The sequence below is a fragment of the Aegilops tauschii genome, chromosome 3 (assembly GCF_002575655.3).
Source record: "Aegilops tauschii subsp. strangulata cultivar AL8/78 chromosome 3, Aet v6.0, whole genome shotgun sequence".
In the NCBI taxonomy this organism is placed as follows: Eukaryota; Viridiplantae; Streptophyta; class Magnoliopsida; order Poales; family Poaceae; genus Aegilops; species Aegilops tauschii.
Genome location: NC_053037.3, coordinates 64,122,284 through 64,194,372, shown reverse-complemented (window position 1 = coordinate 64,194,372; position 72,089 = coordinate 64,122,284). Strand labels below are relative to the sequence as shown.

Here is a 72,089-nt window from a genome sequence, read left to right as displayed (position 1 = left end):
TTCTGTTGCAGGTTTTCACATCTAGTAGTAATTTCTATCGCAACCTTCTAGTTTACATAGTAGAAATTTGTTTGCACCAGCAGTAGCTTTTCACGTATTCCGACAAATCTTACATTCTTAAAAAGTTGGTCCCAGTTCTCTCAACATGCAAAGTGTTCACCTCATTGTCCCACTAAGCTATGCATTTAAGTCTTCTCTACCATTAAGCCATGCAAAATCTGCCATATAAGCGAGTCATGCTTTTAACTTATAAATTATAATTATTTTATATTAGTCTATGCATGTAACGCTGCCATATATTCATGTTAGTCATCCTTCACATTTTTGTTTGAAATAACATTTTAACTGTCATTCAAAAGTTTTTATTCTATTTTTTGATTTTTTAATTGATTTCCAAGCTTATACTTTATTTTCATTAGATTTAGTTATTTTGACAACTACTTACACATTTTTAACAAAGTTACCGCAAACAACACGCGGGGAGAGAGTCATCCCCACTACTCTATTTATCTTGATATGCACACATGCCGACTCAGCTATCATGCCATATCAACAAGCATGCAATTAAACTACCGAATTTCCTTGCTCTATCGTGATGCCATGTCATCACTTATGTTTCCATGTTTTTTCTTTGCCTCGCTTTACTAACCGTGTGTCCATTATCTCCTCCATGCAAAAAGAAGTAGCAACAAGGGTTGGCTGTTCACATCCCCACTATCTCATTGATATTCAACTTCTCCACGAAAACAAGTCTAGGAGTAATAGCTGAAGGCAACGCTTCATTCCCTCATAACATGTCCTTCTCACTTGAGTTCTTCTAATAAACTGCAATAACCTCATCACCTAAAGAGGATTCATAATTTTTTCCTTCCCTTGCTCGATCTATTCCGTAGAACCTAGGCCAATGTGGGTATTGTACGACTATACATAGAGGTTCAAAGGCTGGCATCGGTGCGGGAAGACAATGACATCAATTTTGTTGTGGCCGTGGACAATGTCGATGCCGAGATAGAGACAAAAATGAGGTGGGACGAGAGGGCGAAGCGCTACATGTCATCGGCCATGTTGGCCAAATTAGACGGGGGCGTCACGATCGTGGGGCGCACTGCCGCTGAGGATGTAGCCATGGGCAACACCATGAAGCCCCCTCGACCAGGCCATCTGGCCTGCCTTCTCCCACAGTATCATGCAGCCCAACAGGGGTCAAGCATGCACACGTCCCACATCTCTTACTGTTTCACGACCACTCATCATCATTCTGATTTCGATCCCTACATGAGCAGGTCATTGCATTGCGTCACCGCCGCTAAGATTCTAGGTTGGCCTCCATCTGCACGCTCCACCAACTCCTCATAACATATGTTGATTCAACTGCAACACATCCAGTTGTTGTAAAGGGGAGAAACAACCCTCGGGTATGGTTCTTAAACCTCGTGTTTCCATTGTACTGTTTCTAGCATAAACTATCACGACGTCTATTTTACGATCTAGATGCTATACATACATATAACACTATGTAAGTTCAGCGAAGTCACATACCCGATAAATATTAGTGCTCGGAGTTCATTCAAGGTGCAGACGTGTAATTTGTATTGTAATATTAATTGCTACTTTTTTAATTTGTATTAATTGATATATTGTCTTCTTTCCATTGAGATGACCAAAGGTAAGATCCTCTGCAAATTTTGTTAGAGAACTGATCATACTAAGTAAGTTGATTTCAGAGTTACACATTAAATCCAAACCATCTTCTGCTGCAAAACATTTCTTATTTTTATTTTATTACTCCTTTTCTCCTTGCCGCGTGCCCATCTCTTTCAAATTCTTTATTACACTACCATCTCGCTGCAATGCGCGGGGCATTGTCTAGTATATGATGTGTTAAAGTATTCTAAGCGTGTGAAGATTTATTTAAGTTTATAAAGATGTCTCGTCAAAGGAAACTTCCCTTTTCAGTTAGATTAGACAACAATCTTTTATCTGAAAAGAAGGATAACCCCTACCCTCTGCATCGAGCGATGCACGCAACCATCTTTATTATATTACTCAACAAAGCCTTACAAAATAAATACATGGATCAATCTAAAGCCACCTTTCACATGAATAATTGTCGCGATACCTCCAAAGTTGATGATGTGCCCTGGCCTCGCACCAACACACACCAGGTAACTAGTGGCCTCACTGATGACCCACAAGTATAGGGGATCAATCGTACTCCTTTCGGTAAGTAAGAGTGTCGAACCCAACGAGAAGCAAAAGGAAATGACAAGCGGTTTTCAGCAAGGTATTTTCTGCAAGCACTGAAATTATCGGTAACAGGTAGTTTGATAGCAAGATAATTTGTAACAAGTGACAAATAGTAAAAGTAACAATAAGTGCAGCAAGGTAACCCAATCCTTTTTGTTGCAAAGGACAGGCCGGAACGGTCTCTTATAATAAGTAAAACGTTCTCGAGGACACATGGGAATTTCATCTAGTCACTTTCATCATGTTGGTTTGATTCGCGTTCGCTACTTTGATAATTTGATATGTGGGTGGACCGGTGCTTGGGTGCTGTTCTTACTTGAACAAGCCTCCCCCTTATGATTAACCCCGATCGCAAGCATCCACGACTACGAAAGAAGAGTTAAGATAACATCTAACCATAGCATTAAACATATGGATCCAAATCAGCCCCTTATGGAATAGCGCATAAAGTAGGGTTTAAGCTTCTGTCACTCTAGCAACCCATCATCTAATAACTACTCCACAATGCATTCCCTTAGGCCCAAAGATGGTGAAGTGTCATGTACTCAGCATTCACATAACACGACTAAGGGAATCACAACATACATATCATCAAAATATCGAACACATGTCAAATTCACATGATTACTTGCAATAAGACTTCTCTCGTGGCCTCAAGAACAAAGGAAACTACTCAAAAATAATATTCATGCTCAAGATCATAGGGATAATAAATAGCATAATGGATCTGAACATATAATCTTCCATCAAATAAACCAACTAGCATCAACTACAAGATGTAATCAACACTACTAGTCACCCATAGGTACCAATCTAATGTTTTGATACAAAGATTGAATACAAGAGATGAAGTAGGGTTTTGAGATGAGATGGTGCTGGTCAAGATGTTGCTGAAATTTGGTCCTCCCAAGATGAGAGGGTTGTTGGTGATGACGATGGCTTTGATTTCCTCCTCCCGGAGGGAAGTATCCCCTGTGAAATCGCTCCGCCAGAGAGCAAAAGTGCTCCTACCCAAGTTCCGCCTCGAGACGGCGGCGCTCCGTCCCAAAAGTTCTCTCCTGATTTTTTTTCTAGGGCAAATGGGCGTATGTACAAGAAGATGGGCACCAGAGGCTAGCCAGGGGCCCCACTACCCACCAGGGCACGCCGGGGGGAGGCGCGCCCTGGTGCCTAGTGGTCACCTGGGTGGCCCACTCTGGTATTTCTTTTCTTCAATAATTTTTATATATTCCAAAATAAATTTCCGTAAAATTTCAGCTCATTTGGAGATGTGCAGAATAGGTATCTCTGACATAGCTTTTTCAAGTCTAGAATTCCAGCTGCCGGTAATCTCCCTCTTTGTGTAAACATTGCATGTTATGAGAGAAAAGGCATTAGAATTAGTCCAAAAGTGTTATATTGAATGAAAAACACTATAAATGACAGTAGGAAAACATGATGCAAAATGGACGTATCAACTCCCCCAACCGCACGCCGGCGAGACGGGGTCACCAACCGGTCTAGCAGACCCTCAGGACGCACCACATATGCACACTTCATAATCCATTGTCATCATCTTCAACCGTCGCATCTTCGGGAGTGATTGATACATTAACCTTGCTAGGCTCTTTTGTCGATGACGCCACCACGGTGCTAGGCAGGACCATCCACCTGCGCGTGTCCATCAACACGCGTCCAGCACCGAGACCCCACTGCGCCACGCCGCCGAGACTCGGTGCCGTCGAGGCTGAAGAATGAACATGCTTCACCTCTTGCCCCCTCGAGCCAACACTTGCTCCAAAACGTTTCCCCCAGATGGGAGAACAACACCGAAAGCGTCATCATCGTCCGATCCGGGAGTTCCAGATCTAGGGTTTCCCCCGGAACATGCCGAATATGGTGACGCAAACTGCAACAACGATGCCTTGACAAGGAAACGACGTCTGAGACGCCGTCGTCGTCAACCATGCCTGAAGTCGACACAATTTTAATCGGCAGTTGCGCTATCAAGTCGTACGCCGCCACCGCTACTGCTGGTCCCTTCGGCCTGATCGAACTCTGGAAACGATGCCCTCAAGAGGGACTACAACACAAAAGCAACGCCATCGCTCGATTCCGAGGAGATCTAGGGTTTCACCCGGAGTTGCCCGCGCCGTCGTGGACCCCAGACAAGGACTGCATCCTGGCGTGGCCGGAAGACCCAGCCAAGATCCGCCCAGCCGCCGACACCCCACATCCACCACCACGTCGTCCGCAACCCGGTAACCGTGGCCGGCCAGAAGAACTAGTCAAGTCACCGGCCGTCACTGGACAACAGATTAGAAGTACTTTATTTAGGATTGAAGAAATTGTTGAGTGTTAGGGTCAACATTGGATAGGAGGTTTTATATTATGATAAATATAATTATTCAGGCCTCACTGGAATAATCAAAATAAATAAACCTACAAATCATTTCTTGAACAAATATAGTTGAGTTTTTTTCACGAATACACAAAGGTTTCATTGATGGAAGGAATAAAATGAGTACAGTGAGGGTTAAACACATGACACGAACACAGGCAAACATGAACATGATACCGAGAGCGGAGAGACAAGGGATGCTCGGCCCAAATAGAAAATACAACACAACTAAATCTATCAAGCCTGAACCAAGAGCGGCAAAGTTGAACCAGCAATAAGTCCAACATTGCGAAAGCCAACACCAGGCACACCGCAAGCGAGCGAGATAGCGCCTTTAAGAAGGAAGACAACACCAAGACGCCGTCACCATCCGATCCGGAGGAACCGCGCCTAGGATTTCCCTTGAGCTCGACGAGGGACACATCTGAAAGCACTATCTTGGTTTTGGCGATGTTGAGTTTTGGTGGCAAACCTGATTTTGGTTTGATATAGTCCAAATTTTCGAGATATTTTTTGGAACCCACCAATTTTTTTGAAATTCATCAAATTCTGAACTATAGATATAGATGTGCCCTTGGGTACATACACCGTGTCTGTGGTGACAAACCTACGAAGACTATGTTTGAAAAGTGGCATCATCACGGAACTGTAGATCTCGGATACTAGTTCCTATGAATACCAATGCGGAATATTCCAAAAAGACACATGCAATCAGATAAGACTTTGAGACCTTATACTCTATAGTCTATATATTCTTCACCAAAACTTGGCTCCTGCAGGGCTAAAAGCATGTACTTCCAACAAAATGCACTAAAAAGTCCTCGTTATATAGTCACTTGATCACACTGGCAAGGAGCCTGATGTACTCCGATCTGCCATACTTTCTTGGCATCATCTGGGCATGATGGGCCCGTCCCCTTCAAGCTTATCCTAATTAATTCCAACTCTCGTTTGAACTACTAGCTCCTGCACTGACAACTGCATTACCCTGATGCCTATGGCATGTTTGCATGTGCACATCATCAGTTCATGCAGACTTTGTTTTCAAATGGCCATATAACATTAAGTAATTTGAAAAAGAGAGAGAGAGAGAGAGAGAGAGAGAGAGAGAGAGAGAGAGAGAGAGAGAGAGAGAGAGAGAGAGAGAGAGAGCAGGTCATGGGTGACAAAGTGTTTGGTACCTCAAAAAGAGTAAAAGGGGATTGGTTTCTCTCAAAAGAGAAGACATCATGCATGCAGAAAAGGTTAACAAAGGAGCATCTTCTTGCTATTACAGAATCTTGAGATTTGAACATGCCCTGGGCATCAGCTTTACCCCAACCCAATTGGCGCTCACTGCCAAGCAAGAGCAGAAATTTGGGTCAGCTGAGGGAATAAACAAGGGAAGCTAATTTGAAAGTTCTCAGCCTGTCTGTCCTCCAAGTCTCATCAAATCTGAGATTTATGGATAAGTACCTTTTCCAGGGAGGATAAGCACTTTGTACTAGAACAGGACGCTGAATTTATGGACAGTGATGTTTTTTCAGGGAGCAGGTCGGGTGAGTATCATGGGGAATTTAATGGTGGTTAGTGGGCTCCGGCTGTGCCTTAACTTTTTGTTTTCCAGACGAGGTTGTACCTTAGACTGGCCATAATGGGAGTAACTTCAAGAGTAACATACTCCCTCCTTTCCGGTTTATAGGCCTTATTTCAGTTTTTTGTTTTTACAATTTAAAGGGCTCATCTCCATTTTATTTTTAGTTTTTGAGGCACATTAAATCTTTGCATGCAAGAATTAAAAAGGAACACACCAATGCATGTAATGTTCCTTCGAGGCGCATTAAACCGGAAAGGAGTAAGCTTCAACTCAGCAAAATTGTCGATGTGACATTGAGTTAATGAGGAGAGAGACAAATTGAGTAACTTAGCGAGTAATTACAGTAACATCACATATCTCAATACAATAAGTGTTCATAACCTAATAAATGAAGGTTTGCATGACACCACACTTATGTTACTACCACTATTAAGATAGTAACATAGCTTAGGATAATGTGTATGCTACTTTTGAAGTTACTCTCCACTATGGCTAGTCATAGGCAGCCTTTTGGCTCTCGGGCATCAGTGCTCCTGGTGCACGAATATAATTTTTGAAAATTCGTAGGAACACAAAAAAAAATCTATAATAACAAGCAGGAGGGAAAAAAAAATCAAATTCAGATTTGTAGAACTGCAACCGAAACTTCTTATTTATTTTTGCATAGGTCGCATTGCAATGATTTTCCTTATGAAAACACCAAATATTTAGAGTACTACATTTGTGAATTTTTTGAAGAAAGAAAAAAATCTGAAATTTATTCATTGCATTTATTTCCTTTGTAAAACTTAGTCATTTCACCAAACATTTAGAGTACCACATCTGTGAATTTTTTAAGAACGGGAAAAAAGCTGAAATTTTATTTCGGCAAGATGAAAGATCCAAAGAGAATTTCCGTAGCCTGACATGCATAATTAAGTAGAGTAGAAGCGTGCAACAGACTAATTATTTTCGTGTTTGAAAATATTCGTACGGCCGAAAACATCCCTATGACTTTTTTTTGCGAAATAACTCTTATATTACTCGAAACATTAGTGATTACAATCTCGCGAGGCAATACATAAGACTTCATCTGGTGCTGAGCCGAGCCAAACCATAGTTCGGCCCTGCATTCTATCAAAACTAGCCATGGCATGACTAACACAATTGCCCGAGCGGCGAATATGAGTAATAGAAGAATCCCGTTCCCCCATACTTTGCTTAATCTCTCCAATCAGAAAAGCATATCTTAATCCCTATGACTTAGTAGTGGATTTGTCACTGATGCTTGAACGTGACAATAGCTCATGCTTCGGCCTCAGGTACATCTAGATACTTCTCTTCAACCTTTTTTTAGCGTAACGTCTCTTGAAATGGATTTGGCGCTGCAGTTTTTTTTTGAGGGGTTGCAGTTCTTTTATTTGTTTGAGGGAAATTTGGCGCCGCAGTTTTAAAGGCTGGTGCTTGGGCCTTTACATGGTACCACTAGAGTGGGTCAGCCCACTATGCTCTGACCGAGCCTGGTTTTCGAGCGTAGTGGACCGACTCACTCTGGTGGTACGCAGTGCGCTTTCTTGAACATTTTTCTTTCTTTCTTTTCTTCAGTTTTCAAGCCGGGTTTCCTCTGAAAAAACGGCTGTTGGATCTTTTGTGTGGACTTAAATTTCTAAAAATAAATAAATATTTAATATAATATTCACTATGTATTTTAAAATGTTTAGTATGTGTCCCAAAATGGTCATTGTGTATTTAAAAATGTTTGTCATATATTAAGAAAAATTCACCTCACAATTAAAAATGTTCAACTATATTAATAAAATATTGAATGTGTATTCAAAAGTATTCACCGTAATTTGGAAATTATTTATTGCATAGAAAAATGAGGGAAACACAAAGAAAAAATGCAAAAGAAGATAATCAAAAGAAGACCTGGAGAACAATCGAAAACCTGAAAGAAATCGGGGGAAAACCCCAACGAAATCGGAACCAAATAAAAAATAAAACAATTGAAAACTGAACTAACGAAAAAAAAGTGAAACAAATCCAGGAGAAAAATCAGTGAAACCAACTCGAGAGTGCTTGGTAAGCGAACGTGAATTGATCCAACTCATGCAGTCACTACAGGCGATTCAACAACTGTTTGGCAGAACAGATGCCAATTAGGACCCCCCCCCTTCCCCATCTCCTCCCCCCCCCCCCCCCCCCCCGTGGTAGAAATAAACAGAAATATGAATATTTTTCTCCGTTGTACGATATGTCTTTTTTTAGTTTCATGTTTTCTAGTTTCATTTTATGAGCACGTACACATTAGTTGCAAGATATTTCACCAACAAATTGTGGATCATATTTGTTTATCTCCTATGGGTTACATGATACAAAATGCGTAAGACAAGATAGTCTAATCAACCATTGTATATACTCTTTTGGTTTTGCGCGGAACCATTGTACATACTCTTAGGCTATATACGTTTCTCATGTATTACTGAAAACACATACTTGTAAGTGAAAACACCGACTAGCAAATGTATCTTCTACATTCCAAAGAACTAGGATGATTTAGGCATCCAAGATGTCAAGGTAAAAGGTACTCATTGTTGAGAAAGTAGTTGTTGAGGCTACTCACTTAGTAGGATATTCGGCAAGATTTTTACATAAATATTCAGGATCGAAAATACTTTCACAAGTTGAATGAGAAAAGGAGGACTCACATTTCGAGGCTGGTCATATGAAGGTCAAGTGCCATTTTCTATGAGACTAGCAAACAAAGCATGTTTCATATCATGCATAAATGTGACACATTTGCGCAGGTGCTAAGCCCATTTCCGCCTAATGTCTCATGTGATGACATTTAAGAATGAGGAAAATTGTGTGGAACAACCTTCTCCTAGGCCCCATCAACATCAATTTTATCACAAAAGTATGTTGTATCTGCTGAGCTTCCACCAAAATGTGAGGTTAACTCTATGTATACAACTCTTGTTCACACTCATGACCCTATTATGATATGCAACTCTCGAAGCTTAAGAATTCTTAAATTCAAAATAACATCATTTCTTGTATATACAAAAATGGGTCATTCTTACCGAAGTCTAATGGTGGAAAAGTGTGGCATGCGGGGACCTGGATTCCCCTCACCGTGGCATCCATCTTCTTTCATGCAAGCCAATGAGGTAAGTGAAGCTGAAGGATCAAATATGACTGATATGTCGACTAGAGGGGATGAATAGACGACTAATTTTTTTTTCATTTTCTTAGTTGATTTTAGAGGTAAATGCATAATTTTAAGTTCTCTACAGATGCAACTATGTGGTACTCAATACAAGCTAGCAAGCTACACAAGGAAACCAAGCAAGTAAGTAATAACAAAGGGTAAAGATAAGGTTAGAGATAACCACAAGCGACGGAAATGAAGATGTAATTTGGAGTTCACGCTCTCGGGGGAGTGTTAATATCCATTGAACAGGTAGGGAACAATGAATGTCTCTCCTAACTCTTTGAGTACCTTGGACAACAAATGTCCATGCACCCTTTCACTAGGGTAAAGATAAGGTTAGAGATAACCACAAGCGACGGAAATGAAGATGTAATTTGGAGATCACACTCTTGGGGGAGTGTTAATATCCATTGAACAGGTGGGGAACCATGAATTTCTCTCCTAACTCTTTGAGTACCTTGGACAACAAATGTCCATGCACCCTTTCACTAGGGGTAGCTCTTGGGGCAAGCTTGCCCTCACAAACGAGCCCGGAACACAGATCCACAACTTGGAAGCTCTCGAAAAACACCAATAGTCTAGGGTTTCCCACAAACCCTAACAAGATTCGCAAAGTATCTAGTGGGGAGTCAATGAACTCGAGTTTTGCTTTCCTGGAAGTGTAAATCAGGATCTACTCTTGCTCTCTCTAATAGTATAGCGGAATGGAAAGCTAGGGAGGGAGATCTCAAGCTTTTAAGTGTTCAACAATGGTTGAGAGATAGTGGGAGTGGTCACTCTCTTCGTTGGGATGAAACCATCCTTTATAGCCCTCTCAATAATATTTCCCGTTATATTGTGTCCTGGCTCGGAGGCTCCAGGGCACCTCTCGATGCCATCCAAGAAACTGATATTTAGTTCTTCTGCTTGGACGCGCCGAGGAAGCTCTGAGGCATACTAAAAATCAACATTTCAGCCATATGTTTAGGGGTGGATTAACAAGCTGCTCGGCTCGTTAGCTGATGCTCGTTAAGGCTCGGCTCGTTAAGATCGTTAAGATTAACGAGCAGAAAACCCAGCTCGGCTCGGTTCGTTTGAAGCTCGTTAAGCTCATGAGCGCTCATTAACAGATTCTAATGTCTTACGGTCTATAGGGTGAGTGTTTATATGTGGTTTTTTAGAAGAAAATGGTGACTACAAAATGGAATGCACTAGTTTGTTGCCTCATATGTAGCTAGATTAGATTGAATAAATGGGCTGAGGTGCTATGTAACTGTTGTCACATAAGATGAAAATATGTGTTGTGTTGTTACTAACGAGCTTAACGAGCTGCTCGTGAAACTCATTAGCTCGTTCATTAAGCTCGTTAAGCTTAACGAGCTGAAATCAATGCTTGGCTCTGTTCATTAAGAAGTGAGCCACGAGCTTAATGAGCTGAACTATTGAGCGCTCATTATGCTCGTGAGCTACGAGCTTTTGGTCCAGCCCTATATCATATGTTTGAGGCACTCTCTCGCACATAATGTAGGTGTATTTGGCTTCTATAAAGTTTGTTGATCGCCAAACCTATATCCACGACGTACCCCTATTTGTAATACATCATACCTATGACTCAAAATGAGAAAGCATCGGTCGAAAATTGACGTGACGTCTTCTTAAATCTTTTTGCTTGCTCCGGCCAACCATTTGTTTCATATCAAAGTTCGTAAACATTGTGTAGGCATTAGAAGCAAGGTTATTCTTCTAACCATATGTCATTAACACCAATGCCCTCATTAGGGGAAAGATGTCCTTTTAGAAGGGCCATTTCCACTTTTATTGTGCATATTTCTCTTAGTTCTTAACTGACAAATACTAGTTGTGAAACAACAAGCAATACTTTGCAGTTTTCATCAGTCTGACTTCTACTCTACGTAGTTATAAGCTTCATCAATGTGACGTCTACACGTAAACCTTTTATTTTAACCTAATTCAACATTTGGTTTGTGCTCCCTGATGTGATATCCTGACCTCACACACTTTATCATTTGCTAGATGTCTCCATTAGATTTACCTGCATCATATGTCACTAGTCATTTGTAAATGCTTTGGATGTGAGCTTGTTGTGCATAAGAACAATACTAAATTGGTGAACAAAAAGTAAAGCACTTATATTACAATAAATTTATCACGGAATCTTAGCATGGTAGATTTTACTGGGAATTTTTTGACGTGTTTTGATCTTCGTATCAAGAACAACACAAGAAAACTTGTTTGGACCGTTGTGTTACTAGTCGTGTCGTATTATGTATTAGAAAAGATTGAACTACTTGCAGGCCATACACAATGTCGGAGTATGCATGTGTTGACAAATTTTGAGTTAGTTGGTTGAATCATGCAAAACCATTTGAACCATTGTGATTATATCATCCTTTGTGTGTGTGTGTGTGTGTGTTGGGGGGGGGGGGATGAGTGCTTATTGTAGCGAATGCTTCACCTTGTTTTTTTATTACTAGCTAGCTACTACTAATTTGCATGCAATAATATTTAGTTGTGTGACTAGCTACTACTACCAAGTTTAATTACCAACATTGTATATTTGAAGATAGAAGATATGCATACTCAGTTTAACTATCTTTTGCATGTGGATGATGCAATTTCGGTGTTATATTTTAGAACTACGAAGTTATTGCATGTGTTCTTTTAGAAACACCATACAAATATAAATGCATGATCACTGGATGATCATGTATCTTCAACCCCGTGCGATGTTATCTATAGGATCTGGGATGGTTGGAAGACGGAAAGCTCACTCTATTGCAAGGGTTAACATAAAAGCAAGGGTAGTCGTACATATGTTTGGAGATGCGATTCATGCGGTCGTGTGCCCCTGTTTGGCTGAGCCACTTCCAATGGATGTAACATATAGTTATTTGCGTGATGTTGATGTTGTGTTGAATTATTGTGACCGCTATATTTATTTAGTTGTGATGGTCTTTTTATGGTATAATGGGTTGAAAAAGAAAGTTCATAAATTTGGCGAGGGACTACATGGGTTCGAAAAAGAATGCTAAATAATCCAGGCCTAAATGCATAGGAAAGACAATGAGATAAAATTCAATTTGGTTCTAAATGGGCCAACCCATTTAATATAGGATGGACCCTAATTGGATACATAATTATGATGGGGCAACCGTTAAAGAAATATTGCGTCACACGTGTGTCCAACTATATAATTAATGGGCCAAAACTAACAGAGTAAACTCTACCATAAATTTAACAAAGTAAACTAAAATTTCTCAGGAAAAAGTAAACTAAAAATGGGGTTAACCATTACTAAAACTACCATATAGTCCAAGTCTTTGATTCCTCATAGTCGAAGGAGAATGAAATGACGATGACGTTTTAGGGTTTTATGGAGTTATTGGACAACGGTTAGACATCTTTGGGGCCGGTATGTTTGGCTTAAGCTCAACTTAGCCCAATCAAAATTTTGGCTATGCAATATTTTGGTCAACCTTTTGCTTGCCCATGCACTTACCAACACTGTTTAAATAGTTTAGCTAGAGTTGCCAATAAAAGTCATGTGCAGGCCAACATGTTGACAACCATCCAAACAAGCACCAAAGTTTGGTCATGACCAAATAATGGGAAGGGTAGGTATTGGCAACCATCCAAACACACCATAAGTCCCAAAAAAGACCTTTTCCTCCCTTTGTGAGTACATTGACGACCGTGCCTACATTCCAGATTCCCATCTGATTCCTCTGGCGGAAAACTCCTCACAGCCAGCGTTTGTGAGGAATGCCAATGTCGCTCATATTTGAGAGCGCTTATCTTCAATCAACAATGCGAGCATAACAAGAGCGCACACATTTGCGAGAAATGCATAGCATATTAGCATATGCCGCGCTCAATTAGAGTTTAGAGAGCTCTCATCTCCGATGAAAAACATAAACATGACACGAGCATATACACCCGGAGCGTCCTTTCTTCTTTTCTTCCAGATTTATAGAAAATCAAGGCCGAGAAAATGAATTACGGAGTGCTATTTACTCCTAGTACCAGCCATGCATGCATGCAGACTTTATTTCTACTTACTGTACATTGCATGGCGATGGCAAACGGCATCACCTATCCGCCGCTGCTGCTTGCCGTGCACTGATCTGATCTGACGGTCACGGAGTCATGGGTCGAAGACGGCGTCGCCGCACTTGCACTTCCACCTGACGGGCTCGTAGTTGGCGCACAGCGGCCGGACTCCGGCGCGCACCTGCACGGCCGTGCACGGCGCGCAGCCGCCGCACCTCTGCTCGCACACGCAGCACGGCGGCCTCGACCCTACCCTGCTCAGCCGCTGCTCCTCCCCTCCTCCTCCTCCTCTCGCGCTCACCTGAACAATCAACCAACGCGTCATGCATCATGCGTGTACATATGTGCTGCATGCATCAAGCGACCACAAGGTGCTGGAAAAACAGACGGCGAGCTACGAAGAGATGTACCGGCGATGCGCGCGGCTCCTCTGCTCTGGACACGGCGAGCACAAGGAGGCAGCAGGCGAGGAAGAAGAGCCAGGCCGCCACGTCGCGCTCCCGCGGCCTGCGCCGCTGCCGCCGAGCCCCACGCATCGGTCGATCACGCGACGCGAGGCCGGCAGTGAAATGGCAGGCCCAGAGCGTCTCCGACTTTGCTCTGCTCTCCGCTCCTCGTTTCCTAGGAGCACAAAGATCCTGTTGGAGCCGGCGCTCTTCTCCTGCTGCTCCTCCTCTGTTTCTGGGATAAGGTTTCCGCAGCCTAGCTAGGAGATGACTAGCTAGACGCGTGCATGTACTCCTAAATGAAATGGCGATGCCATGACCGGCTGCAGGCCGTGAGAGTTATGGGCACGGAAACTAGTCCATTGCTGCGTGGCTGTGGCCTGCGGGTGTGCATGCATGGGCGGCTGCCGCTTCAGAGAGTTCGGGCGTGCCGTCGTAGCATCGAAAGGCTACGGGGGTAGGAGTAGAGCGGATTTAGGAAAAGTGCGCAGGCTTTTCTCCTCCTCGGCCTGCCTAGGCTGCAGCGCTCCCTGCTGCTGCGTCGCAGCGGGGACCTCGCCTCGCATTAACGGCACATGGTTTTTTTTGGTGTCTGAGTTCGCTCTGCTTCTGCCTCTCGCTGGTTCAGTCCAACACGACGATTTTCACTGTGCCGGATGCCGGTAAACAGGGTAAAAATACGGCACTACATACACTCGTTTTCGGCGCATCTCTCCGGTAGATGCTTCAGAAGATCATCTAGTCATGTACCAGAATAATCAGAAACATTTCTCTCTTTGCCATCAATCATCTAAGTCACCAGAAAAGACACCGTTCATGAAATTCATCAAAGTTAGAATCCCACAACTGATACTACTAGTACTACATGGAGATGGAGAGCTCATTCGATCAAGAAAACATGGATAATAATTTTTTTAAATGGTTTTTTAATTGCATTTAAAAAAAATCAAGAACATTTACAAAAGATGGATATTAAAAAAATTGAACATTTTTTAAGATATTTGTGAGCTTTGTTTTGTAAAACGTGAACATTATTGGAAAGAAAGGCAACATTTAAAAAAAAACTCTAGTAAACACTTGTTGAAAATTCTAAACCTTCTCGGAAATTTAGAACATTTTAAAATATGATTTTATTGAAGCTTGTGAATATTTAAAAAAATGGAACATTTTTAGCATTCCGCAAACATATTTTGAAAACTGTGAACATTTTCTAGAAAAAGTGGAAAGGAAAAAACTGAAAAGGGGGAAACCAAAACGAAAAAAAGGACCGGAACCTTCTAGATCAGTCCCAAAACCGGATTTTTATAGAGCTACAGACCTGCACACTCACATCGCTCTGTGCGATTGGCCGACACCCTGTCATACATAGCAACAAATACTACCTCTGTACCAATTCAACTGTAAAAGCATGTACCAAAATATAAGATGATGCAAAAATGTCTTATATTTTAGTACGGAGTGAAGGAGGAAAAATCCTACACTTATAGGAAACGAGTTACGAAAGCTTAGGTAACTTTCCCTCAAAACACAATTCTCTTCCCCCCGAATTTAACTGGGGTGGGGCCCTCCTTCCCCACATCCCAATCATAATTTGTCATGTGGCTAATTACGTAACATTTACGTTAATGGCTTCGTAGGTATAAGAAAGCCCTGAAACAAGACATACGGAAAAGCCCCCCGCGTCGCCTAACCTAGGCGACACACGCGCCGATCGATCTACCTCAGAGCATCTCCAGCCGTGCCCCCAACAAGGCCACCCAGGCGATTTTTTGGCCGCCGGCGCCGAAAAATCGGCCCAGTCACGCCCCCAAAGGCCCTTTTTTCGCCGGCTCGGGCCGAAATTGGCGCCGGCGGACCCAGGCCGAACCTAGCGCGCTGGGGGCGCTTGGGGGCGTCAGCTGAATCGTTTTTGGCGCGAAAATAGGTGGCCCCTCCTTGGCAGCGACTCGGCTCTTCTCGTCGCTTCGTCGTCCTCATCGCCTCGGTTCCCGCAGGGGAATCAATGCCAAAGCTGCCGCGCGCTGCCGCGCCGGTCAGCCTCCTTCATTGATGCCTCACGGGCGGTGCAGTGAAGACAGGGCGACTCGCATACCTCGCCCTCCACGCGTACACATGGCGGCCACACAAGCGCCGCCTATATAAGCCGCCCGCCGTGTGGCGGCTTGGTTCCTGGATGGAGGCAGTTAGGCGACCCGGCGACCCGCCGTGCCCAGCGGCAGGGCGAGCGTGGTTGGGGAAAGAGAGGCGAGCGTGGTTTGTGTTTCGAATCAAAAGTGATCGAGTATCTTGATCGATGGTTACAGGCCCCTTTTATATGTCCCGAAGAGACACGACGATCCCTCGAGGGGGTGTCGGTTCTAGGAGATCGAAGGGAGGCGTCGGTTGCGGGACAAACCGCAACGACGGTTTGGGCAAGGGGAGATTTTCCCCTAATTACACAATTCCATGAACACATTTCGGGAATGTAGAATTTGGTAGAGACTTGGTAAATAAATCAGCAAGGTCGTCGCATGATTTGACTTGCAGAATGCTTATTTCCCCGCTTTTCTGAAGATTATGGGGAAAAAACATTTAGGAGAAATATGCTTGGTGATATTACTCTTTATGTATCCTGTTTGCATCTGCGCAACACAGGACACATTATCTTCATAGATAATGGTAGGTGATTCTATCGAACCAATTCCACATGACTGTTGTATGTGGTTTATCATTCTGCGAAGCCATACACATTCACATGTTGCTTCAAATAATGAAATTATTTCAGAATGATTGGTAGATGTTGCCACCAGAGTCTGTTTTGAAGACTTCCATGATATAGCAATGCCACCATGTAGGAACATGAAGCCGGTCTGAGATATGGCATTATGGGGATCAGATAAATAGCCGGCATCTTCATATCCAATCATATCAGAGTCCTAATTTTTCTGGAACTGGAAAAATAGACCAAGATCCTTTGTGCCTTGGAGATATCGAAAGATATTCTTCACTCCAGACCAATGACGTTTGGTGGGAGCCACGCTATGTCTAGCAAGTAGATTCACTGCAAATGCAATATCAGGTCTTGTGCAATTTGCAAGATACATAAGTGCTCCAACGGCACTGAGGTATGGAACTTCAGGTCCCAACACCTCTTCTCCATCATCCCTTGGTCTGAACGGATCTTTCTCCACATCAAGAAATCGAACCACCATGGGAGTTTTAGATGGATAGGATTTGTCCATATTGAATTTCTCCAATATTTTCTGGATATAGGCAGATTGGTGTACCATGATTCCCGAGGGAAGGTGCTCAAGTTGAATGCCTAAGCAAAATTTGGTTTTACCCAAATCCTTCATCTCAAATTCCATCTTTAGGTGATTGCGTGCTTCATCAATGTCTTGCCGATGATGTTGAGATCATCAACATACACAAAAATGATGCAAAATCATGTAGAGGACTTCTTGATGAAGACACATGGGCAATCAACACTATTGGAGTAACCTTTCTGAAGAAGGAACTCACTCAGTCGGTTGTACCACATCCGCCCCGACTGCCTTAAGCCATATAATGAATTATTCAGCTTTACACAATACATGTTGCGTTTTGCATTTTTATTCGGGACAGAGATTCCATCAGGAACCTTCATATATATGTCCGAATCTAGTGACCCGTAAAGATATGCGGCGACGACGTCCATCAACTACATAGATAGACGATTTTGCATTGCCAAGGATATAAGGTATTGGAAAGTGGTTGCACTCATTACTAGAGAATATGTTTCAGTGAAATCAATGTTGGGTTTCTGCGTGAAACCTTGTGCTACGAGCCTTGCTTTATATCTCACCACCTCATTGTTCTCATTCCATTTCCGGAGAAAAACCCATTTGAATCCCACAGGGAAAACACTGGGAGGTGTAGGTATTATTTCAGTGAATACCTTTCTTTTGTTAAGCGAGGCAATTTCTGCTTGGATTGCATCCTTCCATTTAGGCCAGTCGGAGCGCTTTTGACACTCAATGATAGACCTTGGATCATGATCAGTGAGAAGGGTATCTGCAATCATTTCAGCAAAATATATGTCGACAGTCGTAGTCCTACGGTCAAATGATTCTCCAGAATCAACATAGTTGATGGAAATTTCCTGCACCCCTAGTGACTCTTCGTGATTTCCCAATACGATCGAGTTTGGGTGTTCCGATGTCCCAGTCAGTTTGTGCACACTGGAACTGGGTTGTGAAAGTTGCCCTTCCACTGGGTGTATACTACCCATCAGGTGTTTGTCAACGTTGAGTTGACCTGCATTTACTGACTCCGAGGTTTTTCTCCTCGATTTCCTTTGCTGCTTGCTAGAAGCATGCTCCAGGTCAGAGGTCGTACTAGTCCCCCTCTTTTTAGGAATAGGGATTTGAGTGGTTTTTATTGGTACCTCCACTCGTTCTGGCGCGTTTCTGGCCGGGTTTAAGGATTTTGTAACACCTTTCAAATCAGTAAATGAATCTGGCAGATTATTTGCAAGATGTTGCAAATTAATGATCTTCCGAACTTGAAGTTCGTTCTCTTGGGTACGTGGATCAGAGGATGAAATGGCATGAGCATTCCAATCAATTTTCGGGCATTCTTTTTGGTACTTGAAATCTCCCCCTAATGCCGGAAAATGTTCCTCATTAAATATGCAATCAGCGTGATAGGCTGTGAATAGATCCCCAGTCAGTGTTCCAGGTACTTGATAATCGACGGCGATTTGTACCCCACATAGATCCCCAACTTCCTGTGTGGGCCCATAGATGTCCGTCGTGGTGGTGAGATCAGGATGTATGCAGCACATCCGAACTTACGCAGATGGGAAATGCTTGGAGGATTTCCACGTACCAATTCCAGAGGGGGAGAACTGTGATATGCAGTTGGCCTCAATTGTATCAAGTCAGCAACGTGTAAAACAGCGTGACCCCAACAAGAGGTTGGCAAGTTGCAATTCGTCAACAAAGGTCTTACAATGAGTTTGATCCTCTTAATCAATGCTTCAGCCAAACCATTTTGTGTATGGACATATGGAACAGAGTGCTGAACTTCAATCCCCAAAGCCATGCAATAATCATTGAAAGCACGTGAGGAGAATTCTACAGCATTGTCCATTCGAATTGACTTGATTCAACTTTCTGGATAATGGGCTTGCAACTTAATGACTTGCCTCATTATCTTGGCAAATGCATGATTTCGTGTGGATAGAAGACACACATGTGACCATCGTGTAGATGCGTCAATCAGAACCATGAAATACCGAAAAGGTCTAGATAATGGTTGAATGAGACGACAACTGTCTCCTTGAATACGTTCAAAGAACTGAAGTGGTTCAGCTTGTATTTTGAGGTGCGAGGGCCTCAAAATTAGCTTTCCCGTGGCACAAGATGTGCACACAAAATCAGAAGATTGAGGAAATTTTGACTCAAGCAAATTATGACCAATGGAATTGCTAGTAATTTTTCTCATCATCCCTATTCCAGGATGACCTAGGCGATCATGCCAGGTTTGGAATACGTTAACATTCTGGAAAATTACTTTGTATGCAACATGTTCCACGGGTTTGATGTACGTATAGTACAAACCAGACGATAGAGAAGGAATTTTCTCATGTACCTTTTTGCCATATCCGTGATCTTTAGTAAAGAGTAGATACTCCTCTTTGTTTTCTTCATGGGTTTCAATGTGAAAACCATTCTTACGGATATCTCGATAACTGATCAGGGTACGTGATGAGTCGGGATACAATAAAGCATCCTCAATCGTCACTTGTGTACCGCTTGGGAGGGTAAATATGGCACTTCCAATACCAACAATCAATGTATCGCGTCCAGCGATAGTTAGAATATCTCCATTCATCTTTTTCAGAGTTTGGAAATATTTCATCTCCTCAGTATGGAGTTTGTGGTACCACTGTCCACAAGGCATAATTCCTCTTCCATCGGATTGTCCCCGTAGAAAACGGCGGCGAGTGCTCCCTCTCTTCTCCTTTCTCTGTTGTTTCTTTTGCTCTCGCTGGCTGTTTTACGTGCGTGATAACGTGTTTCGAATCAAAAGTGATCGAGTATCTTGATCGATGGTTACAGGCCCCTTTTATATGTCCCGAAGAGACACGACGATCCCTCGACGGGGCGTCGGTTCCAGAAGATCGAAGGAAGGCGTCGGTTGCGGGACAAACCGCAACGACGTTTAGGCAAGGGGAGATTTTTCCCTAATTACAGAATTAGTTTTAACAGTTTGAAGTTACATCGAGCAGCCCCGAGCAGGCTCATGCAGTCATGGCCTTGTACGTGTACGTGATGGGGGGGCACGGCCCCCTCAGTCTTCTATTGTGACGCCCGGATAATTAGACTACAGTAATCCCCTGGTAATGAGTGCCAAGTCATCACAATTAGTTTGCCAAACATCACTTGGTTCCAAATCAAACTCAAATTCAAATTGCATGTCAAATTGTTTTCTTCAAAATTTAAAAGACAAAATGTTTGTTGAGTTGCAAATATTCTCTAAGTAATTAACATATACTAACCAACATTTTGTAAGGTATTTAAATGCCCAAAAATAACTAAAACAGGGTCAAAACAGTAACTTAAAATGCTTTTCCAAACTATAAAATTCCAAAACATTTAAGTAACTCCCAAACCTTTTTGTGGCAGAGTCTAAATTAGCAACACTATTTACGGACCAAGTTTCACATTTTATAAAACTAGTTTGCAATTAAAATTAAAGTCAAAACAGAAAGAATAAAAGTTACAAAACTATGAGAATAATAAAAGAGCTAAAGGGCACTATGCACTTGAGCCCACTAGCTATAGTACAGGCCCAACCCACCATAGCGGTCATCTCCTTCCCCTGTTCACCAGAGGCGCCGTGGACGCGGCATGCACGTCGACGCCGCCGATGCACACGCGTCGTTGATCCCGCGGTTCCATAGATGGGATAAGACCACCCTGGCCCCTCCTCGAACCCTAGGCCACCCCTTTCCTCTCGCACCCCCATGCCCTCTCACCCGAACGCCGCCGCTCGCTGTCGTCACCGCGTCGTCGCCGTTGCCATGGCCACGACCGCTCCCTGGCCGCACTGACTAGTCCAGGAGGACCGCCACCGTCGACTTCGTCCATCCAGAGCATCAAATCGAGCGGAGCCGTCCCGTGCGCTTGCCATCGACCTCCTATTCACCGCGTACATCATCGGCCGCCGTCGACGATTGCCTCGCCTCCAGTCCACCTCCGGCCTTCCCGTCGCTTCCGTTGGAACCATTGTGAGCTCCTCTTCCAAAAACCCCGCTCCCCCTGCTCTCCCCCTCGATCCGTCGCCTTTTAGCCGCCCGCACTTCGGCCGCCGTGGCTGGAGCTCAAGCTCCCGTGCGTGACCGCGCTGCTGCTGCTCTAGAACGTTGCTGCCCGTCGCCCCCTGCGCGCGCCCGGCCGCCGTGACCGCACCCGGCCGCCCGTGGCCGCGCCCCTGTGCCTGCAGCCATCTGCCACGCTGCACGCGGCTCCTCTTACCGCTGCTCCTGCTCCATGCGGCTGCTTGCTGCTGCTCTTTTGTTGTTGCCCCGCTGCTCACCCTGTTGGTGCTCTGCTCCCTGCCGCAAGGCCCTGCCTGTGCCGCTCGCCTTGGCCACCTCGACCGTGCCTTGCGCCCTCCCGTGCATGCCCCGCGTGCACGCCATGCCCACAGCTCGCGCGCCTCTCGTGTGGCTGCTCCTGGATGCCTCGTGTGCTTCAGGCCGTGGCTGCGCATGCCCAGCCGTGAGGCACGGCTAGACTAATGGCCGGTCCATTTAATTAGTAGTAGGTTAGATTAGGGGCTAAACTATCATATGCCAAGTGGGCCCTTGTACTTAATTAGTTTAGTTAATTGGGTAGGCCTATTTCTATTATTAGGTGTAGTCTATGACATGTGGGCCAAACTCCCTGTTGACTGGTCACCCTGGACTAGGTCAACCCAACCATTGGACCCCACTTGTAAGCCACTGAAACTAAGCTGCTGCTGTGTGCACCTAGCCAATTCCTTTTTAAATTCGAATTAATAATATTCAAAATAATAAAACTTTAGAATTTCATAAAAAATAATCCGTAACTCGGATGAAATTACTTTGTACATGAAAGTTGCTCAGAACGACGAGACGAATCCGAATACGCAGCCCGTTCGTCCGCCACACATCCCTAGCATAGCAAACACGCAACTTTCCCCCTCCGGCTCGTTTGTCCGAAAATGCCAAACACCGGGAATACTTTCCCGGATGTTTTCCCCCTTTGCCGGTATCACCTAGTACTGCGTTAGCTCACCCCTGCACCACGTATTGCCTTGTTATATTTTGTGATGCTTTGTTTGCTCCGTATTTATTGTTTCTTCCCCCCTCTTCTTCTCCGGTAGACCCCGAGACCGGCGTTGATGCGATTGAGTACGACTACGTCACCGACGACCCCTCCTTCTTGGCTGAGCTTCCAGGCAAGCCCCCCCCTTGATCACCAGATATCGCCTATTCTTCTCTATACTGCTTGCATTAGAGTAGTGTAGCAAGTTACTGCTTTCGGTTAATCCTATTCTGCTGCATAGCCTGTCATTGTTGCTACAGTTGTTACCCTTACCTGCTATCCTACTGCTTAGTATAGGATGCTAGTGTTCCATCAGTGGCCCTACACTCTTGTCCGTCTGCCATGCTATACTACTGGGCCGTGATCACTTCGGGAGGTGATCACGGGTATATATACTTTATACACATGACACATGTGGTGACTAAAGTCGGGTCGACTCGTTGAGTACCCGCAAGTGATTCTGATGAGGGGGCTGAAAGGACAGGTGGCTCCATCCCGGTAGAGGTGGGCCTGGGTTCCTGACGGCCCCCGACTGTTACTTTATGGCGGAGCGACAGGGCAGGTTGAGACCACCTAGGAGAGAGGTGGGCCTGGCCCTGGTCGGCGTTCGCGGATACTTAACACGCTTAACGAGATCTTGGTATTTGATCTGAGTCTGGCCATTTGGTCTATACGCACTAACTAACTACGCGGGAACAGTTATGGGCACTCGACGTCGTGGTATCAGCCGAAGCTCTTCTTGACGTCAGCGACGGAGCGGCGCGCGCCGGATTGGACTGGAACGCCTGCTAGGCTAGGTCTGCTTCCGGCCGCGTACGCAACGTGCAGGTGTGCAATGGGCGATGGGCCCAGACCCCTGCGCGCATAGGATTTAGACCGGCGTGTTGACCTCTCTGTTGAGCCTAGGTGGGGCTGCGACGTGTTGATCTTCCGAGGCCGGGCATGACCCAGAAAAGTGTGTCCGGCCAAATGGGATCGAGCGTGTTGGGTTATGTGGTGCACCCCTGCAGGGAAGTTTATCTATTCGAATAGCCGTGTTCCTCGGTAAAAGGACGACCCGGAGTTGTACCTTGACCTTATGACAACTAGAACTGGATACTTAATAAAATACACCCTTTCAAGTGCCAGATACAACCCGGTGATCGCTCTCTAACAGGGCGACGAGGAGGGGATCGCCGGGTAGGATTATGCTATACGATGCTACTTGGAGGACTTCAATCTACTCTCTTCTACATGCTGCAAGATGGAGATGGCCAGAAGCGTAGTCTTCGACAGGACTAGCTATCCCCCCCTTATTCTGGCATTCTGCAGTTCAGTCCACCGATATGGTCCTTTACACATATACCCATGCATATGTAGTGTAGCTCCTTGCTTGCGAGTACTTTGGATGAGTACTCACGGTTGCCTTTCTCCCTCTTTTCCCCTTTCTATACCTGATTGTCGCAACCAGATGCTGGAGTCCAGAAGCTAGAGATCCCGAGGATGATTCTACATGGAGTTCGGCTTCGAGGAGTAGTTAGGAGGTCCCAGGCAGGAGGCCTTGCCTTTTCGATCGTTACTACTTTTGTGCTAGCCTTCTTAAGGCAAACTTGTTTAACTTATGTCTGTACTCAGATATTGTTGCTTCCGCTGACTCGTCTATGATCGAGCACTTGTATTCTAGCCCTCGAGGCCCCTGGCTTGTATTATGATGCTTGTATGACTTACTTATGTTGTAGAGTTGTGTTGTGATATCTTTCCCGTGAGTCCCTGATCTTGATCGTACACATTTGCGTGCATGATTAGTCTACGGTCAAATCGGGGGCGTCACAAGTTGGTATCAGAGCCGACTGCCTGTAGGAATCCCCCTTTCCAACTCCTTGGCCAAAGTCGAGTCTAGTCATTGAAAAACTTTTACTAACATGGCTGTGTGGCTTACGGGCCCACGTCGTCATTGGGTGGTACTAGGTTCTTTTACTCCTTGTCTATACTCTGGGACTCTGATCTCTCTTCTATTCGGGTTAAACGAATTTTGCTAATTCTAACATTAGGATCTCGTTATCACTTTCACCCGGAGAGCCCCTTATTACTGATGATCGTCTGCTGCACGTGAGGACCCTGAAGACACTCTCCGTTGTTAACCCGAGAACTTGTTTTCATCGCTTTTGCAATTCCCTTCCATCGATAAACTCCTATGGATAACCACGTATACTCACCATTCATACAATGTTTCCCAGTTGATCTTGTTATTACAAGATACCCTGAAATCCTCTCTATTGTTCCGAGAATATTTTGTGCCTACTATCTTGCAGTTCTTGCCACCTGAATATCCCTACGGACAATTTCTCGCACTTATAGAGTATCCGCTCATCCCCAGATGATTCGTGTGTCTCACAAAATTCTTCGGAATACTTTTCGATCTTTCGAAAATCCTCTATAGCCTGTTATTCTTGAAATTCTTGCCTGCTTGCATTATGGTTAATTCCATATGACTAGTAGTCTTCGATAACAGGTTATCCTTTTTAAAAATTATCTTTCTGACTCAGACGTCATTCCGGACATGAGTTGGTTCTCGGCAATTCAAACCTTTATTGATTGTCCAACTAAGTGTTTTCAACTTATCCATCCTTGATCAGAGCGTCTGCTTCTGATCCTTCGTTTTGGAAACCATAATTTCTTTCTATTTAAGCATCAGACTAATCAGGTGATTCTTGAATCTGATGCCTCTGCATTCTTTCTTCCTCCGAGTGAGTATCGATACTCACATCAGCTCCGTTGTGGATCGCCCGATCCATTGTTGGATTTTTATCCGACAACGTCCTTCATATTCAATCACTTTGTGAGTTCTTCCGCTGATACATAATGCCTTTGGTAAATTGTATCCTCTGCTTGGCCAACCATGCTATGCTTTCGAGCTTGTGTATTTACTTTTGAAACTTGTGGTATATGTTACTAAGATGCCCGATGGGTTGAACCTATGCCTTCCCCTAATCCGTGAGAACCCAAAAGTTTTCACAAGTCATACTCTTCCGGTGTTCTACCAGATAAAATTCCAACACTACAGTTTTATCAAAGCGAGAGGTGAATGAAATGATATGCATTAAAGAAGTGGGAGTCGACCTTGAACTTCATGTTCATGCCCATGAAAATGATGTAGACCGTCTCGAAAGCTTCTTGCAAAATGATTATCCAGCTGTATGATTCTTTCAGTATTCTTGAAATTGATTCCTTACAGTTATGGTTCCGACCATGTTGTCCAGATCTAATATATCTGATGGGAATTCATTCCAGTGCCTCGTCTATTTTTGGCAAGGTTGAAGTATCTACTGTCATAGGTCAATGACCCGGTACTACTTCTATCATGTTCAACCTTCGAGTATTACCCCCTGGTATCTCGAAGATGTCTTGCCATTGCACCACATCTTACTAACTTTGTTGAAGTAATGTCTTTCCTTGTCGTAATCACTCTACGGGTTCTAGGTTGTTATCAACCGAGGACACCGACTAGTGAAATTATTCCGCACTACAAATCAAATACCCCTAGTATTTTTACGAGGAAATTATGAACTCAATCTGGTCATTCCTAGACTATCGGCTGCATCCTGGTCTTGCTATCTTTGACCGTGCTACCTCATCTTTCTCTGGTGCACGGATTCTTCAGTGTGTGAGCACGACTTACGTCGAGCTTTCAACATCATGTTGCTTGTCTTGAAAGGCAACCTTGGTTCCGAGCTTGCATCTTATATTTTGATCCTATAACTTGCCACTACGTCATTCCCTTGCTTGTTGCCGTTGTTGTTTGATTGCATCCTCTCGAAACCTCCCTGCAAATGTGTCGGATCACCTTCAACACTTTGACTTCTTCCGAGATGTCAACTGTGTTCATGATGAGAAATACCATCCTTGCCCCTCGATGAATTGTGTTATCATCGACAACATTCTTGCCTCCCCCCAACACAAACGTGTTCATATTTTGTGTTGTATCTTGATTTCCCTGCTATCTAGCTTATGATATGTTCTACCTTGGAGTATTACCATCTTTTATGTCAAGAATGTCGTGAGGATTACTCCACCTCTTAAGAATTCTTGGTACAGTGATACTTCTCACCATCACCATTCTTTCTTGGTCCCCGTGTTGTTTCTAAACGAAATACTGACAAATGGTCTGTGATGTGTAAATTCTAAACTTCTAGCAACCCTATTGCTTTGAAGTTATTGGTCTATAGTTTCATTCTACATCTATGGCTTAATGAATCATCATTCGAACATTGATCGTGCTACCTAGCCCATATTTCGGGTGCACATTTCAACCAATGTTTGACTGTGTATGTTTTCCTCGAGCATACATCATCATATCATTTGATCTGACTAATTTTATCTCCATGTTCACATAATTGTGGAAACCCATCTTTTTGAAGTCTTGATGAATTGTCGCTGAGTTCATCAGCTACCTCCTTATCCCTTCATTGGTTTAATGATGAGCTTTTGTTTCGGAACTCGCTTCCGTAGTAAATTTCCCGAGAATCTTACAATGTCGTCTCGTCAATTTGTTTTGCACCTTTTCTTCTCAGGCATCCTGAGTCTGAGGTATCCAAACACCGATCATATCTGAATCTCGGTCATATATGATGGTTGGAACATTTTTCCAAGAGTTATAACACTGGTCTTTAATGACCCGGTAAGGTGATGATTCCCAGCACACCTGGCGGGATGACCTGTTGTTATAGTTTCCTTATTAGCAAGGTTATCCATTCTTCCATGAGAAAATTGTAAGACTTATTCTACAAGTTTTTCCCGATGGATCCTTCCTGTATCCAAATTCTCATCTTTGCTTGAAGACCATGTCAATGCTATCTCGAAACATGTCTGTGGTACTCCGATTTTCAATAAGAGCATTTGAAGAACAATGCTAATTTTTTTTTTGTCCATTATCCAAACACCGTTGTATGGGTGATGTCATGAAATTTCTCTCCCCTTACCTAAAGGGTTTTTACTTCTATCCAATCATGGATATCATGCTCTGCTTGTCCTTGGGAAGGATATACCCCTGAAATATGTGTTTAAACACATTTTCCTTTCCATTGTTTTGTTTAATCTTTCTTGTGATCTATATGATCTAAGCAGTAATAATTTACTGCTTATGCAAACACCTCGATGTACAACTCTGTCAGTAAGACCGTGTTACTATTGTTGATGACATTTCGGTATCCACCGATGGACGAGAACTTTGCCTATTGGACCTTGGCCCGCAACGCCCACTTCGATTCCTCTTCTCGAAGAAGTTCTTTCAGCCTCATCTCCGCGTCAAGCTTGGCATGAAGCTCCGCGGCCGGCAGCACGGTTGTTTCTGCTTTTACATCTAGGGACTGAATAAGGGAAAGGAGCCTTTCCTTTTCGACCTTATAAATCCCGCTAAGATGCTTAGCCCACCCACGCAGGAAACTCCTCAAATGCCTAATCTTATTCTGCCAGCGCTGAAGAGCAGTCTTCCCTCCTAAATCCTTAGCCCATTCTCTGGCCACGAGATCAAGGAAGCCTTCTCGTTCAAACCAAGCCAGCTCAAAGGAGAACGCGTTTTTGTTTCCCAAGTGGGTGGCCTCACCAGAGTCCACAAATAACGGCGTGTGGTCAGAAATTCCACGGGACAAAGCCTGGACTGTTACTAGCGGGAACTTCTGTTCCCAATCGACACTAGCCAACACTCGATCCAACTTCTCATACGTCAGATTTGGCAGCGCGTTAGCCCAGGTGAATTTTCTACCCGAGAGCTCAATTTCTCTCAGGTCCAGACTTTCAATGATAGTATTGAACATGAACGACCATCTGCCGTCAAAGTTATCATTGTTCTTATCCTCACGCCTTCTAATTATATTGAAGTCACCCCCCACCAGGATAGGAAGCTGCTCGGAACCGCAAATCCGAACGAGATCAGCCAAGAACTCGGGCTTGAGTTCGGGCTGTGCGGCACCATATACCGCAACCAAAGCCCAATTAAACCCATCTTCCTTCGAACGCACCCGAAACTTGACTGCAAAGTCACCCATAACCACACTTCGAACCTCTAGCGCTTCGCATCTAACACCGAGTAAGATGCCACCCGATCTCCCTCTCGGTGGCAGGCAATGCCAATCAAAATCAATACCTCCCGACAAAGTATTTAGAAATTGTGGTGCAAAATTATCTCTACCAGTCTCCGATAGAGCGATAAAATCTAAACAATGCTCGACAGACGCCTCAGCAAGAAACCTTCTTTTAGCCAAGCCCTTTAGACCTCTGCTATTCCAAAAGATTCCTCTCATAGTTCATCATGGAATTTTTTAGCCGTACGAATCCTAGCACTCCTACGCACTGCGGACACCGGGTACACCTTCCTTTTCCACTTGCGCTTAGAGACATTTTGACTCTGCAACCGGTCCTCACAACCAGTCTCAAAAGGTGTAGCCAAAACCATCTCAGTAGAATCATCCTCTACATCCGCCGCAGGAATGGGCGGCATAAGATCCACACAAAAATTGTCGAGCGCCCTGACCCCCAGCGCATCAACCTCAGAATCACTCATGGGTTTAACCGCCGCAATATTACGAATCATCTCTAAGGCCCGCTCAGCCTCTAAATCCAGAAGATCATTAACAGAATTAGAGATTTCAGTGACATTACTACCTAGTGACACTCCTAATTGATTTGCATTTTCAACAATCTCATCATTGGAAAAATGCAGAATAGAATTAGAAGTATTGACCGACATACCAGTAGTGACCTCAACATCACGGAGCTTGGCCGCCCTCATGGCGCACCGCTGCTGTATGTCGTCCACATCCGGCTGAGTCTGGAGACGGCCACTCACCTGTCGCCCCTCAGACATCGGATCCTGAATCCCTCCAAACGCAATGACCTCCTCCCGAGAGATCCTGGTTGGGGTAAGGCCTCCTGCCTTTCCCCAACCGCTAGGCCGGCCCACCTGCACGGACTCCCCAGCAGACTCGCCAGGAAGTGGAAAGGCACTCACCGGGGCCTCAGACGTCTGGCGCGCCCCGCAGGACGGAGCCGACAGCGAGCGGGGTGAAGGGATCACATGGGTCGCCTGCCCAAACTCCCCACCCAGCACCGGAGAGGCCACCACCACAGGCGCCGCAGGAGAAGAGGGCTCCGGGGCCACCTGCCCCGAACCCTCTCCCAATGGCACAGCCACCACCAGCAGGGGGTAGACGCGACGGGAGGGGAAGAATCCGAGGCCACCTGCCCCAGACCCCTTCCCAACGAAGAGAAGGACACGGGTGCCACCTGCCCGGAATCCCCTACATCAGCAGGAGAAGTGCAGCCCGAGGCCGCCTGCCCCGGGACTCCTCCCGACAAACCAGCCACGAACACCGGCGTCACGTCCTGAGGGAGTACAGCGTGCTGAGCACGAGAGGGAGTGGCCACCTGCCGACCCACCTCCTCCTCTCCCCAGACCGAGGTCGGCGAATCCCCCAGAACCCCAGGAATAGTGCAAACAGTATCCTCAAACCCCAAAGCAGGCAACGCGAGCTCAAAAGCCTCCTCGGACTCCACCCGATCACTCCACAGCCTCGGGGGTGCAGAAGAGGGTTCGAAGGACCCAAATCTCAGAGTCGTTGTAGGCACTGAGGAGGGTGGGGCTGCTCCATCCCCGGACGTCGCGGTCTCGGACCCCGGTCCCATGGACATCTGTCGTCCAGAGTCCTCGACCGGCGACTCCATTGCCCCCGCGCTGCCGTCACCCTCGTACATATCCACGTCGGCCTCGTGAGACGCCGCAGCCAAAAGGCTCTCATCCTCAAACTCAATGACCAGATTATAAATCCTGCCTCGATAAGCCCACTTAACCACTTCCGGCACATACTCAATGTTCAGAATACTAACCAGAACCCGAGCAATCCCATGAGCTCTGGTGAACGCCATATCCACACGCTCAGGCTTCCTCACCAAAATGCCCAAGCTGGCCACAACCCGAGCATCCTGCAACGGCTTGGAGGGGCCCCCGGAGAATCGCAACCACGCTTGAGTGAGCGGCTTACCCTGAGGCTCCACGCGCTTCCACTCCTGAAACTCAAGGATGCCATCAGTTCCCGGCACCTTACACATCCCAAAACTCAGCAACCTCTGCAGATCCTCCACGGAAGGAAACTCAACTCTGAACATCTTATCAGCGAGACTGACAAGGTCCCACTGGAACTCCCCAGGGGCCAGCTCCCGAAGCCTCTGCACAATCTGTGTCTCAGAGACCTCCCCTCTGGTGACCTTGACAATCCCCGTAGTCATGCTCGGGGTCTCATCAGCAACCTCTCGCTCATTCGGAGACTCAAAAAACGTTAGCTCAGCACAATAAACTCCATACATCATGAGCGACGGTGCCTGATCTCGCAGTATCGGATAGTCCCCAGAGTCGTGTGCCAGCTTACCGCAGGTATCACATAACAGAGCCACACACTCCGCAATGAAGTGGCCCTTGTCTCCACATCGATAACAAAGCATCTTTTCCTTCTTGCGCACCCACTTGGACGCCCTATCAGACTCAGCCCTGTCCGTCATCTCCACAGACACATCAGCCATGACCTCGTTCTCAGGAACCTGAACAGTAGCAAGAGCCGTCACCACCTCCATAGCGTGACCGGGCAGCACTGGCTCCTCGGCAGCCCCGTAATCTGTCATCTGCTCGACAACAACAGGTGGGGGCGGAGGACGTGGACGGTACCGGCCCCCTCGACCGCCCCGACCACCACGATGGCCACGGTACCCTCCTCGCTGCCGATGACCCGGATCCGAAGGCCCCTCAACGAAGCCACCGGTAGGACCCAAGAACGGCCTCTCAACCGAGCCATCGCTTTGCCATGCATAGCCACGCCCGCCACCCGTGGACGAAGAACCACGATGCTGGCCAGCCCCGTAGGCATCGTAGCCGTCATCCCCCCACTGACCCCGGGGCACAGCCACAGTACCGTTGGACTGCGACGACGGAGACGGGCGAGCAACGACGTGGGGTGGAGGAGCCGGTCTAGGCGTCCCCCCGGCCCGCAGCTGCGACCGCAGCACCGCCTTGAGCCACCGGCCGAGGACCGGAGCCCGGTCCACCACGCCCGCCCGACCGGAGCCGGCGGCCTCCCCATGGGCGCTCCATCAGCATAGCGCGCCGCATCAGGGCCACCCGACCCGCGTCCCGCAGCGGCCTTGGGGAGTGGCACGCCACCACGACCAGCACCCGACTCCGACGCCGGCAGCGTGCCCCGGCCATTGCCTTGGCCCGGCGGCAGCGCGCCCCTGCCATTGCCTTGGCCCGGCGGTGTCGCCCCAGAAGCCCAACCAGCCTCGCTAGGCGCAGGCGGCCACTTCATGGGAGGAGGCGCGCCTCCAGAGCCAACCATCGCGCCGAGAGGGGGAATGCGGCGAGCCTGACCAGGTCCGGCAGTACGCAGGCGCGGCGCTCGACGAAGCAAAACCCTAGGGTGCGGCGACGGAGTAGGCGAAGACGATCGAAACGTGCATGCGCCCCTCCCCTCAGTATCGATTGGAACCAAGTCTGGCTGGGCCACATACCCACCAGACCTTGGCCCAACAATACTCACCGGCCCAACAGAATGCGGCTCAGCTCGGCCCAGGAGCAAATTCAAACGCTCCTGGCGAGCGCTTCTGATTTGGATCGCCGTGACTGCCGGCGACGATGCCGCGGTCACCTCCGACGCCGATCGAGAACTTTTCCGGCGAGCATTCTTACGTCTCTTGACCAAATTCCATGAATCCGGCCGAATGAGATCGAAAACAGTTAAATCTGGTAGACGTACCTTAGGCAAGGGGCCCTTCCACGGCCGGATCGCCGTCACCGCCGTTCTCCGGTGAACCACCCGGCGCAGCATCTCCTTGGTTTCTCCCGCATGAAGCCCGACCCTAGCCGGATCCTCGAGGGGCAAGACCTTGTCGACGGTGGAAGCGACCTCATCTTCTTCATACCCTACACCCAAGAACTCACACAACAGGTCGGAGGGCGTTGGAGTAGGCGGAGATGACGGCGCCGCATCCGCGTCTTCATCCCCCTCGTCCTCGTCTGCGTCGGCAAGGGCCCAGAACCGCCCCCCCACCTGCCGCCGCTCGCCGGAGGGAGCAGACCGCGACCCTGCCGGGATCCCGGCGGCCGCCCTCCCCGTCTTCATTGTGTTCGTCAAATCAACAATGTCCACGACCGGGATCTGATCAACCTGCACGCAATGACCAACGATAACAACATAGTTATCCAAGGAAATCCGAAGACCTACCTCGATCTGATCGCCGTCCGGTAGATAATCGCCGGCCAACACATCGTTTTCCAAATCCAACAGAGCCATCCATCGCGACGATGGTGAGAAACGAAGACGCCCCACGATCCATGTGTCGAGATCCGTCTCGTCCGAAAACTGAACCTGCCACTGCCGCAGCCTCGGCAGATCTCCTGTGCTCCCACCACCCGTCCTCATGCCGGGATCCGCTCCCGCTGCTGCCGCAGTCCCCGCCCCTCCACCCGACAGCGCCGCCGCACGAGTAGAGAGAGAGAGAGAGAGCGCCGACGACGTCGGGATAGAGCGAGGATCCACCGCGCTAGACCGCGATGAGCCGCAGGCCGCGCCGGCGCCGGCCTCGACGGACGACCGTGTCTCGTCAGGCGGCATCTCGTCGGGCGGCCTCATGTGACGGCGGAAACGGGTGGGTCCAATGATCTACTGCCTATACTTTACAGCAACTCTAACTAGGCGATTTACAGGGCCAAAGCCAACAGCTTCATCATATCTGACGATGATGCTAGACTACTAGTACTCGTTAAACAGAAAAAAATAAATCCGGCGGGCAGTTTCAGACAGAAAAAGAATCAGCTAACAATATGGCAAGAATGGGCCAGGGTGCTCATCATCTCCTGGGCCGACCTGTCAAGTTCCTTGCTACAGTGGGCGTCGACGATGAGGAAGATGAAAGGGTTGTCGTTCTGTTAAACTCCTCCTTGTCCTCGCTGAACGCCTTCAGAAGCGTATCTTGCAGGTCGTGAAACCTCCTCTTCCTCTCGGAGGATGCATCTCTTCCGAGCGAAGCCAGCTCAGGTTCATCATCCATGATCTTGTCCAGCACATTTGAACAGCGCGGGAAGTAACGTTTGCCGAGTTTGACTGGTATAAACATTCAGATTGCAATTAGTCCAGATACATAAACTTGGTAAAATATCAGTTTATAAATTCCAAAAGGTTTATGCACAGCTAGGTCAACCGACACCCTCCCATACACAAGCAAGACTAGTTATTAGCAGTCCAACTGCCGATCAGCATTTTGTATGTCTATGGTCATTTAGTCTAAGCATATAGCCTTCAGTTTTGCAAAGAGCACAAAAGGGCCAAATTGTCCATCATTGGCAAACTGATTGTAAGCCAAGTATTATTCTCTTCTGTTTGATGTGCAAGATCATATAATCTTTCAAGGCATTCGGCAGTAGACCTATTATTAGCAGGGGAGGGGATAAAATCTGAGATTTCAACTTCAGCTACACCAGCTTTCTTATTGAGAATGCTAAAGAAACAAATGTTTTTTCGAAAATCAAGAAATCGTCAATATTATTAGAATGACAATACAAATAATATAGAAGCGTTCTGGTTTTACAAAGACAAGCTGTGCCTCACCTGTTTTGGAGAGAGCTCTCATCCGAGCTAAGTGTTCATCCTTCATTTTGGTAGGAGTTCCATTTAGATCAATGGCAACTAGATGACCAAGGGCAAATTCCGAAGTACCATCAACTTGAGCAATGTCCGTTGCTACTCTTGCCTCCACTGGAAACAATATCCTCGACAACGCAACTACATAGCATGAAAATAATTGTGTGAATACACAACTTCCAAGAGAAGAAAAAAAGGTGTGCATTGGCTAGTTGCCTATGGAGAACTTCACCCCACATGAAACACCACCAAGTGCGTGCAGACCATACAAAACAGACAATTTTCAAAGATTCAAGCAAAAGTGCAACACTACATGATTTATAGATGAATATTACCTCGGTTTTCAAGGTACAATAACCTTCCACGAAGAACGTCACCATCCAATGCAAGAGAAACATATGCTTTTCCAAAGTGTGAATCCCTTCTTTCAGCTTGCTCCAGTATCTCAATGCATAATTTATCATTAGGATACGGCTTTCCTTCTCCAGTATTCGCAAAATAATCCCCATGTTTTGTGAGTCTCTTTGAGATATGAACTGCTTTTCTTCCATCAAATGTAAAATCGGAAGGCCGAGCGCCTTTGGTTAAAAGGGAGACAATGATTTTAGGATCCTTCCGTCTGGCGGCAATGTGAAGAACAGTGTAACCTCTTGGGTTTCTGAGACTAACATCTGCAAGTGCAATGTCCAGAAGTTCTGTTGTAATTTTTGAGTCACAGTGTTCTACAGCATAATGGAGCGCAAATGCATCATCAAGATTGGTCTGCCCTTCCTTGATCAGAATCCTTACTAGCTCCACATCATCGGAATCAAGGGCTCTGAGTATCCTTCTTACATGTTTGTTAGGAAAGCCCATGTCCTCGGATGAAGCTAATCCAAAACTTAGCCGTAAGTCAGTAATTTGCTTAACAACATCTGGAGGCAATACTTTCTCAAGAGTAATCATGTCAAGATTTGACTGGACTACCATCTCAAGGCATCTCTCGAGCAGTTTCCCGCAAGATTTTTTGCATAAGTTTGCAACAGACAAGATCAGTGGAAGGTTATCCACTTCAACCTTATGAAGGACATCAAGGAGATCCCGCTGCATGCAAAGAGGCGAATTATTTTCTTATTAGTAGGTGAAACTTTAGCTACGATAGAAGAACATTACTCAGCTAGTTACATTTTATGACGATAGTGGGCAGCCTTAGTAAATAATACTCCCTCCGTCCCAAAATAAGTGTCTCAATTTTATACTAACTTTAGTATAAAGTTGTACTAAAGTTGACACACTTATTTTGGGACGGGGGAGTAGTACGGGATGTCAGCCGGGTCCCGTTTAATCCCATTTAAACCCACTATATAATCTAACAGTTTAAATTTTTGTTTTCTTTTCCGGGAAAATGAACTATGGAGCTAGGTAAAGCTAACTAAAGGGGACTTGCAGACACCATTTATTTGCCATTTACATCCCGTACAACCTACATCCGTATCTAAACAAATCTAAGACAAGTAATATGGGATGGAGGGAGTAGTATAGAACAAATCAAATTGCAATATGATGTCTCAGGTAGTGAAAGCTTGTTTTGAAGATTCATAGAGTTAAAATAAGGAACTACCATCCTTTTGGAATAAATAAATAAATAAATAAGGAACTACACTAGTGTGATTTTCTTTTTCTACGAAGATAATAGTTACCGTTAGAAAATAACTGGGTTTTAGTTCAAACTCAACCACGTCAGTCATTTCCGAATGGAGGAAGTATATCTCAAATACACTTGGCCTCTACAACAACATGATATCAAGAGCTAGTTGAGAAATCAAGGATGCACAAACCCAAAGTATTACACAAAAGAAATAAAGAAAAGGATCCGCAGAAGTCAAGCCAAGGCAAACTATCCGCTGCAGCAAAACATCAAAGACCAACACACCATCGTTGGCAACACCCAAACTACGAGTAAGGTACCCAACAACGATACCTTATGCAACCACTTCCTACCATTTTCTTTTTTGCAGAGGATGTACCCCCGGCCTCTGCATCTGGGCGATGCATGCAACTATTTTATTAATTATTCACAAAGACCTTACAAAGTAATACATCCTTTGTAATACATCAGTATGTCTGAAGCCACCATCTTGGCAACACGTGTTGCTACTCCTATCCCCTTGATGAAGGGGTGCCAAATGTCCGAGCCTAATACCAAACAAACATCGCACCAAAGCCTAACATCTAAAGCCAGATGCCCCAACCTGGACTGGGTCACACACCGGTCCAGCACACTCATAGTGGGCACCACATGCGCACACTGCAAGGCCCGTCACCACCATCTTCCACCGATCCATCTTCAGAGCAGAAACTGACGCATCGACTGCGCGAGGCCTCTCTGCCATCAACGCCACCACGACGCCAGACAACGTCATCCTCCTGCGCGAGTCCATCGTCACACGTCGGACACTGAATTTCCAGGGCGCCATGCTGTCGAGATCTGCGTGTAGGATGAAGCACCGCTCCACCAAAAATGTCGTCCACTAGTCCCTCGAGCCCATGTACACCTCCAAGAATGACGCCCCCAAGGGGTAAACGACACAAGAGCGCCACCGTCTTCCGATCTACCGATCTAGGGTTTCCCCCGGAGGTAGCAGATAGTGGAATAGAACTTCTCCATGGCGATGCCTTCAACAAGGGAACGACACCGTACAGCGCCGCCATCGCCGGCCTTGGCATCTAGCGGAGAGCAGGGTTTCACCCAGATCTGTTCGAAGAACTCCATCCAACTTCTTGTGCACGGATCGCCGCCTTCTCTGTCGGGCACTGGACCACAAGGATCCAGCCGCCTGACCGGCCGCGGCACCACCACGGTGCCAAAGCAGCCGACTTTGTCAGGCCTAGCACGCCAACCTGCCGCCGCGTACCAGATTCGTCGGCCCGCCAAAGCCCATCTGGGCCCGGCGAGATCCGAGACTCCGGTCGCCGCCACAGGGGCGCCTCCGCCGCGGGAAGGCCGCGCTGCCGCCACGTCCGCCGCCGGGCTCCCGCGGCACCGCGCCGCCGAATCACCATAGACCATGTCACCGCCGCCAGAAGAAGACGCCACCGCGTGCGAGGGAGAAGACCCCGCCGCCGCCGTCACAGCCCACAGCCCGGGCTTCGCCGGCGTGAACTCGGGCGGCGGCGGGAGGGATAGATCGGAGAGAGGTGGCTGAGGGCCGGCGGTGCGATCTCCCCCCGTGTCGCCTAGGGTTGGCGACGCGGGGGTCAGGGGATCGGGAGGGGGGGGGGGGGATATTCTTTGGTTCCTCATGTTCTGGCCTCAACGTGAAGACATATGTCCAACCACTTCCTACCATGGAGAAGGGAACGAAGCATGAGCGAACGAAGGATGCAAAAACCCAAGTGGTCGTCACCGCATCCTTCCTAACTCATCCTTCCTAGCATCCTTCCTAACTCATCCTTCCTAACTAAGCGTGGTCGTCACCGCCTATGTGGTAGGATGCAGTGAAAACTTATGATCTGGCCTTGTTGAAGGCATTATCTGCAGATTGCTTGTTTTGAAGATTCACAGTTATCATCCGATTTTGTGTGTCTATGTTGCATTGACTTATAGTTCTTTAGTATAGATATAAAACAATTACTCAGTATGATTTGATCTTATAATCTTTTTCTTAAAACATCACATCTCAATTAGTTTTCTTCGATTATTTTGTGTGAATCATTTCTCAGCAAATCTTTTCTTTTGCCAATCACCTCTTAGTCACTCCCACCATAGCTTGTTGGTTTTATCCTGCCCATGTAGTTTTGATAAATTCATATCAGAGCCATAGTCTCTGAATCTTTAACTAGTTTAGCACATTGCATTAAAGGTGTGATAGCAGTATTCTGACCATTGGCAAAGGGGAAAGGGAGATGCAGACCTGGAAGAGGCTGGTGAGCTCGGGGACCTGGAATGTGAAGGCAACAAAGAGAACCTGCACCTTGAAGGAGACGGTGGGGTGGCAGCCGAGGTGCGCACAACCGTTCTCGTCGGCACATATGTACGCCGACTCGGGAAGGTCTCCGACACGGCCACTGTACAGGTACAAGAGTACCAGTAACAGCGCATCGTACTCGACCTTCACTTCCTTGCCTAGAAATTCTTGGAGGTCCATCCTATTGCCCTCCGCACTGCCCTCAGATGCACCATATTGATTATTGTGGCGGGTGAAGATCGCACGAAGGTAGGGACTCCGCATGGAGAGCATGTAGGGGTCCACATGAAGTTTGGTACCAGCAGGCGAGCCTGGGACAACGATGCGAACGATGGATGCCTGTGGAGAAATGTGTTCTGCATGCAACAACACCAAGTGCAACCCCATAGAAAACAGAATTAAAAAAAAAATCTTCAGCAACAATAAACAACTTGTGATGAAGATTACCTCCGTTTTTTAGGTACAACAACTTCAACTTTCCACATAGACAGTCACCTGCAATTGCAAGAGAGACCAATGCTAGATCCTGTCTTTCAGCTTGCTCCAAAATCTCAATACATAGTGTATTTTTTGGAGGTTGTTTTCCTCGTTCACTAACCCCATTTGAAGTCTGACAGTTAGAAGGGAGAAGATAAGAGCTATTTTAAGATGGTGCTAAACAGATATGAGTAACAACATCTCATGATTGATCCGTAATATTACTATTACCTCTTGTGGGGTAAGAAGTTGTCAATGATTATGTGAGGCTAGTAATAGTATGGACTTTTCACTTCCATAAATAAGGAAATAAATTATAGAGCCATCAAAACATGAAGGCAAGGAAGGGCATACAAAAAATACACATGTAAGCTAGCTATATTTTCATTTTAACGAATATACATAGCACAAATGAAAATCTCATCTTGGAAAGAGAAATCTAAATCTATCAAGAATGTTTCCTATTTATTTTATTGTACTTACCGTATTTGTATAGTCAAAATTGCCCTCCATTAATCGATGGCTAGGATTAAATCACCTCTTACCAAGGTAAAAGGGAGAGTCTTAAAACTTCTCAGAAGATAAATACAACTTTGACATCGAAAATCTAAAATGCACAACTCTGACTACTAGTTTATATTGAAATATATTTATAAACCCAAAAGAAATAATACATCGTGGAAGTATATGTTCTGAGACAAATTTGTTCGTGCGACTTCCAAACAGTATTTAATTTCTTAGAGATAGAATCCGGCCGGGTTTACAAGACACATTTTGTTTGTCCTAAGTCAAAACTTGTTAACGATGTTTTTTCTCGATAAATCCAGTCAAACTTATAAAAGTTTAACTTGGGACAAATGAATCGTGCCTTTTTTATGGGTAAAACAAATTGTGCTTGTAAATCTTACCAGAGGGACTAATAGATTTTTTTAGTAATTTGCATGACAAAGTAGAGGGAGCAACATCCATTGCGATTAGTGAGGATCACTTCTGTATGTATACGGTTAGCTCTGTACAAACTTATATCTTAACATGAAGACACAAGGTTGCTACTGATATATGCGAACTTACTTCCTTATGTTGTACTACATGCTTAATTACCTTTGTATTCGAATTTTATTGAGCAGTAGCTTTTCATATTTCCAGTAACTTGTTAGTAAATCAGTATCTACCTGGACCGTAATAACCATTTTTATAGTAAATTTAATGTCTATCACAACATTCTTTAACAGTACCTCACTTGTTCTGGTTGTACGTTTGGGGAGCAATTTAATGTATATCTACCGGGACCGTAATAACCATTTTTAGTAAATTTCTTCATATTGATATTACCTTCATCAACGTTGTACAAAGATACAAAAAGTAGTCCTTGTTGGAGTAAGACAGGTACCAAAAGTCAAAAATAGTTAATTGATTTGAGATTTTTGTAGGAAAAGCAATCCTAGCAATACCAAAATGCGAACTGCATATGACCAAAGACAACATGATACAACGAGTGAAACAGGTGACCACCTACAGCTATATATGTGCCTAGGGCTTCAACTCTTACGGGGACCTAATAAAAGGCTCTAAAAGTTTCAGCAGCCAAGATAGTTTTGTCTTTTGAAAAGAGTGGTACAGCCCTCGGCCTCTACATCGAGTGATGTACACAGCATACCAGCCAACATAGTTGATGGCCAACAGCTATAATCTGCTTGCTATTCTCGATAATTAATGGATTTAGTAGTGATATTTTGTAGTGTTTCTAACATTGTAGAGACATATATCAAAATACAAAGGTTTGTGCACTTAGGGGGTTATAAATTATGATGATATCTCTTTTTAAAAGAACAAGAAAGAGTAACAGATAGTACATGTTCCACAAATGCATTCCCCTTGAGTGATTGTACCTGATGTGCTGATGACGTTGCCTCATTGCTAATCCTACAATCTGAACTTTCTAGTCCTTTAAGCATCTTGATAATTTTTGCTGTTGTAGGCCTTTTGGACCACTCAGGATTAACACAGATTAGACCTATTTGAATGCATCGTTTAATTTGTTGGCAATCTATTTCTAGCTTTGTGTACCCCTGTGCTTTCTCCAATGTGTTTCTCCATTTTTTAAGTACCTGTGAAATCAGAACAAGAATCAGAATGTCGGTAATGCAAAGATAAAATGAAACATAGTCTCCTAAAATGGAATCAAACTGAGAAAGCTGAAACAGAATTCCCATATATGCTCAATAAAGCCCTCGGAAGATGTTCCCGCAACACTTGGGTAGTCCCTGTGTCCCGTTATTAGCTCCATGATAATCACACCCAAACTAAATATGTCTGTCTTAGGTGTGATTGTACCTTCATCGATGTATTCTGGTGCCATGTAGCCTCTGCATGCACATCATGCATAAATATTGTGGTGCTAAAGAGACTAGAAAAACAAATTTTGCCGATGAACTGGAAGGAAGGGACTATAAAGAGGCACTAAACTTACAATGTACCAAAACGATTTGGAGTGAACATAGTTTGATATTGATCAAGCAGTCTTGACAGCCCAAAATCTGTAAGTTTTGGTGCCAAATTGTTGTCAAGCAATACGTTCGCAGGCTTAAGGTCCAAGTGAAGAACAGACTTGTCAATTTGCTCGTGAAGGTAGTGCAAACCATTGCAAATCCCCTCAATTATTTTGTAGCACGTGTGCCAATCAAGTTGGGATGATCCATCTGCATTTGGTACCAAAAAGAGAGCATTTGTCAGATGTTATCTGAAAGCCTATTGTTGTTTTTTTGCGGGTGAAAAATCTATTGTTGTGGTGGTCTTGTGGACATGGGTCCACTAGGAGGTTGTGGGTGAGGAGTCCATGAGAGAGAAGAATATTAGTAATAGTTTAGAAAAAAAAAGTATTCCCTCCGTCCCATAATATAAACGTTTTTGCAAGCTAATTGGATTATGGAAATGTTATGTACGATAGTGCATGGCCCACCCAGGGCCAAGTTAGTTACGACATCTACAGTGTATATGGAAAAAACTGCCCATAAGCAAAAAGGCACTCTTATGGGCTGTCCATATACACGGTAGGGATTGTCCACAAAGAAAAAAAACATAAGGGCATCTCCAACACAGACCCCTAAAACTGCGTCAAGATGACACTCTACCGCTGAGTTATATCCCTTCCTCGTCCCATCAAGAAAGAGAATTAACGAGTCCTACGGCAAAGGGGCGAGAAACTCAAGGCCACTCTTCCTCCAGGCTTTCTTTCCGCACTATTATGGATAGTTAAATAACGTTACAACCTAGGATAATAAGCTCATGAGCTTGGTCTTACTTCATCCTAGACGAAAGAAGACTTCCATATCCAAGTTTAGCTCAGATCGTATCCGTCCGCAGACGCATGGGTCGCCTCCACGGACAATGATACGGGAGCCGGCCATCCAACCATGCCCGCATACCTTTCAATCGGATTTGAACAAACCGGATGATTTTCATATAAACAAGACGAAAATCATTACATTTCCGACATATTTCAACTAAACTATAGCGAACTAGGTTATTCAACTTAATCTAAATGATCGCCGTCCGTGGCGGCAACCATTTCCCAAGACATGTCTTCCCCATGTCCGGCAGCAATTCAGCCGGCCCTGAGCCCCAAGAAGTGAAGCTTAAACGGGAGGGGAAGAGTAGTGGCCTCCGCTAAGCTCCGGGCAAGCTCACCGACTGTGAGGCCCGACAAGACGTTGGCAGTGGCCTTATTGGAACTCAAGCGGCGGCGTCCTCCCAATGTTCTACTTTTCCTCGCTGTCGACGGGGTTGTACATGGATGAGTCATCCTTGTTGCCATGGCGGCAGGGCACGAAAGGTGGCGGCGGAATGGCTAACGCGGAGTTGACGACGTCCTCAGTCTCGTTGTCAAATTCCTTCGCCATTGCATCGATTGCTGCGAACATGGCATCTCTCTCTGCCCAAAGGACTCACATCCACCATCGCTCGCGGCGGATCTCGCGGGCGCTACAGTAAGACAGGATCAGCATGTGCTGGTCATCCAGGAGCACCGTACTGTCTACCACCATGGTCGTGACGGCATTTTTGTTCGTCTGGTCACCGACGATTTCTTCTTCCGCGAGTCGGTGCTTGTCGAGGAGCCGTAGGTTGTGCCTTTGGTCCTGTTACGCCTGCCGGAACGCCTCCTCCTGCTCTTTCATCTCATATCGGTGTAGTGCGCCCGTGCTTGCCCCAACGTGATGTCGGCATGGACCGGCGAGGGCGGTGGCACCGACTCGTCAGCCTCGCTGCCCTTCGGAGAGCTAGCCAGCAAGCCAGCCTGTATCTGGCTGGCTTGGCAGGCCTGCCAACCGGCAGCAGTGCCTACATCTCCTACTTCTATTCGGTGGAGAGGCTATCCCACAGTGCTTTCGAGCTCGAGGCCATGGCAGGCATGGTGCAAAGAGGAGATCGGGAGCGGAGGTGAGGTGTGGATCGTGTCGAGGGCCCGGCCACGTATAAATAGCGGGTGCCGGTCAGGCCAACCGCGCCACGTATTAATGCCGGCAGGTGGACGGACGGGTGGCGTTTCCATGCAGGCACCAAAGTGTTGGAAATATGCCCTAGAGGCAATAATATTATTTTATTTTATTTTCATTTTCATAATTAAAGAGTTTTTATTTCATGCTATAACTGTTATGATTGTGCAATATGCGATTTAGTGGAAAACTCATATGCATGTGTGGAATGATAAACGGTAAAGAATACATTCCGGGTCCTGCCTCTAAGACTAGCTCAAGTGTTGCTGGTGATCGTGTTTTCCGGATCTTGGGATATCGTTAAGTGTAAGGATAGTCCTGAAACAACATTGAGAGTATGACGTTAGAAATATGATTATATTGAATCGACCCAATCTGGTTTCTTATACTTTGAGATAATATCGTCTGAAATCAATTGTTATAACATAGAGTGTTAGCATGTGTTTTAGTTCCTCAGACAATGAGAGTATCGTAGTCACTTCCTACCGTATGGTGTACTTTGGGTTGCTCAAACGTCATCCATAACACGGTGGTCATAACGATGACTTACAGGTTCATCGAAAAGTTTGATAAGGGACTATATAGCTCAAGAAGGATTTGCTCCTCCAATGATGGAGGGATATTCTTAGGGCCCTCTCGGTGTGACGGCATCCATAATCATCTATTAGACACAGGTGACTATGTCACGGGGATGTCGGAACACTTCAACGAGAAAGAAGAACAAAACCGGTAATGAGATCAACGGATAGTGAGCATGTGTATGACTCAGGAGGATACCAATGCATCCCGAGTTTTGTAAAGTATCGGGAAGCAAAGGGAACATCACATGATAACCAAAGGTTTACTCGAATGTCATTCGCGTAATCATAGGGATCGATATGGACGTCCATGGTTCCGCTACCGGTCATTGAACGAAGGGTTTCGTTCATGTCTTGATTTACCGAACCTACGGGGTCACAAGCTTAAGGTAATCACGATCTACTGAGTGTTAGTAGGATGAGAGTATCAAGGATTTATTTGTGGAGTTATTTCATCAATATTCAGAATTGTTTCGAGAGGAACCAGAAGCGTTTTAGGGTCACCGGAAGGGTTTCGGAGATTATCGGGCAATACCCGGTATTACCGATAAATAATATATAGGTGACAAATGTTTCCGGTGATGTTAAATTAGATATAATATACTCTAATAATTGTTAGAGGGCTTTTATATTTAATTTAATATCAACGGACCTTAAAAGGTCAAGTAGTGGAGGGAGAATTGGGCCATCAAGGCCCATGTAGGGGAGGCGCCTCCTTTCCCCCTTAAGGGAGGCCAAACTGGACTTGGGGGAGGAATCCTCCTCCCCCTAGGGCCGGCGCAAGGAGGGAGGATTCCTCCCCTTTGTGTGGCGCCCCCTCCTCCCCTCCCAACCTATATATACTTGAGGTATTAGGCCTTTTTTAACACACAAGTTTTGAAGCCTCCTCTAGTTCATCTAGTTCTAGTTCTTGTTGGTCCTAATCGACTAATTAGAGCTAGACCTAGTTCCTCTAATCCTCATAATTAGAAGTCCAATGTGGTTCTAATATCTTCCCTCTAGTTCTCCGGCGACGATTAGCTCTAGACGGCGAAGCGCTGCTGGATCGTGAAGACCGTACGCTTGCAACTAAGTAAAGAGGCCGTGTTTTCGGTCTTTCATTCGAGGGCGGATCGAGGGACTCCAAGTACGATATACGCCGACTCGTCTACTTCCGCTGCACACCGGAGTCGGTAACAATGGTTGATCCAAACACTTATGCATCTTCATATTGTTCCTGGGTGATCGATCGTAGGGTGAATTTTTTTGTTTTCCACTACATTTCTCAACATGGAGTTAGTTTCTCAGCAACCGCACTTGTTTAATGTCGGCAGGCGGACGGACTGGTTGCATGCGAAGAGAAGGCGCGTACAATGGGATGCAACGCAGGCGACGCTCTCGGACGGTGTGTCGCTTCAATGCCGGCTCCAGTGAGAGGTCGCGTCCGCTCTAATACGCCATCAATACTATACTAGCGATTTGGAGCAGCGCTAACCGGCATGAATGTACGGCAACCGCATCGAGCGGGAGAGGGCGCGGGCGAGGGAGAGGGATTTGGGTGGGACCAAGTTGTCCGGATACCGCAAAGCCCCCTGGTTTGCCTCTGGTTTGCAGGAAAACAAACAAACGTACCGGTTCACGGGCTGATGGGTTACGCGTTGGATGGCAAATCACGTCTTGACCGCCCGGTCCGGACGGATGCGAGCGGTTTGAGGGTCTAAGTTGGAGATGAAGAGAGCCCTTACGCTTGTGAGTAGTCCACAAGCACTAGAATAATATTATCTACTCCCTCTGTGCCTTAATATAAGATCTTTTAGCCATTTTAAAATATTGACTACATACATACTAAAATGAATGAACATACATACTAAAATATGTCTAGATACATACGAATCAAGAAAAAGCTAAAAGGTCGTATATTAGGGAATGGAGGGAGTAGCACGTAGTATATATAGGAAATAAAACATAGGTAAAAAACGAATTTCAGTCGAGTTGGTTATTCTTGACCCAATATAAATAGTGGTGCATTTAGTTGCCTTATGGATTAGTATGCAGGTCCCATCGTAAGGGCAAGTTTGGCCATATACATAGATGACGCCCTTATAGGATCCCCATGATCTCTTAGTTCGAAAAGTTTACGATTAATATTGAAATATACTCCCTTTGTTCATAAATATAAGATATTTTGAATGTTTCAATATGAATTATATACAGACTGAAATAAGTGAACAAACACACTAAAACATGTATATATACATCCAGTTCAGAAAAAAGTTAGAACATCTTATTTGTGAATGGAGGGAGTATCTCATAGCTTCAACCTTAAGATAATTAGAGATGAAACATATGATTTATTATTTCTATTGAATTACTAGGCCTCTATGTAAAGAGAACCCCTTATGATGAATAAAACAAGCAAGAATCAGAAGAATAAATCTACTATCTGGCCCCAGGGGCAAGGGCACTTCCCCTACCTCCCTACAACTTTAGTACACAACTGGAAGAGTCCAAATGTATTAGGAAGATCCACATAGCCCAATCATATTAGGAGGGATCACAGACCCGAGCATCAATAACATAAGGATGATATGTTTTTTACTCTGGGTCAAGCAAGAATAATTAATCTAATCCCCTACAGCCATGACGATGGGCTATCCTCCGCAAGGTAAATTATCACATTGTGTTTTCCTTCACAGCAATTTGTTTGCTCTAGAAAACAATTTTTTTTTGCTGTAGAAAACATATGAAAGGACTATAAACTCCTATTGTGTGTTACCCCACAAAAAAAAAAACTCCTATTGTGTGTTATCCTTTATTGTTCATAGATAGATATTATCACCACATGTCAATCTGTTGTAACATTAGTATATATGAATAAAATCCAGCAGTTAGGAGTTACGCTCAAGCCACGCAAACTACAATCACGGAGGAACACGAAAAACTTAGAAGCAATACATGTCCTATATTGGATTGTCATACCTGAAATATAACCATCAAGGCTACCTTTAGGGAGATACTCCAAGCAAAGCAACATTTCTGACCTCTCAGCAAAAACATTTTTCCCTCTGTATTCTAAAATAACTTTCTTTGTTTCATAGCAATACCCCATAAGTCGCACAATATTCGGGTGCCTAAGCCTCATAAGATGATGAACCTCATTCTCAAATAAACTCTGAGCGCCCACCATTGATGGCATAAGCCTCTTCACAACGATTATCTCCCCACTTTGCTGCACACCCTGTTTAAAATCACTTGTTAATATGGGCAGGTTACATATATTTTTGAAAGACTAAATGGGCATGTTAATATGGAGAAGTTGTTTGTGATTTTTTCCAAGTATTTCAACGGTATTGCTTGTGCTTCTAAACTTTGATCCTGTAGTTGGTTCTCCAGGTTATCATGTTTGCGGCGTTTGTTAGACTTCCCATGCATTTATTTATTTTCTAAATACACTTCCAAGAGATAGCAAGCATCTGTTGTATATACAGTGTCCTCAATAAGTCGTGGATCCAAAACAAGATAACTGTAAAAGGGAACCCAAAAAAGTAGTTTCAAAACCGAATTAGCGGCAACCTCTTTATAGAGATTTAAACGACCAATCGATCCATCTGATTAGAGATTTAAACGAGATCTATCATCTAACTCGCATGAGGATTCACACAGCTGAAGAACGACCGGAAGAAAACCAAGAAAATTAAAGGAGAAGAGCACACCATGAGAATGTATCGTCGCCGTCACCTGGAGTCGCGGCTGCCGTCGCTGCTGCCTCGTGCTGCCACACCACCGTCCGCGGAGTCGCTTCTTGGTCGAAACTGCGGGGCGGCGCTCGAATCTTGCAGTGGCGCGGTGGGAAGTGGGGAATGCAGGACGCGGCTTCTCTCGTTGACTTGGGGGAATCACTAGGTAAGAGCATCTCCGCCGGTTCTGTAAAATAACTATGGTTTAAAAAAGAGGTAAATACACTTAGAGTTTTAGAACTTACACGTGACGGTCAGTTTAATGTATAAACTTGTAAAATACGTGATTCTAGTCATCGAACTTGTATAGACGTACAAATACGGTCACATATCCCGTACACGGTCATCTCTCATGCTTGGCTGCCCACTGTGGCGCTCGGTGCGACATTTTGTTTGCACGAAACCCCCTCGTATTTGCCAAAAAATTAACAACTGGTGGGTCGCACCTGTCAGCATAGAGCAAAATTTATAACAAGAAAAAGTGTGTGGCCAGGTCTCGAGATACCACGCCCTAGGTTAGCACACAGGCCAGCCAAGCCACTCGAACAAAAGCCTGTAGATGGTATTATAGGATAACTCTGCTTTACTGCACTATAACAAAGGAGCTCGTGTAGCAGAAATGGTCTCCAGTTTGTGCGGCCTATTTTACATATGTTCGTCTTTTTATAAATTAATAGATACTTTTAAAATATTTATAATTTTAAAAAAGTTCGTTTTTAAAATTTGTAGAATATTTTTTAAAATATTCATAATTAAAGAATGTTTGTATAGTTGCAGCTGTTCATTTTTTAGAAATTTGTGGAGCAGAAACTTTGTTCATGTATTATTTTAAAATAATATTTATGAATTTTAAAATAATTGGTTAATAATAATATAAATATTGTTAAAATTTCTATTCATAAATACTATTTTAATTATAAAGTGTTCCAATAATTATATCTACATTTTTATAATTTAATGTGTGTATAATTAAAAATATTCATAATTTAAAATCTGGATTGTTGGTATGATATTTACCGTGTCTAATATGTAAATTTATATATTATTTTTGAATATAAATCATGATTCAAAATTATACACAATTGAATATTCATAAATATTTAGTAAATGTCGTATTCATAATTTTGTATAATTTAAATATAAGCCGTGAGCGTATAATTCTTTTTGTATTCATTTTTTTTATTTAATACACATTTTAAATGTACGTATTAACTAAATATATTTTAGGTAATACACAAGTGCATATTTAATAAACTGTTCACTCTACACTTTACTTTCATCAAGTCAAGTCATGTGCATGGCACATATTCAGTTGATAATACCGGACGTTTTCAGTATAAATGAAATTGTATCTCATCTTAGACACGTAAATATATGTGTTGTAGTGGTCGGGTCCAACATGTGGCTACCTAAGCTAGCTAGTTTGATCCCCCACCACCCGCTTCTGTATTCGGCCCTCGCAGGAGCCCTTCCCAACCAACGATGATTTTTTTTCTGCAAATAGAAAAAGACGGGGGTGTTTTATGCAAGAACATGTCGCACCGAGTGTCATCTGTTTTTTTAGGGAAAGTGTCATCTGTTGTTAACAGTGGGCCTTATCCACGCTGGCGTGCCAAGCAAGCATTGGATACGCCCGCGTACAGGATATATGACCGTATTTGCACGCCTGTGCAAGTTCGAAGACCAAAATTACGTATTTTACAAGTTTATGCACCAAATTGATCATCGCGTGTAAGTTCTAAGACTCTTGGTGTATTTATCTCTCAAAAAAACTTGGGCAAGAAGAGCTCGTCAACAGTTTCATAAACGCGTAATTTTTTTACAGTCTCCCCACAAGTTCGAGTAAATTGCGAAAAACACCACAATTATAGAGACTCTAATTTAAAAAGAAAAAACTATCACCTTTCGTTTTTCCAAAATAAAACGAAATATGTATGTGGCAACCGGAATCGTTTTTGCAAAACTGCCACGCGCATCGAGAGACGCAAACCTGGCCAAACGGGCCTGTTAAATGGGCTCGCAGGAAAGCCCGCGTACCTGGCCCGTCATGGGCCGGCACGGCACGAGGCGAAGTGGGCCGTGCCTGGCACGTGGCCCGGCTAGGGGCGTGCCTGGGCTGCTATGCCCGGCACGCGTGCCAGCCCGGCACGGCACACACAGTAATGGGCCAGGCACGAGCACGGCCCAGCACGGCACGGCACGCACGGCACGGGAGGGATTCCATCGATAGCAGCAAAAACAGAAAGAGCCGTTGCTCGGGAGGAGCGAGGGGGGAGCGTGTGACGTGCCCTCCTCCGATGGCAGCGATGGGTGGGGTTTAGTGGGGGGTTAGAGGGGTTTAGGGGGGGGGGGTTAGAGGGGCTTAGGTATGTTTTGTCTTATTTTTGAATATTTGAATGTTGTAGGGCAAATTAGGTCCCAAAAAATGTCAGATTTTTGCTATAAAAAGGGCTGCCCACCCCTCTCATTTTCACACTCAAACCTCCTCTCCCTCTTATTTCTCACACTGACTCAAACATGGATGATCCCATGGGTAGTGATCCCAGCTGGTTAAATTTCGATACTAGTGATCAAGATGTGGACATCCCCGAGTGGATGGATCCTACAGCCCACAATACCACCACATACCCCTCGAGTATGTAGCGTCCGGCAGCCAATCCACTACCCAGTCTAATACCTCCACCTCCATCGGCACAAAGAGGGTTCGACACAAAACCTCAGCGTGCTGGAACCATTTCAAAGAAGAAATAGTCGTGGAGGACGGCGTCGACGTGTTGAAAGCTCGGTGCAAGAGATGCACCCGCTTGCTTTCCATGGGGGGGCAAGGAGGAACCGGCCACCTCAACAGGCACATCCTCAAGCACGAGAAAGCGGACAAGCAGTCTGCGGGGACACAGGCCACGCTCAAATTCAACCCCGACGGTACGATACAGAACTTCATCTATGATCCCGATCTTCATAGAGAAGGAATTTGTCGTTTAATTGCTTCTAATGATTTGCCATTAGGTTTTGGTGATTCGCCCGGTTTATCGAATACATTCAAAAAGTTCATACTCCTAGTTTCAAATCAGTTTCTAGACAAACTACAAGTAGGGATATGACAAAATTATGCAAAACTAGTCTTCAGAAAATAAAAGATGATTTTACTACATGCACTTTTTCAGTCTCTTTAACATTTGATATCTGGAGTGGTCGGGCAAAGCAAGACTACATTAGTGTGGTCGCTCATTATGTTAACAAAAAATGGGATCTACAAAAAAGAATTATAGGATTTGAATTAATTGACGAAGCACACACGGGTGAAAACATAGCCCAGGCAATACTTAATGTTGTGTCAGAATTTGGTCTGGCCGAAAAGATATTTGCAGTAACTTTGGATAATGCTTCAGCAAATACAACTGCAATGGAGAGCCTCAGTCCTCTATTTTCTGTATATGCTGCATCTTTTTTACTGCATCAACGTTGTGCTTTTCATATAATTAATCTTATTGCTAAATGTGCTATCAAAAGATGCAAGAAAGAGGTTGAGACTATACGCACTGCAATTTCTTTTCTTGGTAACTCTACTCAGCGAATTACTAGCTATAAGAGATATTGCATAGGAATAGAACAAATTCCTCATAAGTACAATCTAGACATGCTTGTTAGATGGAACTCTACATATATGATGCTTAAGGCAGTTATCCGAGACGAAATTGCATTCTCGGGATGGATTAATGCAAATATGGGGAGAGAACATTTCACTGCTGATACTTGGGATGTTGCTAAAGCTTTGGTCAAGTTTTTAGAGATATTTTATGATGCAACAATTTCTTTGTCTGGGGTTTATTATCCCACATCTCCTTTAATGATGCACACTCTTGTAGACATTGCATCTCACTTGAAAGCATATGAAAATAATGTTTTATTAAGTCCTATGGTTTCTCGCATGAAACTTAAATATTGCAAATATTGGGCGAAGATTCCTATTTTGTATGCATTTGCATTTATCTTGGATCCTAGGGTTAAACTTGAATTGTTTGCTAGTGCACTCGCTGTACTAACTGGGCCCTAGGGATAGATTATATCGCTTATTCCACTAAGGTTCGTGATAAGCTTTCTGAAGTTTATGCTAAGTACGATCAAAAGTATGCCGGAGTTCGCATGCAGCGGCCTCCACCAGCACCAACTGGAAAAAAGAAAGGAGCGTGGAGCAAGTTATTTGGTTCTTCCACCTCTGCCCCGAGCTCTTCCACATCAGGACCATCGCCTGTGCTTTTAGGTGGTGGGGAGTTAGCGAAGTACCTCAACAGCGACAAAGTCAGCTTCAATGAAGATGAGGACGACGACTTTGACATAATTCAGTGATGGCATGAACACAAGGTTACATATCCGGTGCTTTCCATATTAGCACGGGATGTGTTATCAATACCCGTCTCATCTACATCATCAGAGTCTGCTTTCAGTCTAGCTGGAAGAATACTTGAGGAAAGAAGGACGAGTCTCACCCCGGATATGGTGAGAACACTCATGACCGTGAAAGACGGAGAACTAGCCAGAAGAAGAGGCCAACACACTGCGGAAAACAACGAACTGATGGCCACGTTCGAAGATCTTGCACTCGAAGACGAAGAGAACGAAGAGTAGTTGTAGTCTTTCTATTTTTTTTCCTTTTGTAATTTTCTTATGCTGTTGTAATTTTCTTTTCCTTTTGTAACCTATAGCGTGGCTTTGTACTCTTTTACTTCCCAGGGATGGAAGGTTTTAATGAGGCAGTCACTAATAAAGCTCGAGATTTATCCCACATGATGGATCTTTCCTCATTTTAATTTTTTGGACTTATTTTTGCCTAACGTGCCTAGCGTGCCTAACGTGCCCGCCCATGTAAAAATAGTAAGTTTTTTGGCTATATAAAGGGCTGCCTACCCCCTCTTATTTCTCACACTCAAACCCCATCTCATTTCCACACTCAACACATGGATGCTCTAAATGTTCGACGAAGAGTCTCGCCCGTCTGGAACTTCTTTGATGAAGAAGTATTTGTGGTGGATGATGTCAACGTGCGTAAAGCTAAGTGCAAAAGATGTGGAATCTTTTTGAGCCTGGGGAACGGAGGAATCGGCCACCTTCATCGCCATAAGCAGAAACACGACAAGACAGACGAGCAGGCCGCAGGGCACCAAGCCATGTAGTTGTACTCTTTGTAATTTTCGTTTTTTTATCTTGAGCATGGCATTGTACTCTTTTACTTCTTAGGGACGGAAGGTTTTAATGAGGCATGCTTTAATAAAGCTCAATATTTATCCCACATGATGACACATTGTCATATATTTTTTCAACTTTCTATACTTATTTTCTGACATACAAACTTTCTTCTTATTTTCTGGCTGTAATAAACGTCCTACAATTCTTTGGAAGTAATAAACGTAGCAAAACCTACTGTTGCTATCGTGCTAGTGCCACATACCAGGTACAGCGAAACATGTACTAAAAACACGAAGCGAGACGTGCATGTATGCATGCATGAAGGTTGCAGCCCTGCGTTGCTGCATCGATGGCACAAGCCGACGAGCGCGCCTGCAGCCCTGCACCGCCCATGCGCGCTTGCTCCAGCCAGACGTGCTTTTTTTTTTTTGAAAAATCGGGCCACCTCGTGCCGGTGGGCCACCTCGGGCCAGACGTGCCTACGGGCCAGCACGTTTAGCCAGGGGCCGTGCCTGGGCCTCGAAGGCCGGCACGTGTGCCGGCCCGGCATGGCCCGAGTAGTTCGCGTGCCTGAGCGGGCAATGCCGTGCCTGGCCCGTTTATCTCAGGGCGGGCCGTGTCGTGCCGGGCTGGCCCATTTGGCCAGGTTTGGAGAGACGTTCGATCCAAATCCAACGAGACGTTCCCTTCCCTGCCTTCTTCCCCAGTGGCCCACGCGCCTCCCCGCCGCACGCTTCCAACCTCGACCCTGCCGCTCGCCTCACACCCCCCGGCTCCGGCACAACACGCCTTCCCTCCTCACCTAGCCGGCTAGCCCCTGGCACCTCTACCTCCTTTCCCAGCCGCAAGGGCCTCCGGGTTCCAGATTCCGGCGAGACCCACAGCCATCTAAAGCCGTCAGTCGTTGCCTTGCTTCCCGGTCAAAAGGAGAAGGGAGCCGAGATCCGCTACCCCCGCTGCTTGTTGTGGATGGCCCCGGCCCCGCTTCTCGTCGTAGATGGATCCGGCTGCAGTTCCTCACCGCCATCCACCGCAGAGATGTCGTGGCAGACGACGCCACCACGCGTGAGCCACACTTCCGGCCGCTCAGCAGAGGAGCTCCATCCCCCCCCCCCCCCCCCCCCCCCCCCCCGCATCTACATCTCCTCCACCTACGTTGGTGGTTGCCAGATCGGACGAGGTAACATCCCCGTCTTCGGCTCCATTCCCATCCATGGCCGGGGCTCGTTGTGCCTCCTACGAGTAGATGTGCATGAGCCTGACAGTGTCTCTTACTGGTTGCCTGAATAAATTGCAGGGTAGTTATACAACTTCGATGTTCTTTACTACTGATGGCAACCTTGTTGTGCTAGTCTCCGTAGATTTGTTGCCACTTTTTTTTGATAATCATGTGATTCCAGCCCTCTTTTTCGAGTTTTCTGTTTGCTCTGCTGTGATAGTACTACAACAGGAGATTGTTGTTTGTTGCAAAAACTGTTGGATGGTGCCATGGCATTTGGGATTGGAAGAACTTTGTGTTTTTTTTGTTTAGAAAAGGAAGCAACTTCGTGTGTTGGGCGGTGCAAAGTTCAGTATCTACAGCATATAAACGGAGAGCAGTGTCTTCTGCACTTTTACCTTGATTCAGATGCTAAGTGGCCTGAAGATTAGTTTAGTGCTAGGATGGCAATACATGAGCGTAATACGTGGTTCATCAAAACTACCCGATAACTTTTGTATAAACATCACGATAACTTTGACAAAGAAAGAAAAGTAGTTGAAAACCCCACCTGATAACTCATGTGAAAATAACACGGTAATATACAAATCACATATCCAATAACTTACATACAAACACCACGGTAACTTTGAGCAAAGGAAAAAATTGTTGAAAAATATACCCTCGATAACTTATGTGAAAATAATACAGTAATATATGAACCACATACCCGATAACTTGCGTACAAACACCGTGATAACTTTGATCAAAGGAAAAAAGTTGTTGAAAAATATACCCCGATAACTTATGTGAAAATAGCACGGTAATATAAGAACCTCATACTCAATAACTTACGTACAAACACCGTGGTGAGTTTGACCAAAGGAAAAAAATTATTGTTTTTTTGTGAGTGGGAAAAAACTTGTTGAAAAACATACCCCCAACAACTTATATTATGTGAAAATAACATGGCAATTTACAAATCGCATATCCGATAACTTACATAGAAACACGGCGGCGACTATGACCAAAGGGGAAAAGGTTGTTGAAATACATAACCCCCGGTAACTTATGTGAAAATAGCACCATGATATACGTACGCATACCCGATAACTTACATACAAACATCGCGATAACTTTGACTAAGTAGGGAAAAAGGTGTCAAAAACATATGTACAGACACCACGTTAACTTTGATCAACAGAGAAATGTTATAAAATACATAACCTCGATAACTTATGTGAAAATAACACGGTAATATACGAACTGCATACCCGATAACTTACGTACAAACACCGCAATAACTTTTGACCAAGAGGAGAAAAAGTTATTAAAAAACATAACCCCGGTAACTTATGTGGAAATACCACGATAACTTGCATACCACATACGTGGTAACTTATATACCAGAAGAGGGAAAAAAATTGTTGAGATACATACTCGACAGCTACTCTCTAGATAGTATGGTAATATACGAACCTCATATCAGATAACTTAAGTACAAACATTGTGGTGATTTGCATCTAAAAAAGGAAGGGAGGGGACGCCTGAGTTTGTGAACCATCTGAACCGGTGTAAAACGTCCAGAAAAAAGTTCCAAATCCTAGACAAGTGAGCCTGTCGGTTTGAATTTTCAGTTTCATTCAATCTCATCTCAGGAATGTACAAGTAGTGTGCAAGTTGAAAGAAATCAATAACGTGGCGTAGCCCAGGCAGTTGTTGTTGCTAAATTAATTGTTGGAGGTTGAGGGTTCAATTCCCCTCCCATCGCATTTTTTCGCTTTCTTCAAACTGCAAGCGTGTGTGTGTGCAGAATCGGAAGGGTCCGCCACCAGTGGGGGGATCCGGGTGGCCCAGAAAATCGGGAAGAATAAGGGAGGGGTTCTTGCGGGGGGATCGGGATGGCCTAGAAAATCGAGAGAAGGGATGGGTTTCATGCGGCACGAGGGGGTGTGGTGGTTTTTGCAATCTGGCACACGATTGCCAGTTATTACAGTCCAAAAAAACACCACAATTGTGCTAACAGTTTTCAGAAAACACTGAGGGCGCATTTGGTTGCCCATAAGATCGCAACCAGACTCAGTTGGGCCATGAAATGTGTGTTTGGTTGCGAACTCTATGGGCTGGCTCGCATGCGCACGAAGCTTAAAGCAACCCTCAGCCTGGCTCGCTAGAAGCCAGGCTGAGGGCGGCGCAAGCTCGCACGCGCGGGGGAGGGGGGGGGGTAGGGCGAAAGTGAGTGGGGATGGCGGGAGATGGAAATCGGGCGCGGCGGCACGTCGCCAAATCTAGGCTCACACCCCTTTACTCGGTCACGCTACCTCTAGGACAGCCACCTCCTCTAGCCTCACCACCGCCGGCGGCGGCGACTCAGATCTGTGCAGACGAGGCGGCGGCGGCAGATCCGGAGTAGGAGCTGCTGCTGCTCTTCCATTTGGCCACCATCTGGTCATCCTTAACTCAGCCATGCCCCCCCTTCGTCGTCCTTGTCTCCGATACCGGTAAGCAACACCGCATGTCGCCTATGTTAGGTGCGTTGTTAGGCCGTTAGGCAAGGTGTAGGAGCGATTTCCCCATTGCTCGATGCACCCTCGATGTGGACTAGGTTATGGACGCACGGATGCGGTTGGTACTTCGGGCCGGAGCACTGATAGCTGTCATTCAGGCATGGGTAATGTTCATGCACAAGAGAGTTGTTCGTCGTGCTGAGAGACCTGTCATCAGATATTCTCCAATGCTTATGCATGAGCAGAAGAGGATCTCCAGTCTGAACTACATATACAACTGCAACGACACAGAGGCTCTGTAGATGCTTAGAATGAAAAGAGCACCATTTGCCAGACTTGTTCAGACCTTCAGGACCAGGGGCTGATAATCCCCAAGTGCAGGGAATCATCGTAGCAATTCCCAAAGGTGGATGTGATAAGTATGGAGTGTCGAACCCACAAGGAGCTAATGGTAAGATCAATATTCTCTAAAGTCCTATCTGCCACTGATACGACTCTACGTACACCGAACGTTTGCTTCCAACTAGAAACGAGAAATAAAACTACGTTGTGGGTATGAAGAGGATAACTTTGCATAATATCGGAGAGCTTAAACATAAAAGTAGGTGATGTTATCATAAAGTTAGAATATATTACTAAATATTATAAATAGCGAGTGTGGAATAATGATGGGTCGGTGTGCGGAATTATCCTAGGCAATTGTTAACAAGACCGGTGGTCATTGCAATTTCATATGAGGGAAAGGCATAAGCTAACATACTTTCTCTTCTCGGATCATATGCACTTATGATTGGAACTCTAGCAAGCATCCGCAACTACTAAAGATCATTAAGGTAAAACCCAACCATAGCATCAAAGCATCAAGTCCCCTTTATCCCATACGCAACAACCCCCTTACTCGGGTTTATGCTTCTATCACTCAAGCAACCCACTATAAGCGAATCATGAACGTATTGCAACACCCTACAGCGGGAATCCCTCACGCTTGCGCGACACGGAGGGCACCATAGGATAGCACCAAAATAAAACATACAACTCATACCAATCTAGATCATCAATCAACCCGAAGACAAAGGATATCTACTCAAAACATCATAGGATGGCAACACATCATTGGATCATATTATGTGGCATAAAGCACCATGTTCAAGTAGGGATTACAGCGGGGTGCGGGAGAGTGGACCGCGTAAAAGAGATGAGGATGGTGATGTTGATGAAGACGATCACCGCGGCGATGATTCCCCTCCCGATGGCACTCCGGCGCCACTGAGAGAGAGGAGGAGAGGTTCTCCCCCTTGTGCTTCCTCCTCCATGGCCTCCCCCCTAGATGGGGAGAGGTTCTCCCTCTGGTCCTTGGCCTTCATGGCGATGATGGCCCCTCCGGGATCCTCCTCCATGGCCTCCGGTGATGATGGCCCCCTCCAGCAGGGTGCCAGAGAGGGCCTAGATTGATTTCTCGTGGCTACAGAGGCTTACGGCGGCGGAACTTCCGATCTAGGTTTCTTTCTGAGAGTTTCTGTATTTATAGGAATTTTTGGCGTTGGTTTCACGTCACGGGGGTCTCCGAGTCGTCCACGAGATAGGGGGGGCGCCCAGGGGGTAGGGCGTGCCCACCACCCTCGTGGATGGCTCAGGACTCTTCTGGTCCATCTCCGATGCTCCGTGGGCTTCTTCTTGTCCATAAAAAATCATCAAAAATTGGCACGTCAATTGGACTTCGTTTGGTATTCCTTTTCTGTAAAACTCAAAAACAAGGAAAAAACAGAAAGTGGCACTGGGCTCTAGGTTAATAGGTTAGTCCCAAAAATCATATAAAATAGCATATAAATGCATATAAAACATCTATGATGGATAATATAATAGCATGAATACTTCTTAAATTATAGATACGTTGGAGACGTATCAAGCATCCCCAAGCTTAATTCCTGCTCGTCCTTGAGTAGGTAAATGATAAAAGAAATAATTTATGAAGTGTGAATGCTATCAGGTGCACAAGTTTGATCCATGGTAATTTCAATCACCTTTTCTAGCATCATTATATGTCATAACAGTATCTCATCTCACAAAATTTCTTATGATCAAGTAACAAGCTATTCACATGTTAAAGCATAGACCATAAACTTTGTTGAAAACTAACAAACTATGTTCTCAGTCATCAAACAATTGCAATTCATCTTATTTTCAGGAAGGGTCTATGTAAGAGCTTTGATTTAGCAAATCTCACATACTCAACTATCATATAGTCTTTCACAATTGCTACCACTCACGTGATATTTATGGGTTCAAAGTTTTAATCGGACACAGGGAAAGATAGGGGCTTATAGTTTCGCCTCCCAACTTTTACCTCAAGGGTAATTCAACAATAATACTTTATGAAAACCTACATCCAAGTGGATATATAAATCCGGATCGCTCCAACACAAAGTGCTTGCCAAAGGAAAAAAAGTGTAAAAAGGAAAGGTGATGATCACCATGACTCTTGTATAAGGGTAGAAGATAAAAGTAAAATATAGGCCCTTCGCAGAGGGAAGCAGATGTTGTCATGCGATTTTATGGTTGGATGCACAAAATCTTAATGCAAAAGAACGTCACTTTATATTGCCGCTTGTAATAAAGACCTTTATTATGCAGTCCGTCGCTTTTATTTCTTCCCTATCACAAGTTCGTATAAAGCTTATTTTCTTCGCACTAATAGATCATACATATTTAGAGAGCAATTTTTATTGCATGCATCGACGACAACTTACTTGAAGGATCTTACTCAATCCATAGGTAGGTATGGTGGACTCTCATGGCAAAACTGGTTTAAAGGATGTTGGAAGCACAAGTAGTATTTCTACTTGGTGCAAAGAATTTGGCTAGCATGAGAGGGAAAGGAAAGCTCGTCATGTTGGATGATCCAAGACAATAAAACTTTTCGGATATAGGAAAACATAACCCATTAAGTTGTCTTCCTTGTCCAACATCAACTTTTTAACATGTCATATTTTAATGAGTGCTCACAACTACAAAAGATGTCCAAGATAGTATATTTATATGTGAAATCTCTCTTCCTTTAATATTCTTTCATGAATTGTTCAAGTGACCAATTCTGCGTTTGCTAAATTTCAATAAGTTTACTACCTATACTTATTATGTGTGAAGTCATTACTCCCCATGTTATAAGCATATGAAACGTATATAAATTCAGATTTATGATATTCAATTTATTCAACCATTTACTCATAGGATATATGTGAAGCACGTGAGTAAATGACAAACTACTAAAAAAGATATAAGTGAAGAACACTGAGTAGTCAAATAATTAACTAGCCATGGGAGGATTCTTTTTCATTCAAGATTTCAGATCCAATGATTTTATTCAAACAGCAAGTAAAATTGAAAATACGCTCCAAGCAAAACACATATCATGTGACGAATAAAAATATAGCTCCGAGTAAGGTATACCGATAGTTTTGAAGACGAAAGAGGGGATGCCTTCCGGGGCATCCCCAAGCTTAGGCGCTTGAGTCTTCCTTGAATATTACCTTGGGGTGCCTTGGGCATCCCCAAGCTTAGGGTCTTTTCCACTCCTTATTCTCCTCATATCGATATCTCACCCAAAGCTTGAAAACTTCAATCACACAAAACTTAATGGAACTTCGTGAGATGGGTTAGTATGATAAAGAGTAAACCATTCACTTTGGTACTTTCAAAGACAAGGTTTATAATTGTTCTCACACAATCCCTGCTGTACCATATCATTTCTACAATTTATATTGAGAAATATAAGCCATAGAAACTAGAAAACAAGCAAACTATGCAATGAAAACAGAATCTGTCAGAAACAGAACAGTTTGTGATGATCTGAACAGAAACCATACTTCTGGTACTCCAAAAATTATGAAATAAATTGGTGTACGTGAGTAATTTGCATATTAATCTTCTGCAAAAAGAATCAACTCCAAAGCTCTCTTCTGTAAAAAATGACAGCTAATCTCGTGAGCGCAAAGTTTCTGTTTTTACAGCAAGAGCACATTAACTTTCCCCCAAGTCTTCCCAAAGGTCTTACTTGGCACTTTATTGAAACAAAATCTATAAAACATGATTACTACAGTAGCTTAATCATGTAAACACACAAAAACAGAAAGGGTAAATATTGGGTTGTCTCCCAACAAGCGCTTTTCTTTAATGCTTTTTAGCTAGGCATGATGATTTCAATGATGCTCACATAAAAGATAAGAATTAAAACATAAAGAGAGCATCATGAAGAATATGACTAGTACATTTAAATCTAACCCACTTCCTATGCCTAGGGATTTTGTGAGCACATAATTTATAGGAACAAGAATCAACTAGCATAGGAAGGCAAAACAAGTATAACTTCAAAACTTCAAGCACATAGAGAGGAAACTTGATATTATTGCAACTCCTACAAGCATGTATTACTCCCTCATAATAATTTTCAGTAGTATCATAAATGAGTTCAACAATATAACCATCACATAAAGCATTCTTTTCATGATCTACAAGCATAGAAATTTTACTACTCTCCACATAAGCAAAATTCTTCTCATTCGGAATAGTGGGAGCAAACTCAACAAAATAACTATCATGTGAGGCATAATCCAATTGAAAATTAAAATCATGATGACAAGTTTCATGGTTAACATTATTCTTTATAGCATACATGTCATCACAATAGTCATCATAGATAGCAACTTTGTTCTCATGATCAATTGGAACCTCTTCCGAAATAGTGGAATCATTACTAACTAAAGTTGACACTCTTCCAAATCCACTTTCATATATATCACACTAAGATTCAACACCCTCCAAAATAGTGGGATCACTAATTCCTAAATTTTACACTCTTCCAAACCCACTTTAGATGATAGTATTATTCATACTCCAAAAGATTTAAGTGAAGCACAAAGAGAATTCTATAAGGTCATACTCAAAAGATATAAGTGAAGCACATGAAGCATTCTATAAATAGATGAAGGGCTATCTCATACTAGCATGGTTATTAAAGAAAAAGAATAACACAAAGGACACAAATCATGTGAACAAACAGAAACCGAGGTATGCCGATAATTGTTGAAGAAGAAAGATGGGATGCCAACCGGGGCATCCCCAAGCTTAGATGCTTGAGTATCCTTGGAATATTTACTTGGGGTGCCTTGGGCATCCCCAAGCTTGAACTCTTGCCCCATATTTATTCTTCTCACATCGGTAACTCCTCGTTCTTCGAACACTTCATCCACAAAAACTTAACAAAAACTTTGTGAGATCCGTTAGTATACTAAAGCAAATCACTATGTTTAGGTACTGTTGCAAACTCATTCCAATTTCATATTAGCACTTTATCTACTGTATTCCAACTTCACCATGGTTCATACCCCCCGATACTACCCATAGATTCATCAAAATAAGCGATCAACACATAGAAAACCGAATCTGTCAAAAACAGGACAGTCTGTAGTAATCTGGAAATTTAGTAAACTTCTGTAACTCCAAAAAATTCTAAAAAAATATGACAATTTAAACAATTTGTACAGAAGTAATGTGCAGAAAGTTTCAGACCTATTTGACTTTCTAGTAAAAAATGTATATTCACGCGCTACAGCCAAAGTTTCTGTTTTTGTACTGCACATGGTAAACAAGCAATCTAATCATCCTAAAACCAAAGCTTGGCACATTATTTTTATAATACAATGGATATATACAAGGGATATTATTTTCAAAGAAGCTTCCATGAAAAAATTTACATTGTTTCCATGAGCATGAACATAAGTGCTCAAGGTCGACCCTCACTTCTTCAATGCATAACCTTCCAATCACTTCTCTTATTGAAAAACTTTTTAGGCATGAGAGGCAAGTAAATTTTTATTTTGTATTTTCATTCTTATAATTTTTTTTGTATGTTTCACCCACAACTAAACAGAAACAAAAAGGACAAACAAAATCTACTTAGTGAAGAAAGCAAACAAGCACACACGAGAATATCAACCCCACGCTATTGCTCCCCGGCAATGGCGCCAGAAAATAGCTTGATAATCCCCAAGTGCAGGGAATCATCGTAGCAATTCCCAAAGGTGGGATTGATAAGTATGGAGTGTCGAACCCACAAGGATCTAAAGGTAAGATCAATATTCTCTCAAGTCCTATTTGCCACTGATATGAATCTACGTACACCGAACGTTTGCTTCCAACTAGAAACGAGAAATAAAACTACGTTGTGGGTATGAAGAGGATAACTTTGCATAATATCGGAGAGCTTAAACATAAAAGTAAGTGCTGTTATCATAAAGTTAGAATATATTACTAAATATTATAAATAGCGAGTGTGGAATAATGATGGGTCGGTGTGCGGAATTATCCTAGGCAATTGTTAACAAGACCGGTGGTCGTCATTGCAATTTCATATGAGGGAGAGGCATAAGCTAACATACTTTCTCTTCTTGGATCATATGCACTTATGATTGGAACTCTAGCAAGCATCCGCAACTACTAAAGATCATTAAGGTAAAACCCAACCATAGCATTAAATCATCAAGTCCCCTTTATCCCATACGCAACAACCCCCTGACTCGAGTTTTTGCTTCTATCACTCAAGCAACCCACTATAAGCGAATCATGAACGTATTGCAACACCCTACATCGGGAATCCCTCACGCTTGCGCGACACGGAGGGCACCATAGGACAACACAAAAATAAAACATACAACTCATACCAATCTAGATCATCAATCAACCCGAAGACAAAGGATATCTACTCAAAACATCATAGGATGGCAACACATCATTGGATCATAATATGTGGTGTAAAGCACCATGTTCAAGTAGGGATTACAGCGAGGTGCGGGAGAGTGGACCGCATAAAAGAGATGAGGATGGTGATGATGATGGTGATGTTGATGAAGACGATCACCGCGGCGATGATTCCTCTCCCGATGGCACTCCGGCGCCACCGAGAGAGACGAGGAGAGGTTCTCCCCCTTGTGCTTCCTCCTCCATGGCCTCCCCCCTAGATGGGGAGAGGTTCTCCCTCTGGTCCTTGGCCTTCATGGCGATGATGGCCCCTCCGGGATCCTCCTCCATGGCCTCCGGTGATGATGGCCCCCTCCAGCAGGGTGCCAGAGAGGGCCTAGATTGATTTCTCGTGGCTACAGAGGCTTACGGCGGCGGAACTTCCGATCTAGGTTTCTTTCTGAGAGTTTCTGTATTTATAGGAATTTTTGGCGTTGGTTTCACGTCACGGGGGTCTCCGAGTCGTCCACGAGATAGGGGGGGCGCCCAGGGGGTAGGGCGTGCCCACCACCCTCGTGGATGGCTCAGGACTCTTCTGGTCCATCTCCGATGCTCCGTGGGCTTCTTCTTGTCCATAAAAAATCATCAAAAATTGGCACGTCAATTGGACTTCGTTTGGTATTCCTTTTCTGTAAAACTCAAAAACAAGGAAAAAACAGAAAGTGGCACTGGGCTCTAGGTTAATAGGTTAGTCCCAAAAATCATATAAAATAGCATATAAATGCATATAAAACATCTAAGATGGATAATATAATAGCATGAATACTTCATAAATTATAGATACGTTGGAGACGTATCAGGGGCTGCTAGAAGATAGCATCCACACCAATGTGGAAGAGCAAGTCGCCATGTTCCTTCATATTGTTGGCCATAACCAGAGGTTCAGGGTTATCCACAACATGTTCAGGAGGTCAATGGAGATCTCAAGGTACTTCAAGCAAGTGTTGTATGATGTTTGGGAGCTCGGAGGAGAGATGATCAAGTCACCAACTGGTCGGACTCCTACCAAGATCCGCACAAGCCCAAGATGGTATCCATACTTCAAGGTGACCACTGCAGTATGTATTTTATTGCTTGATATGCTTGGATAGTTCAAGGTGAGCACTAACACAATCTTGTATTGCCATTTCAGGATTGCATTGGGGCAATAGATGGTACTCATGTCACTGCCAGAGTGCCGAGGTCACAAGCTGCGGCATTCAGGGGAAGGAAGCACTACACAAGCCAGAATGTGCTTGCTGTTGTCACTACGGCAGGATGCTGCTAACGCGACACTACGATCAGAGACCCTTCGAGAAACTGTGTGCGATGCAATAATTGCAAACGGCGCTGTATGAAAACCGTCAGAAATGTATAAAATGTTTGCGATGACGAATGCATCAAACACGGTTCAGGTTTTAGTTGCGTGTGCGGTGAAGGGCATACGGTTTAGTTCAATTAACTGCTTGCGATGAGGAGGAACAAAAGAAACGGGCAGCCAGATGAAGGCGTGTGCGATTCACAACATACGGTTCACTCGGATGAACTGTTTGTGATTAGGCAACACAAAAGAAACAATCAACCAGATCAAGGTGTGTGCGATATACGGCATGCGGTTCACTCGGATGAACTGTTTGCGTTGAGACATGAGAACAGAAACGGTTCAACTTAACAAGATGTGTGTGATACGCGGCAAATAGGTATGTAATCAGAAATGTGTGTGAAGACCGATAATAACACAGACGGTTGCTGCTAATAAGACGTGTGTGTTGTGCGATGGGATTGCATACAGAACAACAACATACACTACTGCAGGATGGTCCAAATGCGACACTACGATGAGAGACCCTTCGACCAAACTGTGTGCGATGCCATAATCGCAAACGGTGGTGTAAAAACCCCGTCAAAAAGGTGCAAACGTTTGCGATGACAGATGCATCAAACACGGTTCAGAATTTAGTTGCGTGTGCAATGCAGGGCATACGGTTCAGCTCAATTAACTGTTTGCGATGAGGAGGAACAAAAGAAACGGGCAGCCAGATGAAGGCTTGTGCAATATACATGAAAGAGCTGGATATCGACTAGAGGGGGGGGGGTGAATAGGCGATTTTTATGAAAGTCTTCAAAACATGGGAGTTTCGAAGACAAACAATAGAAATGATCCTATTGATATGCAGCGGAAGGTAAACTACACTAGGCAAGCCATAGTCAAGTATTCAATGAAGTGAAAGCAGGAAGACTATTAGCAGCTAGGCAGTATGAATCAGGATGGAAGACAATATGAAGCCAATCAGAACAAGTAGTCACGCAGTGAAGTCAAACAGATAATGCAAGCAGGCAATGACTTCACGAAGACAAACTGAAAATAAAGAGAAGAAAGAGATGGAACCAGTAGCTTGGAGAGGAAAGAGATTTGTTCGACCAGTTCCAGTTGCTGTGACAACTATACGTCTGGTTAGGGAGGCTGAGATTTAACTCAGAAGACCGCGTCTTCACCTTATTCCCCTTGAGCTAAGGACACCCAGTCCTCGCCCAATCACTGTCGGAGTAATGGGCCACGGGTAGCCTAACCCGAGCCACCGATCCTTTCAAGACATCGGGGCCGGCTGCGCTCCTCAAGACGTCAAGATAGATCCCCGCCTTCTGGCGGCCAGTTGGCCGAACGGCCGACTGTCAGAAGGCGGCCGAGTTCTAGAAGACAACATCACAACAGGCCGACTCCTAGTGGGCGGCCTCCAGAGAGGCCGACCCCTAGCAGTCGGCCCGTGGCGCCCTCAAAGTCTGCGCCCTCATCAAGGAGACAAGACAGGGTATGGCTACAATGTAGCCCATCCCCCCAAATCCAGGGCCGGGCGTGGCCACAGTGCCCCGTACAGGCGGAGATCTCCGCACGACGCGACACTGCTGCCCCTCCCCCCAAACGTCACTCCTGACAGGCGGAGCCCTGTTACCACCATGGCCTGTCGATACGGCTTGCAGGCGGCGGGCCCTACCAGGCAGTGAGAGCCCTGAAGACGGAGGAAGCCAGGGCAGCCGGACCTGAGGGAAGCTGGCTTCCAGCAGGCGGCTTATCCCTCCCTCAGGCCCCGTGTGCCATCAACCAGATGAGACGCGGTGTGGCTACAGTAATCGCCCGCCAGGCGGCGGGACTGTAGCCACGCCCCCCGACCAAGCCTGCGTCATTAGCATCACGGCTATAGTGATCAGCAGCCGGCAAGACCCGCGAGCGGCGGGAGTGGCCTGTCGGCTCCATACCAGACCAGGCGGCGGGCCCCAGCAGCCGGCGGAGAAGCCGGCGGCCAGAGACACTGAGCCGGGTCCTACACCCGGCAGATTACCAATATACCCCTGGGGGTAGGCCTATATAAACCCCCTAGGGCACCCATGCAAAGGGTTCGAACCTGTTAGAACTAGACTCATACCTACAGAAGGAGAGAGCGTGCCTGCCTTCTTCCACCTCTAGCAAACAGCTCAAGGAGCACCATTGTACCAGTAGTGCCTTAGTGATCATGCGGAGACCCCGCAGAGCAGGACTAGGGGTGTTATCTCCACGGAGAGCCCCTAACCTGGGTAAAGTTTGCCGGCGTATGTGTCTACGCCTCATCCCGCTTCCAGGCACCGGCTACGCTCTACTCGCTCCCACCATGATAAGCCATCCTTTGGCATATGTCGCACCCAACCCCCGACATTTGGCGCCCACCATGGGGCGAGGTGCACCGTCTCCCGAAGACCTGCTCTGGACGGGAACCTTGTTCCTTCCTGGCGAGCCCAGCCAGCCCGGCACGCCAGACGGCGTCTGCACCGACGCGCTGTGTGGCGCGAAGGTCGCCTGCACGGCGAGCTGCCTCGCCGATCTTGTTGGCGAGATTCGCCTCTCCGACGAGCCCGCGTCTGATGCGGGCACCGATGGCCCTGAGAGCCGCCTCGTGAGCCTCCTCGATCAGCTCCACATCGCCAGCGAGCCTGCTGCTGACTTGGAGTCGGTTGGCTCCACCGACCCGATGTTGGCCGAATCCGACACGGCATCGCTCGACGCGTTCCCCTCCAACGTGTTGGTCTATGACGAGCCGCTTCCTCGACGGACAACGGCGGCAGCACTGTCACGGAGGTGCTCGTCATCAGCCATGGCGAGCACTCTGGCGGAGGTGGCCAGGACCCGTTGCAGGCGGCAATGCAAGACCTGGCTGCGCCTATCCTGACGCCGAGACGCTGGAAGCGCGCCGCATCCAGCTCATCGAGAGCGCCAACCGACTGGCCAGCATGAGACGCCTTTCGGAGGCCTACCAGCGGGAAATGGACCGTGCCGTCGGCGGCACGCCGGCTCCTGGTGGGCCTAGCCGCATTGGCTTGGTCCGGCAGCATGGCGCAACCATCACCAGCATGTTCGAGACGGATCGTCCCGTCTACGCCACGCCTGCGGAGAGCATACGAGCTGCCCAGGCGGCAGCAAACGAGTTAGACAAGCTCGAGGGCGACGAGCGTCGCCATATGACGGAGCGAGTTCAGCAGCTCCTCGACGCGGCTGCTGAGCAGCAAGATGCCGGGTGCCAGACTGAAGCGCCCAACCGGCGAAACGACGATCCGCCACCTCGACGAGACCAAGGCGCGACATCCCGGACGCAGACTGGTGGCATCCGCGACAGAAGAGACAAGGAGCCGGCTGCCAGCCGCAGCCGGACGCACATCACCATCGAGCGCGACCAAGACAGTCGCCCAAGAGCAGTGTGGCGGCGAGACGACTGTCCGCCTCCTCCTCCCCGCAGGGAAAGGCGCATTTCCCCGCCGCATGTTGATCACCCATCACTCGGCGACCGCCTTGGCCGTCGAGAAGGAATCGGAGAAAACGATGCCTGCCACCGGATCGATCGCCTCAATCGATCCCTGGCGCTAGAAGAGGAAGATGAGCTGGGTCCGCCTTGTTTTGCCCCCCGCATCCGAGATGAGCCCTTCCCCAAAGGATTCACTCTCCCGAGAGACACACCCAAGTACACCGGCTGCGTGAAGCCGGAGGACTGGCTAGTCGACTACTCCCTAGCCGTCAGCATCGCCAATGGCAACAAGTGCGTTGCCGTGAAGTACGTCCCGCTAATGCTCCAGGGCACGGCCTGAACGTGGTTGAACAGCCTGAAGCCCCGCAGCATCAACAGCTGGGTTGATTTCACCGAAGCATTCATCCGCAACTTCACCAGCATGTACAAGCGGCCGCCCAGGCCCCGCCAACTCTCCTTATGCGTCCAAGGCCCCAACGAGTCGACTCGCGACTATCTTACGCGCTGGGCTGAGTTGCGCAACTCGTGTGAGGGTGTGCACGAGGTGCAGGCCATCGAGTACTTCACTGCCGGGTGCAGAGAGGGCACCCTCCTCAAGCATAAGCTTCTCTGCGACGAGCCGGCGACCCTCGACGAACTGCCAATCATAGCAGACAAGTACGCCACGGCCGACTCCTCCATGAAGACGGAGATTCAAGTCAACGTGTCGGGCAAGGTAGCCTCTCAAGCTCCTCAGACCCCGGCTGGTGACTCCAGTCGGTGACAGCAATCGAACTACAACAAGCGCAAGGCCATGCAGCCGGCTTCCACGAGCCGGCAGGTGGCGGCAGTTGAAGATCAGCAGCCAGAAGGGCCGCCTCCTCCCAAGCGCCAGAAGGGCGGCAAGCCCAACTGGCTGCCCACTTTCTCGTACGAGCAGACTCTTGATGCACCTTGCAAGTTCCATAGCGGTGCGAAGCCGTCCAATCACACTACTCAGAAGTGCCACTGGCTCACCAGGATCACCAAGGGCAACGGACTCCAGCCTCCTCCGCCAGCCGGCCCGTCGCCTCCTCCTCCTCAGCAACCGGCGGCCTGGCCAGTCGGTGCCATACAAGATGATTATCCCGAGGAGCATGGGGCCTACGTCGTGTTCACCAGCGTGGCCGACGACAGGCGCGGCAGACGGCAACAGCTGCTAGAAGTGAATGCAGTAGCATAAGAGACCCCCGAGTTCATGCATTGGTCAGAGAAGCCCATCAGCTGGAGCAGAGCTGACCACCCGGAGGTGATGCCAAATCCCGACTCTTATGCCTTGGTGTTGGATGCCACGTTTGCCACAGAGAGGCAAGCTGCTCGCTTCTCCTTAGTCCTGATAGATGGCGGCAGCAGCATCAACATTCTGTACAAAGATACCATGGAGAAGTTGGGGATCAAGCAGAGATATCTTCAGCCCAGCCGGACTGTTTTTCATGGCATAGTTCCTGGCCTTTCCTGCTCACCAATCGGCAAGACTCAGATAGATGTCCTCTTCGGGGACAAAAATCATTTCCACCGAGAGCCAGTCTGGTTTGAAGTGGTGGACCTTGAGAGCCCTTATCATGCATTACTTGGCCGGCCTGCCCTGGCCAAGTTCATGGCGGTTCCCCACTATGCTTACCTAAAGATGAAGATGCCGAGCTCCAAGGGGATCCTGACCATAGTAGGAGACTACAAGAAGTCGTCTGCCTGCGCCACAGAAAGCAGTCGGTTGGCCGAGTCCCTCGTGGTCGCAGCGGAGAAGCGGCTCCTTGACCGGGTTGTGGCAATGGCAGGCAAGCGGCTGGAAATGTCACCCAACCCCAAGGAGTCGGAAGCCGAGGGCTCGTTCAAGCCAGCCAAAGAAACAAAGAAGATACCCTTGGACCCGGAGCACCTGGAGAGGTACGCTGTCATAGGTGCAAACCTTGACAGTAAATAGGAAGGCGAGCTCGTCGATTTCCTCCGTGAGAATCGGGACATCTTTGCATGGTCCCCCAAGGACATGCCGGGTGTTCCGACGGATTTCGCCGAGCACAAGCTACACGTCCGACCTGATGCCAAGCCAGTCTGACAGCCCTTGCGCCGCCTGTCAGAAGAGAAAGGAAGAGTTGTTGGAGAAGAGATAGCCCGGCTTCTGGCAGCCGGCTTCATCATGGTGGTGTTCTTTCCAGAATGGTTAGCCAACCCGGTCCAAAGAAGCAGTGGCGCATGTGTATTGATTATACCAGCCTCAACAAAGCATGCCCCAAAGACCCACTTGCTCTGCCAAGAATCGACCAAGTGATTGACTCTACAGCCGGATGTGAGCTGTTGAGTTTTTTGGATGCATACTCCGGGTATCACCAGATCAAGCTGAACCCGGCCGACAGGCTGAAGACCGCCTTCATCACGCCATTCGGAGCCTTTTGTTACCTGACCATGACGTTTGGCTTGAGAAACGCTGGCACCACGTTTCAATGATGCATGTAGAAGTGTCTCCTCAAGCAACTCGGCAGAAATGCCCATGTCTATGTGGACGATGTGGTGGTGAAGACGGAGAAGCGCGGGACGCTACTAGAAGATCTCAAGGAGACCTTTGAGAATTTACGCCGATTTCAGATCAAGCTCAACCCGGAGAAATGCGTCTTTGGAGTACCAGCCGGCCAGCTTCTTGGTTTCTTGGTCTCAGAGCGCGGCATAGAGTGCAACCCTGTGAATATCAAGGCTATCGAGAGGATGGAGGTGCCCACCCGACTGCTGGACGTGCAAAAATTCACCGGCTGCTTGGCATCCATCAGCCGTTTCATCAGTCGGCTGGGCGAAAAAGCTCTTCCCCTGTATCAGCTCATGAAGAAGACCACTTTTTTCGAGTGGAATGACAAGGCGGATGAAGCCTTTCTCCAGCTCAAGAAAATGTTGACCACTTCGCCTGTCTTGGCGGCCCCGACTCCTAAGGAGCCCATGCTCCTCTACATCGCCGCTACCAGCCGGGTGGTCAGCACAGTCATAGTGGTGGAGCGCAAGGAAGAAGGCAAAGCCCTACCAGTCCAAAGGCCGATGTATTACCTGAGCGAAGTACTATCCGCTTCCAAGCAGAACTATCCCCACTACCAGAAGATGTGTTATGGCATGCACTTTGCTGCCAAGAAGCTGAAGCCATACTTCCAAGAGCACCCAATCACTGTGGTCTACACAGCTCTACTTGCCGAGATCATTGGAAGCCGAGATGCCTCGGGCCGAGTGGCCAAATGGGCCATAGATTTGCCCCCCTACACCATCTACTACCAGCCTCGCACCGCCATCAAGTCACAAGCACTGGCCGACTTCCTCGTCGACTGGGCCGAGACCTAGTACCTGCCGCCAGCGCCAGATTCCACCCATTGGCGGATGCATTTTGATGGTTCAAAAATGCGCACCGGTTTGGGAGCCGGCATCGTCCTCACCTCTCCCAAAGGCGACAAGCTCAGATATGTGCTGCAAATTCACTTTGCCGCCTCCAACAACGTAGCTGAATACGAAGCGCTCATACATGGGCTCCGGCTTGCCAAGGAACTTGGTATTCGCCGGATCCTGTGCTATGGAGACTCCAACTTGGTGGTCCAGCAGTCATCGGGCGACTGGGACGCCAAGGATGCAAATATGGCGAGCTACCGCTTCCTTGTACAGCAACTCAGTGGATACTTCGAAGGGTGCGAGTTCCTCCACGTGCCAAGAAATGACAATGAGCAAGCCGATGCCTTGGCACGAATTGGCTCCACCCGGCAAGCAATACCAGCCGGCGTCGCCCTGCAACGCCTCCTCAAGCCATCTGTTAAACCATCGCCAGTGTCGGATTCCATCTTTGTGCCGGCTCCTCCTGAAGCAGTCAGATCCGACTTGAGAGCCCCAGCAGCCGGCACGGGAACTCCGGCAGGCGGCCCGGGGACTGCAGCAGTCGCACCTGGCCACGGGACCTCAGAGCCTGGCCCGGGGACTGCAACAGTCGGCCCGGGGACTTCATCAATTCAGCAAGCGGCGGCCGACTCCAACCCACCGCCTCCCAGCCCAACCGCCCTCGTGCAAGTAGCAGTCCTAGCAGTCGAAGAAGTTGCAGCACCTTCCTGGGCTCAGCCCATCCTCAATTTTCTGGTGAAAAAAGAGCTGCCGACTGACGAGATCTCGGCCCAACAAGTGCAACGCCGGGCAGCAGCATACACCATCGTCAACAGAGAACTTGTGAGGCACAGCGTCACTGGTGTTTACCAGCGCTGCGTGGAGCCGGAGCAAGGCCAAGCAGTCCTCAAAGATATCCATCAAGGCGAGTGTGGTCACCATGCGGCTTCAAGAGCACTTGTTGCCAAAGCTTTCCGCCATGGTTTTTTCTGGCCGACTGCTCTAGAAGACGCCAAAGACTTGGTCCAGAAGTGCAAAGGGTGCCAGAAGTTCCACTCCAAGCCTCATCAGCCGGCTTCTGCACTCAAGACTATCCCCATTGCGTGGCCCTTTGCTGTCTGGGGCCTGGACATGGTGGGACCATTCAAAACAGCACGAGGTGGCATGACTCATTTGCTTGTCGTGGTGGACAAGTTCACCAAGTGGATAGAAGCAAAACCAATCAAGA

The 72,089-nt window shown here is 46.0% G+C and overlaps 2 protein-coding genes across 5 annotated transcripts; both read right to left on the bottom strand.

The window, feature by feature from the left end:
* Positions 1-13,229: 13,229 nt before the first annotated feature.
* LOC123497550 (uncharacterized) lies at positions 13,230-32,862 on the bottom strand. Its single transcript, XM_073510026.1, has 2 exons — positions 31,987-32,862; positions 13,230-13,747 (listed from the first exon to the last, which is right to left on the bottom strand). Exons 1-2 carry the CDS (start codon positions 32,860-32,862, stop codon positions 13,541-13,543), a joined length of 1,083 nt encoding a protein of 360 aa, XP_073366127.1. The 3' UTR covers positions 13,230-13,540.
* Positions 32,863-32,879: 17 nt separating this feature from the next.
* On the bottom strand, positions 32,880-47,366 carry LOC109771010 (BTB/POZ domain and ankyrin repeat-containing protein NPR1). Of its 4 annotated transcripts, none has more exons than XM_073510025.1 (10): positions 47,083-47,366; positions 46,324-46,582; positions 40,765-40,993; positions 40,629-40,660; positions 40,184-40,402; positions 38,265-38,427; positions 37,764-38,173; positions 34,206-34,953; positions 33,838-34,011; positions 32,880-33,333 (listed from the first exon to the last, which is right to left on the bottom strand). In XM_073510025.1, exons 4-10 carry the CDS (start codon positions 40,632-40,634, stop codon positions 33,080-33,082), a joined length of 1,974 nt encoding a protein of 657 aa, XP_073366126.1. In that variant the 5' UTR covers positions 40,635-40,660; positions 40,765-40,993; positions 46,324-46,582; positions 47,083-47,366; the 3' UTR covers positions 32,880-33,079. The 4 variants fall into 4 exon arrangements, with proteins under 4 accessions (XP_073366126.1, XP_045090598.1, XP_045090599.1 ...); XM_045234663.2 differs by having other exon boundaries at positions 40,510-40,660; positions 47,058-47,272; XM_045234664.2 differs by having other exon boundaries at positions 47,058-47,272.
* Positions 47,367-72,089: the final 24,723 nt, after the last annotated feature.

What these genes read in the sequence shown, in the direction of transcription:
- LOC123497550 (XM_073510026.1), bottom strand. Translation starts at nt 32,862, where the DNA reads ATGAGGCCGCCCGACGAGATGCCGCCTGACGAGACACGGTCGTCCGTC. An exon ending in GGAAGGGCCCCTTGCCTAAG is followed by an intron (nt 13,748 to 31,986) that starts GTACGTCTACCA and finishes TTGATTGTTCAG; the next exon opens with GTGAGCGCGAGAGGAGGAGG.
- LOC109771010 (XM_045234663.2), bottom strand. An exon ending in CCAAATCGTTTTGGTACATT is followed by an intron (nt 40,661 to 40,764) that starts GTAAGTTTAGTG and finishes ATGTGCATGCAG; the next exon opens with AGGCTACATGGCACCAGAAT. An exon ending in AGCTCACCAGCCTCTTCCAG is followed by an intron (nt 34,954 to 37,763) that starts GTCTGCATCTCC and finishes CTTTGCATGCAG; the next exon opens with CGGGATCTCCTTGATGTCCT.